Source organism: Electrophorus electricus, chromosome 2 (assembly GCF_041902795.1).
Source record: "Electrophorus electricus isolate QZ-2024a chromosome 2, ASM4190279v1, whole genome shotgun sequence".
NCBI lineage: Eukaryota > Metazoa > Chordata > Actinopteri > Gymnotiformes > Gymnotidae > Electrophorus > Electrophorus electricus.
Window position 1 is genome coordinate 36,711,520 of NC_137498.1, and position 72,089 is coordinate 36,783,608.

Consider the following 72,089-nt stretch of genomic DNA (forward strand, 5'->3'; position numbering starts at 1 on the left):
TAAAAATCATGATTTGATATGTATATTATTTCTATTATTTGCAAATGCTTTTTAAAAAAGTATAAAAATATTTTATGAATTTTATGATATATACTGTTTTGTATATATTATGTATAATAGATATTATATAAGATTAATGATGTATAATATATAAATGTGTATTATATATTGCTTTTCTTAATAGGCTACACAGAACAGATGGACTGAGTCATTATCTATGACTTTAGATCAGGGTTACTTTCCCATTCAGAAGCAATGCTATTTGGACAGAGGTCCTTCATCAGTTGTGCAGCAAAGCTGATGATTGTGCAAGCAAAGATTCCAGGTGAGTAACTGTAGTTTACTGTAGTAAAAAAAAGTAAAGATGTGGAGACTTTTGTATGAAGCACATTGCTTGCGCAACATCCAAGATCTGTCCAGTTGAGACCAGTCCTGGGAACAGTAAAGATACTATGCAGGACCCTAAATAGACTAAAATCCATCCAATCTGGTAACACTGAAGAACATCAAGTTTTGGAATATACCAATATGCTAGACACATGATTTCTCTGATATCTGAAAATGTCATTTAGAATGTGTTAGAGAATTTGAGATGTCTATAATTATGATTCATTGAAGACATATCAAAAGACATTTTAACTTGCTAAAATGTAATTGTAGATACTGTAGATAATTTCCAGTAAGATTGTAAATCCAAATATGAGTTGTCTGTCATTCTAAATAGTCAAATTGTAACTCTTATTAGACTATACTCATTTGTAGATGTCTAAAACTCTGGTATGGACAGTCTGGTGAAACACTGAATTAACACATCGTGAGAGTTCTAATGATTTCGCTTTTATTTATATTATGCAATGTGTTGTAGCTAACATTATGATTCACTAAGGAACGACTAAGGAAGATCCATAACAAGCTTCCCCAGAATTAGCCACTGTTTTTCTCTCTCTTTCATTACATTTGTTACACTACTTTAGCTGGCCAGCTATATCAACTATTATAAAGTGATTCTGTTGGATAATACAGAAGGCTCTGAAGATCGTATGTTAGGAACATTTTCAAGATTATTGTCATTTGATGTAGTGCCATACGCTCCTGGTATGGAGCAGTATGATGGCCATTTTAATATTTAATGTAACTCATATTCATACTTAGGATTAAAGTTCTATCAAAAAGTAAAAACTATTGTTTTGATAATATTGCTTTGATGGTTATATTTTTTTCTCTGAATAATTGAGGATACTTGTGAACAAACTGAGAGATATTTCAAGGTTAAACATTAAAATCTTCCTATGGAGCCTAATAACATAGTGCTGACCTCAGCTGATGTGTTCTGAAAGGATCCTCGAAGACTCAGTTTAGACTCTCAGTCTAGAAGTTAACTCAAGGTTTGTATCCACGACTGTGAAGAAAAATTTCACTGGGGCACTGACAATGCATTAACAGCATCACACCTTTTATGGAGACTGCAGTGCATAGGTGCTGTTTGTCTGGCATTTAACACACCGTGGCCCCATTATCAGCAATCACAATTAGTAATCACAAGATTATCAGGTTGTGTCATTCTTTTTAAGTCAATGTAAACTTTGGTCTATAAGGCCCAATCTGGCTCTGTAAGTTCACTGTTTTGTTTTTTTCATAGTATATACTAACAAATCCATAAGTTGTCAGATATCCAAGAGCAATGTTTCTCTTTTGCCATGCTAGTTATTAAGAGCATTATGGTATAACAGTATGGTTCAGTCAAAAATTTTCTTATAGAAATCTTTGAACAGCAGTTGACTGAACAGGCAGGAGAAACCTTCTTCACATTATCGCCCCTGATTTCCTTTTGTTACATTTTTTTTCAGGGTTCTATTCATTTGTCAAAGTCATAAACAGAGTTCACTGTACAAGGTCAGTGTGGGGTAAGGTATCACACACATATCATTATAGTGTTTTTCTCTTCTTGTTTTATTTGTGACATTTATTATATTTTTAAGTACAGAATCAGTGTCTCCACAGAGAAGTTTATCTCGTTTGTGGTGAATATGCTGATTGTCATTTTAGAGCTTAGTGCACGTTGCTAAAAAGCATTCATATTCACACTAGTGTTATATTCGAAATAATTAGAAATTCAAAACAACAGCTACAAATTGTCTTCATTACAGAATAAGAATAAACCTATATATATATATATATATATATATATATATATATATATATATATATATATATATATATATATATATATATATATATAAATAAATTGCTTTCATTTAATTTTGACATTAACACTTTGGACAATTAGCATGTAACTATTGAACTCAGGTACACAGAAACATGCCAATGGACTTTTTTTTTTTACAAGAGAATGTTTATTGATGATGTATCAATACTATCAAGTACTGCAGATTTTATATAAGATGACAAGACATTTTCAATCAAAAGAGTGCATTTAATACCCAAAGTATATTGCACAGCATGAATGCAATAGCCATGTATACAAAATAAATCCTATAGCCTGATACATAGTACATTTAAAAAGGAAAACAAAAGGCAACAAAATATTTCTTAAGCAATGGTAGTATGCTAACTACAATACTCTTAACTTAATGCTGTTAGCAATTATTTGTATGCATTATCTGTATGGGTGCTTCAGTATGCAACCATTCTTGCTGGCTTATCATGTATGGATAAATACACCTTCATTAAGTTCATGTGCAAATGGGACCAGTTGTTTGCATTTATCTTGTCCATAACAAACAAACATCCCTTACAAACCAAAGCAAGAATCTTTTTTTTAAAATGAACAGAAAAAGTCCAAAAAGAGACAGTACAAGGAATCTACCTGACACTCTTCTATGCACTTAACTACAAAAAACACATTCACCAAATCCAAAGCGATGGTTTAAAATGACATAAAAAATGAAATATGCAAAAATTCAGAATCAAAGCTCTTCATGTGATTGCAAATGGAAATTAAATGGAAAGGGTTACAAACATTATGTTAAGAAAAACATAATTACTATCCATTTTTTCACAAGTTTAGTATTCTCTTGGACATTTTCAAATGTATATGCTTTTCTCATGGAAATAAATGTTTAAAGGGCCTGGAAAGGCTTCTAAGAGAATACAGACAAGCAAAAACAAACAGTGGGAAGCAGGTAGGTGGTGATGATAAGTGCTAACGATTTTATCATATTTGTTCCTTTTATCATTTTGTAATGAATATCTATTACAAACAATAATATATTGCTTGAAGTTTACATAAACTTTTCTGCAATGTGGAAAGGCTGTGCAGTAAAGCATTATCAGTAATTGGATATAATGTTCCCTCTTGTATGTAACTGTTTATTACTTGCATTGGTTGATGAATTGCAAAGTTGAAATACCGACTGTATGAATACAGTTGGTTGTTGGTTCAGTTGCGTATTACTATGAATATAGTTTTGCTATTACTTATAGTTAAATTATTCTGTACTGGTTTCTTTATCATTATGACAGAATCTGAAATACAACAAAGAACAATCTGAACGGTGACAGTGAAAGTCGTTTCACCACAGTTGGACCACTGTGCAAGTCTTGATTTAACTTCATTATCTTTCCTTTGCTGCTATGTTTCCAGTAATGATAATGCAAGTGGTTAGTTTGCCACTTTTCCTATGTTTGCTGTTCCTATGTATGATGCTTTTCCTATCTTGCTGTTCACAAGTTTAGTATATCTTTTTTTTACCACCACAAGGCTTGTTTCACTCCGAAACTACATATTATTTGTTCTCAGTTATTAAGATTCCAAATTCCACGATGGAATATAAGATGATTTATAGCATACTAAAACTTTCTCTTAAGAGTTCTCTTAAGAGACTGCAGACATGGCCAGAAACCAGAAGCTGCATCTTCTTCTTTTTCTTCTTCTTTTTTAAGAATAGCAAATGTTAGAGCCACTGTTTAGTCTCATCTTTACTACTACAAAAAATGCCAAACCAAAGAGTTAATCTATAAATTTTACACAATCAAAACTATGTAAAAGATACATTCTGACATTCAAAAGCATTCTGATAGCAGGACATTATTACAGTCTATCATAAGACATCCCTGCAAAGGGTTTATTATGCCTGGACTCTTAGGTCTTAGCTGTTGTTCAGCCCACTCACTGTGAAGATTTGTTGTAAATGTTTGTGTCGTTTCTGTCTCAAATTCAACAGTTCATAGGGTACCTAATGTGTTATTGTGGCAATAATTAATTTATTATTGTGTCAATAGTCACCCCAATCATAAATAATATAATAGATTTGTCATATCTTTAGACCATGATATGGATTCTATAAAACATTCTACTCTGTTCCAGACAAGCTCAGTAATTCAACATTGGCATAAATGGTACTGGTATAAATGGTACTGGTATAAATAATTGTTGTAAAAAGACACAGGGCCTACCATAGTCATCAGTGATTGTTAATTGAAGCCTCTATCTTTGGTTTTACAATTAGTAGCAAATAGGGAGTTTGGAATTTAAGTGTTTTGACACAGATCCAGTGTATTTGTTAAATCTGTTTATAATTATGGGATCAATCAATCATTCAATATCTACCTGGAAATTTTATGATTTGACTGCAAAGTTTATGAGCAAGTAATTTTATCATTTAAAGCTGTAAACATTTTAATGTTTGCAGTATTATGCTTAATGCCTAGTAACTAATGAACCAAATGTTTATAAACAGACAAATCATGGTCACATCTTTGAATGACTGTAAAGTTCTGAAAAAAGCTCTGGATATACAGCTACTATCTATTTTGAGTATTCCCAAATAACTTTGAACAAAGGTACTCTTGACAAATCAAAACACAGCTATGAATATTAATCACTATAGATTATTAATGACAGATATGACAAGATTTATACAGGATTTACAAGTGGGATAATTGCCAATATCATGTCATGATCATGGTACATATATAATAACACAATATCAAAGGGGCTAAAGACTGGAGTGAAATTTGAATTGCATTTGCTAGGGAATACAAGTAACTATTGTGTCTTCAACACACTGAATTCATTAGCTATCCATTATAGGGAAAGTCTTAGTCTGCAATATTCTTACAGACTGAAGCTTGATTTGTATTCAATTAAATATTTTTGAATTGTCAAGTAATATTCCCTCTAAAGTAGGGGTTGGTAATCTTATGTGTAAAGGGTCAGTGTGCCTACAGGCTTTTGTAGTCAAGCAGGAGCACACATGATTCTGCTTGTTTCATTCAGCTGGTCTCATTGTTCAGACAACTGATTAATTGTTCCTGCTTGGTTGGAAAAATAACCTTTAGTCATGCAGGTGTCTGTTCCTGATTTTCAGATATGATTGGCTACCTCCTCTCTAAAGCCTTTTGCTTCAAGGATAAGGACTATATTCTCCACATACACGTCAGTAAATCAGGCATATAAACAAGGAATTATAACTTTAATACTTAGTAAACTATGGGAGGCATTTATGCTCCCTAGAGTAAACATTAAAATGACCACGAGTAAAAAACATTACTGCTTTGACAATAAACATGTATCTTTTAATGTAAAATGTGGCCTTAAATAAAGAGCCTGAAGGGAAATGAGACGAAGTTACAGTTTGAACTGAATGTGACTGCAGCCAGGGGAACACATAGCCCCAGAGTCGAAAAGACGGAGTTCAATGGGAGGCAGAATATTTGTGTGCAGTCACATGGGTAAAACTGTTTCTTACACCTTGTCTGATTCTAATAAACAACATCAATTAAAATATCACAACAATTACAGCAACAACAATAATACAACAGTTATAATAACATTATAATATAGGCTGAAGATAAAAAAAATTCCAAAACAAACAAATAAACAAACAAAAAGAAAGTGAAACAACCGAATCAGACATTTCAAAGAGCTAAAACAGACACAGCATAAAGTTTTCATCTGTTTTTATCTCAGATTTTCTATAGATCAGTCTTTCCTGTTATCAATGTTGCAGGTGTTACTTGAGTGACTGCAGAACACTGTTAAAATAATTGATGTGTAAGGGATTGTTATGTAGGGCACAGTAGGAATCCTGAGAAGGATGAATGGATGTACTCAGTGGAGTAGAGCCCATTTGCTTGGTCAGACGGCATCTGCACCCAAACCTGGTCATTCTCCTTCAGCTCCAGCACTGCACTACCTGATGCCTGGTCCATATAGCCCTTTTTGTATTCATCATAGGTGTATGTGGCAGGTACATTGTTTTTGTACAGTGCCACCCACAGGCTGGTTCCCTTTACATGCACATGATAAGCAAAGTAATAGATTCCAGGCAGTGGGGAGGTGAAAATGCCAGTGGCAGGATTGTAAGCATTGTGTCCGTTGTACAGAGTCCTATCGAATTTTATTGGCATACCAGATGGTGGGAAGGGTGTGGTAAGAATGGCAGTAAAAGCAGGAGCTAAAGTGGCAGAAAGCTCACCAAGACCAAACTGTGGTTTTCCTGCACCTGGACCTATTGATTCTCCACCAATGTCAGGTCCTTGAAGTCCTGCCACGCTTGTATCGCCATTAGAAAGGCCAGGTGGGCCAGGTGGGCCAGGGGGACCTGGAAGACCTTGGACACCATTTATTCCTGGAGGACCTGGTTTTCCTGTTGGGCCTTGTGGACCAGGTATCCCCTGTTCCCCATTCTTTCCATTCCCTGGGGGTCCTGGTGGACCCTGTTCTCCTTTTAACCCTGGAATACCCTGTGGTCCCATATGGCCTGTTGGGCCTGGGATCCCGGGAATCCCAGATGTGCCACGTGGCCCTGGTGGTCCAGGTATACCGTTTTCACCTTTAGTGCCTGGTGGCCCACTCAAGCCAGGATTACCAGGCAAACCAATGTGACCTGCATCACCTTTAGGTCCTGGTTTTCCAGTGGCTCCACTCTGCCCAGGAAACCCTTTATCCCCTGGAAGGCCAGGTTTACCTGCCAACCCAGTGGGTCCCTGATCCCCCCGAAGTCCTGGCAAGCCTGGAGGCCCCTGAGGGCCCATCTCTCCCTTCAAACCAGGTATGCCATGTTTACCTGGAAGACCCATTGGACCTTGTATACCTGGAGGCCCTGGCTGCCCATTTGGCCCCATATCACCTGGTAGACCTTCTATCCCAGGTTCTCCTTTGTCACCTGGAGAACCTGGTAATCCAGAGGGACCTTTATCTCCTTTATGTCCTACAGGACCAGGTTTACCATAACCAGGAGCCCCAGGAAACCCAGGAGCACCCCTGAGACCTGGTTCACCCTTTGGTCCAGTTAGGCCTGGTCTACCAGATATACCATCTACCCCTGGTTTTCCCAACCCAGGTGCCCCTGGTGCCCCTTGAAGACCTGGAGACCCAACTGCCCCTGGAGGACCTTTATCTCCTGGAGCTCCTTGGTCTCCTTTTTGTCCAGAAGGCCCAGGTAACCCATCAAGTCCAGGCTTGCCCACACCTGGATTACCAGGAGCTCCAGGAAATCCTTGAAGACCAGTGGGTCCCCTGATGCCGGGTGGACCAGGCTTACCATTGCCATTTTCTCCTTGTAATCCTTTCTCACCAGGTATGCCACGGCTACCTTTTAGCCCTGGTTCACCTCTAGATCCTGGTGGGCCACGAAGTCCAGGAAGTCCTGGCTTGCCATTCAGTGAGAGACCTGCAGGCCCAGGGGACCCTGGTTGCCCTGGCAATCCCCGTAGTCCAGGCTCACCTTGAGGTCCCATCTCACCATTGTTTCCTGGGTGCCCTTTAGGACCAATCTTTCCTGGAAGACCTGGTAAGCCAGGTTTTCCAATTCCTGGCAACCCTGATGGCCCTTGGGGTCCGGTCTGACCATTAAGACCTGGTTTTCCAATCCCTGGTTTCCCTTGTAATCCTGGTGGCCCAGGTGGACCCCTAGGTCCTGGCTTTCCTTGAGGGCCTGGCTCACCTTTTACCTTCATAACAGGTGGAAACTCTGCAAAATAAAAATGTAAGTAATGATGCATAAGGGATTTTTGCATAAACCAATCTACCTTACCTTGCAATAATTACTAATGGTAAGATGAATACAGTAATCCAGTGTCCTAGTTGTGGTCATCTTTAACAATATAACATTTAGAACTTCTAGCAATATGTTTTAGAAAGAACATACTGTATATTCACTTACTTTTTATGAGCTCAACAAAGCAACAAGGTTTAAAACAACAGGTAAAATTATACTAAATATCTTTTCAAATCTATATCTTAATTTGAATAATCAAGCAATGTACAAATACTCAAAAAGCCTGTACTTCATTAGTCTTCACTGCTTTCAATCTGACAATGTTCACTTTGTATCAACAGGGTTTTAACTTTTGCTGTCATTGATTTAAAATATATGTCTGGGACATGCTCAATAAGAAAACTCCCACAAAACTGTAATGTACACAATGAGGCCAAGAAAACATCAAAGAACAATGGATTAAAGAATAATAAAGCCAGAAACAAAAGACAATGAGAAGATTAATGTTCCTCAGCAACACTCGACCTCTGTGGAATGTCTGCAGGGATGGTCATGACATTTACTAAGAATGTCTAAATGTGGTCAAGGACCACCAAACTTTGCTAGTCAAAGACACCAGCAAATCTTTGAAATATGTTTCAAACAACACCTTTCGTAAGAGAATTGTATTATGAAAGTTTGAAAATGCATTATAGTTCATTAATATTATTTGTAAACAGTATCTCAAAATAAGATCAAAGTTTTAGTTTAATCATTAGATTTATAAAAATTGGGATGCTTTGATAATTTACTTAGTGTAGCTTTGTATATTGTGTTTACATAAATTTAGAGTTAATTTCTGTATTCACTACTTCATGATATGCAACCAATATCAAATCAGCTGAGGCAAATTCTTAAATTGTGTTTTACTTCTTAACACAAACTGAAAATGGGGAGAGGTGTTAAGTGTGTTTTCAGCAGGAAAAAATCTTGACCATTGTCATCAGTTTTCACATCTTTTTGATGTGTGTGGCTGTCAGATAAACTTTCTCCATCATCAGAATGCTAATCTAAATAATAATAATAATAATAATAATAATAATAATAATAATAATAATAATAATAATAATAATGATAATAATAATAATGTAAATTAAATGCACCAGTAAGTAAAATGCACCAAACATCTGCAATAAGCTTATTTTAAAGTTTTTACATGGAAGGAGATCATTATCGTTAATCATAATATTGTCGATCTATTAGTCACGTTAGATGCCCTCTTGTGGTCTAACAGTTTATTGCAGTAAATCTATAAAAATACTTTCTGACATAATCGTTTTTACTAATTTATGCAAGTGAAAAAAAATCTTTGTGATTAATATTTAGTGAGGAAAACTTGCTGAGATAATGTACTAATTCTTTAATATGTATAGAAGTATTTTGTTTTAATTGCAATTACCATGTGAAGTACTAGGCACTAGATATACTATAAAATAATTGTTGAACCTCACTTTTTTTTGAAAAAATTCCAGGCAGCTTAATAAATAGGTTAGAGAAGAAAGGCATTTAAGCATACTATGGTACATTTTATTGTAATACATGTGTACATGTGAAAAAAATTCATTACATTTCTAAAATTCATGTAAATTCATTACATTAAATATCCTATAATTAAACATTAATAATCAGTAATAAACTTATCAGTACATAATGTGCATAGCAATAATCATACCAGCACAGAATTAAAAAATGTGGACTCCCTTTTAATATAAATGGTGCAGCCAGTGGCAAAAGTTTCATTTCAGCTTTGAGGGAGGGGGCATCGCTCACATCACCAAACCTAACACACTATATGAGTAATGTGAGCAGGAATGACCAAACATCGTACCCCCCACCCCTCCAAAGCTATGCCTAAGGGTTCAGCATAGGAGCACCTAGCCTTGACAGTATTATATTTCCAATGTCCACTAGGTGGTAGTAGCTGCACTGGACTGCTGTGATTAACAGTTCAGACAAAACCAGGTCACAATGTTTTGCAATACAGCAGTTTTAAAAGTTGTAAAACACATTTATTTATCCCTTTTCCATCTATATGATGTTACATTACAAAACAAAATTTTAAGTTACTAATTACAATTTCTGGAGAGTGAAAGTGCTATATAACAGTCACATATTTTATTCAAAATTAATGTATAATTGACATATCTGGGGTTTCCAGAAAAAGCCCTGATCTAAAGTGGTGTGAATGATTACCTGGGGTATTATATTAATAGCTCTTTGTGGTCCTGGGATGCTGGGATGTACTGATTCCATGACTGATTTTTATGAATTTACATGCCATATATTCTTATGAATTTACATGCCATAAATAGATACATTCAGCTACATCCCACAGTACAGTTGCACCTGTAGCAATATCGAAATGCAGTACCAAATAAGGAAAACGCACACAGTGTGAGGAGCAGTGAAAAGTAAATAATCTCTACATGGTTACCTCCACTGTGAAAGAAGACACACACACACACACACACACACACACACACACACACACACACACACACACACACACAAACACAAAGAAAGAAGCTGACCAACTAAAACACAGGTAACAGCTACCAGATGCTGATATGAGCAAGTCTTGTATGGCTTTCCAAAACCAATCAAGGGTTTAGCAGCAGCTGCCAAAATGTCAGCACAAACAGCTACAGGCAACATTAAAGTCTCTTTAATGAGACTAAAACTTATCTGAAGGCTTGTTTGGGCAAATGTTTTTATACTCTGAGATTTATTTACACTTAATTGTTTTTGTTGTCCCATTTAACATCTAAATTTAACATGAAAATTCTTTAAATAAGAAAATATCAATTTTTATGTTTTCATTTGATTAACTTAAAAATTAAACAAGAGGTAATAAGCAAAACATTTAGGAATTTTGATTAACATGCTACTCTTCATACCTCAAAAAAATCTGATGACTCATTATTTCCTGATTTATTCATTGGTTTGTCATAGAGCAGTCAAAGCATGACATACAAATGTATTATTCTCTACTATATTTCTGATTTATCTAAATATGATTTTGTCTAGTTATGTGTCTAGACAAGGATATGAAAGGCTCCCGAGTCAGTCAACCTGCAGTAATTACACTGAGTAAGCCAGACATCTCCATTAGGATCTTAAACCAGCAGGCAAACCAATCAAAGCCCATATAAAACCGGAATGACTTAAGACCTCATGACCATAAACAATTATGCTCTATTCTCTCTTTCTTTACTTGTGAAATAGAGACCTATATTCTACAGATGAAGAATAAGTGTTTGCATCCAGGGAGAGACTCAAAACAAACCTGGCCTGGCTTTCTTATCACCACCAGGGCTTTGACCTTTTTTACACTGTTTCTGACCATGTTTTCATGTCCCTCATCTCCGCTATGAGTCTCTTCCTGGCAGACCTGGGACTGGAGTATATGTGGCTGTGAAATACTGCCCCAAAGGGAGCTCACCTCAACCCACCCTGCCCATCTTTAGCTTTCCCTCTTCTTCTAGCTCCTCCTCTAACAGAGCCACAATACTCTTCATAAATCAGTGAAGGGAGAGGAGACATTAAATGACCAACTGTTCCTGTCCTTTCATTGTACATGCTTGCTGCTTTCACTGCCTGACACATGTTTGGCTCTCCTCCCTGACCCTATAATTGCCTGGAGAAGCTACATTGTTCAGACTGAACATACAGAAATCGGGTACTATACTGAGGTTTGACACAGTATTATAAAATGCTGAATTGTTTATGTGGTATTCTGATGTCTACAGAAGATTTGGAGAATGTTTGACACCTTCATCCAAAAATGTTATCTCTTACCAAACACTGGGGTGACTATGTAATATCTACAAATATGGAAAAGAAAAGCAGGATACAGAATGATGATTGATGAATGATTATTTTGTATGTGCTAAAGTTACACTCACCTTAATGAATGTATTGTGGTTAATTAATTTGCTAATTATTAGTTATACTTACCAAGATATTGGCCTTTCCCCTCTCTGAATGGGGGTCCAACTGGCCCCTTCATCATAGGCTGCATGTACTTCATCTGGGGCATAGGGGGGGCATAGCCCCCTCCCAGAACTTTGCCCCCTAGCATCAGCGCCACACATATGGATACCAGCAGCATGGTCTATTGCCTCTTGGGCTCTGTGCCTCCAATCTGAGGAGAGAAAGAGAGAACGGATAAATGAGATTAATGTTCTACTACTTGCCATTCCACAGATAAATGCTTTGTAACATGTGGCATTTGCTCCTTTTAGGGAGAGATTTTCACACAAGATAGTCTATTGGGAAAATCTAATTAAAACATTAGTGTCAGTGAGAGATAGATGTGCCAAAGGTTTCTGGAAGGTGAAGTAAACAAATCACTGCATATTATCAAATTACTGTATAATTTCCAAATCACTGTAAACTCCATGTCAGGTGTTTGCAACTCACAACATGCCATACTTGTACTTTAGTAAGGAATGAGACCTTATTACTTCTAGAGTATTTTGCATTAAAACATCCATAAAAATCCCATAATCTGCCTAATTTACATTTGCTTTAGTAATGTCCTTGGTTAATTTTCAGTCCCACACCAGGCAATACTAGAACCAGCAGCTAGGATTGATATTAACACAGTCATGCACAAATAATTCACCCTACATGACTCTATAGGTGATGACTACTATGTGACTGAGCAGATGGAACCAAATGCACCCCCAGAACTGTATGGTGCAATCCTCCTCTTGCATGATTGGCTTCTGGGCTGGCCACTGCCTAAATGGAACTGAACTCACCAAGGTTCAATAAGCATGGGTGCCAAGGTAGAGGCTGGGCCCAGGGCTCTTACCTCTGCCTGTTTGTTTAACCTGTCATTCCCTGTGACAGCTGTGCCTGTTTGCTTTAATTTGCTCCAGGAAGGAATGATAATTTCATCCTCATGTTACTCATCGTACCATGTATTTACACAGATCCGATCAGGTGTATGGGAGAGACCACTGGGTGGGAGCAGAGAGGTGGTAATTGCATTATAAATCACTGGGCTCTAACAGTGGTGACATCTAGGATATGAAATCTGAGGGAAATTGATTTAGTCTGTGGATTGTATCTGTGAACCTACAGAGTCCTCTTCTCCATGTTTATGCTCTCCTTAGACCTCCACACTCCTTAGACTCTAAATTTTCCACTTGCCATGATCACTTCTAGACCACTTCCCACTGGACAGGCATACCTGGACTTCGGTTCAAATTGTGACCCACAGAGTACCATCTGAGGAAGGCCTGCTGGACACAACCAAGGCTCCACTGAGGGAAGCACTTCTGAAATCATGTCCAAAAGCACATGGATATCCTATCCATGGCCTCCACAGTTCACAGGCTTCAGTTTGCCGTCCTCAGTGTTGTTCTTGGAGCTTGGGTGGCCTGGCCTAGACACATTCCTAATCTACTTCACTTCCTCCTTCCCTTGCAGTGACAGCTTGACACTCATGCTCATAACCACAACTCTGAATACAAAATGGAGAACTCACATATTAGTTTGGCTGCAAGTACATGTGCAAGGCCTAACGGTTGGTTAAACCAGCAATACCAGCACACAGCAGAAGTCTCTGTTGACTGTAACCAAAGGCATAGTGTAGCAGTGCAAAAATGTTTTATCTACAGGTGTCAGGGCTAGCTAAAAAAGTATTTGAAGTCATCAAGCTCTTTCACTTTCATGCTGATTTCAAGGTCATTCTGAGAGCTGTTTTATAATTAGCCCTCATTATGATTTCCTTATGGGCTTATTGTTGCCATTCATTTGTGCTTTTTCTAAAGTATAAAATAATCTCCTTGTTAAAGAGCACTACATTTAGATGCCTTGGCACATAGCCACAGAAAATAAGCATTTTTTTTGAGGGAAAGTGCACAGTGCAGTATGACCACAGTATATAAATTAATTTCTTTCAACTACACGTCTGTTGAACGTCTGTGTCAAAAAACAAGTGAGAAGAAGGGAGCGAGACAGGCAGAAGCAATGAGTAATGGCAAAGAGGAAATCTACGTAGAACAGCAGCTCCACGACTGCAAGTCTTCCTACAAAGAGACTGATCCTGCTGCAGACCCCCACAGCATGTTCTGGATTGGGAGACAAAAGCAAAGCAAGCCCTGGCATGTTCTTTCCAAACTGGGCAATGTTCCATTTTTCCACCTTTATCATTTTCTTTATTATTATTATTATTATTATTATTATTATTATTATTATTATTATTAAGCCTGGAAGAGAGGTGAAGGGTCTTTTTGACTCCAAGGGGAAACGTTTGGGCTGAGTTCTCATACTGAGCTTATTCTCCCATGGTGGTACACATAGTTCTGTGGTTTGTTGATCTTTTTTCTTTTAAACTTCCATGTAAAGATGTGAAGCTCAAAAACCATGAGCAAGCCTTTGTAATTGGTCACGTCTATGCTTGCATCTGTGTTAGCGCTTGCTAAAAAACACACACTTCCTCTTAGTTCTCATGTGTAGCCATTTCCCACTCCAGGAAAAACACAATCATGAGACAGTCTGGGAGGGAAAGCAGGGAGGCCAGAAAGAAAGTGAGGATGAGAGAGAGAGAGAGAGAGAGAGAGAGATAGATAGATAGAGAGAGAGAGAGAGAGAGAGAGAGAGAGAGAGAGAGAGAGAGAGAGAGAGAGAGAGAGAGAAAGCACGAAAATGGTGGTGGCAGCTAAATGTTTGGTCGTTCAATGCTTGGCTGCAGTTGGTTAGGGGGTTAACTGTTCCTAGGGCTTGTGGTTTTGTGGGGATGCTAATTTAGATGTCTTTAACAGTGTACCCTACATAGAGCAGGCATCTTAACACCGTGAGTGATTGGAATCAGAGGCCAACACAATCTGTTTATCAAATGTTTTTCTTGAAAAGAGCTGCAGACACATTTAAATAGTCTCACATTCTGTCTAGCCAAGTGTTCACCCGGGTATGTGCACAAACTTGCACACTTTGTGTTTACAGCATTCAGCTAAGGTTTAAAACACACACACACACACACACACACACACACACACACACACACACACACACACACACACACACACACACACACTAACGCTTCTGAGGAACCAGAGCCATTCACAACAATTAAAGATAAGGCCACCCAAACAAACCTGAAATGGACCAATATGGCAAACAGCAGTGGGCTTATTTAAAACAGATTTACAAAAAAAATCCCAACCAAACAAAAAACCCCACAGAACCCAAACCCCAAAGCTACCAAAATTCAAAACAGAAGAGAAAAGAAGAAATAAAGAAGCAGACTCCTTAAGACTCCTTAAGGTTTGCTGTCCTTAAGACAACACAACCTTAATTGTGTTCTAGTCAACTTTAAAACACAATGCTACACAAGAAGAACTTCACAACTGTCCTCTAACCAGGCCTGTGAAATGCTGTAAAAAAGAGAAAAGTTTTCACAGGCTCTCTTCTGAAGGCTTATGCAGTTCCCTGACAGACAGACATGGAACAGTGGTGCACTTTTATAGTGCGCTTTTGCTTGGCCACTTTCACTTCTATTAACCATGAATGACTGAGACCAGGACTGACAGAATCATCTTTAAACTCACCATGGCAGCTCAGGTAGCAACAGTGGCAGCCAGAACATCAGAACCCCAAGATCCACAAATATTCTGCTGAAAGAAGTAGACCTTCTTGTCATCAGATTTATTCAGTGACAGGAGGCTCTTACCAGTGTTTAGGCAGTGTGCATTATACACCACAGTGCTAAACCCACTACCATCCCACAGGGGGCCTGTAGAGCAGTACCCTTCTAAGGTGGAGACAGAGCATTCACCAAAGGCAACACTGCCATCTCTGAGAGTGGCACATGTTCCTCTGGCTCCTATTTTACAAACTGTACAAGCACTGATACACTCTCACACCTAGGTACAGACACAGACACAGACAGACAGACACACACACACACACACACACACACACACACACACACACACACACACACACACACACACACACATTCTCTTTATTACTTTGTCCTCTCAACACATACAAACATTTACTCTATCTAATGAACACAGAGTGTTAAGTTGAAGCGCATGTATGTATGTTTTTTTAATTCAAGGGCATGTGCCTGGTTGAGAGACAATGCTTTTTGAGGTGGATAGAGAGAGAAGGAAATTGGTTATGAGGTCTTTTTTTGGAGAATCCCCTTTTCAGCATGAAGTAAGCTCCATGAGGGACTAAGTGGTACTTAGTCCACTTCTGTCCACCATCTTCATTTTGCTTGCTTATTTTTAACCTAATATTTGGGACCATACCACTTATAACTCACCTGTAGTTCTTTCTTTGCTCTGAACAAACATACATGAGCAATTATGACCACCATGCTCATTTTGAACACATTATTTGAACATGGTTTAAGTTCTCTTTCCAATGGCATGGCACATTAATGGTAGCCGACACCAAGCTCCTGGGTTAAATTAAACAGCGGCACTACTAAATTGCTTCACAGAGAGCATTTCTTAGAGATGATGGATTGTGAAGGGGTCCTATACCCTGCAGCCATCTCCCTGCTAGGTCGATATTTAACAGAATCATTAGATGTAAATTATCCATTTAATGCTACGGGGAGCATTGCTGAAGCATGATGTAAGATGTTTACACTTCCAGAGCCAGACTGGTCTTTCCCCTTCGGTTTTCCATCCTTCCCACTGTGACCAGAGCTCCCAGCATTCCCCAGATCACACCAGGGATTATGCAAGGCCTTCAGCTAAGGCTCTTGTCAAATAATGTGTCAGGCCGGATAATTTAATCATCCCTCCCTTGATGTTTCTCCATTCCTGAACAGACCTTCCACACATGCAGAGCAAGGGAGGTTTGGCTAGTGGTGTCAGGGATGTGGAAAATGTTTCACAGCAAATCTGATGTGCCTCTTTTATTCCTTTCCCTTCTGTAAATGTTGTATGTAACACAGTACACAACAGACATCATCCATCTCTCTTGTCTTTTTTGCTGACTTTGTGAGTGATGCATGTGTCATGGGTAGAGGTGGGAATAGAGAGTGAGGAATTGTGTACACGCAGATGCCTACATGCACAGTGAGGGCTACCTAAGAGATTGCATTCACAATAACAGGATGTGTTTCAGAAGCATGGGCATTAGCCAAGGGAAGCAGTTCAGGATCATTATGAAGAAACATTTTCTTGGTCTAAACAAGACACTGGCCACTATGGTGTCTGGAGAAAGAAGTTTGAAAGTATGCAGTCTTGGTTTTCTATGTGGTATTAGTTGGAAAGTTTCTCTAACAAACACAAATCTTCTCTAACAAACAAATCTCTTTATACATAAAGTGTGCAGTACTTTTTGAATGGCCAAAAAGTGGTAAATGGTTTACTTTGAGCCTTTGCATTTTCAAATGTAATCAGGAATAGTCACATTTAGCACCTGGTTATAGATACACTCACATGCACACACATGTATATTGTGGTGAGAACTCTTTTGTCTTCAGGCAACTGAGATGCAGTACTACAGATGCACTACAGACTACAGAGATGCACTACAGATCATCTACAGACTTCATGAATGTATAACCAAACTATTCTGCATTTTAGCATGTCATGACAGAAAACAATAAGAGCTCTTCAGATGGAACAGTAAACATTTTCAGCGACAGATACATCTGTAAAAGGGAGTCCTACTGAGACTAATTTTGTTTTGGTATTTTCTAAAGAAACATAATTAAAATGACAGAATATAGTCCAGGTGTTACCTTAAAACAAGACAGACTGGTTCACAGCAAAGCACAGCAATTCTTTCCAACTGCACATGAGAGGAAAAACAAATTCTCAAACATCCCAACCCTACACACCCATTAAGCCTCAGGATTTTGGGAGACAGCCAGCAGACAGAGCTATACCTTTTTCTGAGGCTTGGCTGTGGAATTCATATAATCAAGAATTTCAATACTCTGCCATCTCAAAGCGCATGGAGTCCAAACCTGTTCCTCTTCCATGGACTAACCTAGTAAAACTCTTTCAAATCAAATCAAGGCTGAAAATGTGAATAAATTAATTAGTGTCAGGAGAAATGTTAAAGAGAGACTACTGTTTTGTAGCTCTAACCTCTTGACTAAATGACTGGAGCTCATTTGGGTTTTCTTGCATTACCTCAGCTCTGGCTGTGGCCTTGTCGAACTGTCTGTCGAGTGTGTGTTGTCTGTCTGCTCTGCTTTTCTCTCTGACCTATCTCTCTTCGGACACAGACACAATATGATCCTTCCCTGCCTGCTCTATCAACAAGCTCTGTTTTTCCCCTTACTTCTCTCTCTGTCTCTCTCTCTGTCTCTCTGTCTCTCTCTCTCTCTGTCTCTCTCTCTCTCTCTGTCTCTCGCTCCCTTATTCCATGACTTATTCGATGTAGAACTGGCAAGGGCATTTCTTTTTTCTCTCCTTCTCTTTTCCTCTGTTCTCTCTCCTCCAAATACCCTCTCCCCCCAACCACACCATCTCTCTGCAGCACATTGCCTGTGTGAATGCTCTTATTGTGGGCTGCCAAGGCCTGACGAAGCAGAGAGCTTTTTTTCCTCCCCACGTCTCTGCTTTTAAACATTGACACGTGCTGGCTGCTCCCAACTCACATTTTTCCCAGCTGGTGATCGAAAGAGAGTGGGAGTGGAGGAGCAAGCATGAAAGGATGGATATATGAATAGATGCAGGGAGGCTGGATGACAGAAGTGTGTGGCAGCAATACACAGAGGACTGTTAAAAGACCAGCTGCTGGCATTTTTTTTGTTCCTGTGGCCTGAGCCATGTATTTGGGCTCGATGACGAATGGCTAGCATTGCTCCTCCATGTGGGTGGTACATGTCAGTGGAGTGAGACTTACATGCATAGGTGAACTCCATGGACATTTCCACTGGGAGGGAAACATGCTCATGTGTAGTGTATCTTTTGGGGCCCCAGAAATTCATGGGGCCAAGATAATTATGGGATCCACATAGTCTTTAGTATGTATAGAGCATGATAAATGAACACTGTACTTCCTGCTCTTCTACAGAAGCCATCCAAATATTTACCTTACAGATGAATCCATTTACAATTGGAATTGTTGTTTCTGTGTCATGAGATGAAACTTGAAGTCAGTTAGAGACTGCAATTATCCAGCTAATGCATGTATGCTGTTTCTATGTAGTGTGTGAAATTTTGGATACCACATAATAGGTGAAATCTCACTTAATCTTAGAAATATTACTTACTCTGAAATCTCACTCTTCTTCAACACTGCATGCCTTCATGTTGTGTCATAGCACTGCTCTGGTCCATTTCCTATTAAAACAGTCTCTAAGATCAGGGCTTATGTTTCTGGGAGCTGGAAATGTTGTCCACAAAGGTGCAGAAGAAAATGCTTACTGAGGCATTCTTAGCCACTGTGTCTTCATTCTATCCTATTTCAGATGTGTGCCCCAGCAAAGACCGCTCTTCCTCCATCATTGATGAATGGTCCAAGATAAAAGCTAATGTGCTCACAGCCTTTTGTATGTGCTCATAGCATGGTTGTCAGCTAAAGGTGGTCAGCCTCCTTCATTACAGTGGGGGAGTGGGGGGAAGGGGTGAGGGGTTGAGTGAGATGGGGAATGATAAGGTCTAGGAAATCTTTGTAAAATACTTCTAAAATGAATGAAGTACCTCTGTGTTCTGATGCTGATTGAGTAGGTTTGCTCCATTAACACACAAAGATGAAAGGCCAGATCCATTAACCTAAGAGCAGGGTCCAGGCTTGGTAAGTTGGAGAAGTTTTGAAAAACCAAAAAATCTTCTCATTGCTGTCCTGTGTGAAGTGAAGGAAATTAAATCTATTGATATCCATGTCCTATAATCTTGAAATACATTATGAAGATTGTCTCTACTCCAAAGCAGCCCCATTATGAGTTCTATTGTGATTGTATTCTTGTCTGACAGGGCCTCTCTCGCTGATATTTGCACAAGCAGACCTTTACAGGGCCCCATTACACCTCCAGCTTAGAAATACAAGACTGTGAGGTTCATTTCTCAAAGCATGTGTATGTGTGCACAAGTGTGTGTATGTGTGAAAGTGGAAGAGAGCATGTGTATATGTCTGTGGTGGTGTGGATGTGTGTATAAACCAGATTTTAAGTGCTCTTCTCATAAAGGATACATTGGCCCCAGAATAAAATAGCATTTTTCATGTCAATCCATTGCCTGACAGATAGATTTTTGCCTTTTGCATGGGAAAAAGTAAAGAGCATAATTTTTCAAGGTTTAGTTTAAGCTAATATAATGGCTGTTGGAAAAACATTATTCAGTAGGGAAACTCTGACCACATCCCATTTTAGGAGAGTGATCTCTGTCACTTTATAGGAGTCAGGCAATGAGAAGCAGCTTAGAGTTAGTTAAAGCCTGCACTATAGTTTATTTCCTGGATGTGATATTTCCTTTTTTTCAAATTACTCTTAATTGTTGGTCTTTAACACTTAACAGAAGCATTTTAATTAAACCAGTAGGTTGGTAATCAGCACAAAAGGCTCCAGCTGGACCTTGTAATTGGAAGTACAATTCCACATAGCCATTGCCCCCTACTGGTCAGTACTGTTCCAAGTCTTTGACTACTTTTCCAGATTCCATCAAGCTCAAAACCACACAAAGTACTAAAAATGTTTATTTATTTATTTATTTATTTATTTATTTATTCCTGAAAGCTTGAGCATACGTCTGTTTATAGATCTGAGCAGGCATTTGTCAGACAGATCACTGAAAATTTGAATTTGACCACCTGAGCCTTCATACTGAGAACAGCAGGAAAGAGTGCATTTGAATTCATCTTTTACTACAGTACACTACATTTTTATATGTAGAGACAGGGAAAGAGAGACCTTCAGAGTACTTGCTTGAGTGTGAGTGAGGTGTTCAGTGGCATGCAGATACTAATACCTGTTCTGTGAGAAGACGAACAAAAATACAAATCGGCTCTGTCTAGACTATATGGCTTTTGAAAGGTTCTGCAATCACTAAATTCATTAATGACTCTTGGCAAACCAATAAGGGATCCAACCAAGCTGCAAACATCAAAAACTCAACAAATGAAGGTTGAAACTGTGCAGACACTATTATAATTCACATCACACAACATCATTTCCTCAGCACATCTGGAAAACTCTACCAAGCCTCGCACCTCATTACCCATGTATTGCTATGAACGTTTCTTTCACACACAATGCAAACTGAAAAAGATATACACACCAGCTAGTTGCTCTGAACCTTGTATGAACAATTCAGGATTAAACATTGCCACAGGGAAAACAAACATAATCAAATGAAGTTATACAGTGTCAACGAACCACAAACAGGGCCAAACTGCTAAGAAAGAAAGCACATATCAGCAGGAGTCTGTGAGGCCGAGCGCTCAGCCTGTGAGGCTGAAGCTAAAGAGAGGGTGAGAGGCGAGACTTCCCTCACTGTCCTGTACACCTCCCCGGATGTGCCTTCACCATGAAGATGCACAGAATCATGTGGGAAGAAGGTGGCACAGTATAAATCTTGGCCAGGCCTGGAGCTGGACAGGAGCAGTGTTTCTTCTTGAAGCAGGGGTAAATGTAATATTTCCTCCCTCAGAGTTATGGCATAGTCAAGGCTTGCTTCTGTCTTTTCTCAGCCTCTTCCATTTCTCTGCTTTTGTTTAGCTGTCCTCACACCCTCTACAGATATTTTGCAGCTGGAACCGGCTTTTCATCTGCTTGGTAACTCTCTTGATCATTTGGGGCATTTTGCCTTTAGCAGTTTTGAATCAAATCCTCAAAGTTTATCTGTCTGACAGAGGGGAGAATGTTTAGGCATGGTTTGGGCAGGTACGATGATTTGCATCATGAATCAACTGATATGAATTTGTATACACCAATGTTGGGCTTGGCATATTTATAGAGGTCTATTCTTAAGAGAAGTACTAACAAGGGGGCAAAAGAAAATTTCCCTTCCCTAATTATCTCAAAACTTTTAATGTGATTTAATTTTGAGGAAAACTAGGAATCATAATCTCTGTTACAGTCATAAACATACCAAAATTAAGGCAAATTTGTGGTTAATGGGCTGTTAAAGTATCTGGGGCTCATTCAAACTTACCTAAACTGAAAAACATCCAAAGTGAAAGAATGAACAAAAAAAAAGAAGAAGAAAAAATAGAGTAAGCACAGATAATTACATCTTCCAGAAACCCATTTCCACCTGTTCACTTGCATTCCTGTATCCATGCCAACCCTCATTAAAAGTCTGAGTGAATTCAGTCACGGCCAGATTAGACACACTAATGCCTATCCTGATTATTCATGAGCTAAAAATGCAAAATTAGAGGCTAAACAAGGATGTTTTCACATACTGGATTTAAATTGTTTTTTAGGAGTCTTTATATTAATTATATTTAATTATTCTGCTGATACCAAATAAATGAGAATAATTACCATTTGATTCAATTAAGGCAACAGTAACTTAACCAAATGTCTTTGATTATCTTGGGATTTGCACTGTTTGGTATTCATCTCTGGACTGGTCTAAGAGGAGTAAGCTTAATTCATTAGAATTCCAAGTTTGTTAACAAACCATCCCCAAAAAGAAGAGGAAGAACAACAACAACAAAATCACAGAAAAATTTAAATCATGGCTGATAAGGGCGAAACCTTGAATCTCCTAAAAAATGTGAAAATATCTAGAAGGGCTATATTGGAAAATAAACATGTACCAAAGAACCACTAACTGCTTATTGTTAACGTAAGCTCTGCATGAGAACATTCAGTTCAGAAAAAGCCACTATTGTGCTGAGTGAGAATGTCTGGCTCTAAAAGTCCAAGCCTCTGCAGGGTGGGCAGCTTCATGCTGTTATGAGTGAAAACAAGCAGTAGTGAGTGAGAGCCTCCAGGCTGGGCAGAGAGAGGCACTGTTGTCTCGGCAGACAGTGTTTGCGCTGCTGTTTCCCAGATTTGTTTAAAGGGTGTTGTTAAGCAAACGGGTGTAAAGCACAGGGCAGGCAGTGGGAAGACTGATGTGAGGAGGTAGCCCCAGTGGTCTGTGAACTAACTACCTACCTCAGTGATATTATGTCATGGGGGAGAAAAATGTGTTGCTGTGTGTGCCTGACACTCGCTCCTTTCCCATAAAGTGACTCATCAATGTCAACAACCTGTCAGGAATGGTGGCAACTAAAAAGGCCCCTTGTTTGAGTGCTTAAAGTACCACATTGTACTGCGCCCCATTTGTGCTGATGGCCCGATACTACCTCTGTAAGGCAGAGGAGGGGAAAGGGGAGCACTTTATTTAGGGATCTAGAGTGCTGCACACTGGAGAGCCCTCAGGGGAAAGAGTGGGAAGAGGAGAACATGCCCATCAGACACGCACACCCCCTGTAGTCTGTTTTAAGAAGAGGACTCCACTTGACTGCTATGTGCCTGTGAGGATTTACTCAGCCCTGTGATCTAAAAGAGCTGGGGCAGTCAACTGTAACCAAAGTGTGAAGATGGATGAGAGGGGAAAGACACAGAGAGATAGAGAGAGAGAAAATCCAGTAAAACATGTAGGAGTACAGAAACCACATATGGTTCAAACTTTTTAATTCTTATTGGGGTGCACGTGCCATCACTATACTTGTTTGAAAACACATCGTTCAGCAGTGAAAGAAAGTTAAGAATAGTGTAATCTGTAAAATGGGTGCTGAAGCTAACACTATGCAGACTCTGTGTAGGAAACACAAGCCTGTCAAACAAATTGTGGGCAGAGACATGAAAGCCATTTTGTTTGATCTCAGACTTGAATACCACTCACAATTTAGGAAAAAAAGCTTGGAGTACCATGTTCCTCCACCCCCTTGAATTTCTTTAAAGTTCACTCTTTGATATAGAAGTTTTTCCCCTTTCCAGTACATTCCTGCTGGGCTTAAACAATAGCTCTGTGGGATGGCTGACCAGGTGCAAGGGTTATCGTGAGTCTGAGCACCTTGGCCCAGTACAGAGTGAAATCTTAGGTCTTGGGAGGCTTTGCAGGAACCTTGAAGTTAAACACAAATAAGATTTTTTTTTCTCCCTTAATCGGGTACAGAAAACCAAATTATGCACTGTTCATTGTGGCTTTCAAATAAAAACAGCAGCACCACTTGTAAACCTGAGGCTTATCGCTTGTGCTTGTTTCCACTTTCCTCCTTTGGAAACTTCTTGAGAACCTGCAAGTTTTATGAACATTTGACAGTCAGAAGAATGTGACCTGTAAAATTGTGAAAGTTGAAGAGCAATTTATCTTTCTTGCACATCAAAATCCTGTCAGTCAAGAGCATCAGACCATCACACCCTTGCACCTGTGTGACCAAATACAGGCCAAGTCTAGAGGTGAGAGAGTCAGCTTTCACTGGTAGCTTCTTATGGAGGCCTTCTATTCAGTTTGGTTTGCCAGAAAAAAAGACTGCTTAGAGAAAATGAGGATAAAAAAATCCTTCATAAACAGCCTGATAGCGACTGATCACCAAAGGTGCTCCAGTCATTTTAAATCAGACCAAAGCTTAAAGTTTCTCTTCAGTACACATAGAAATGGATGATTTGCCTAAATATTCTAAGATTTCAATTTTGGCCCAAGGATCAGTCATCTGATGTATGTTCCCAAGACTTTGTTTTGCTGTTTTAGTTTAATGGTTTAATGCACAAATGTCATTAGCATTTGTGTTATCAGCCAGAGTTTTATACCTACTAAACTAGTCTCAATTTCTATGGTCTCTTATAGCACAGCCCCATTTGGTTTTCTTTTCATTGCATGCAGGAATATTAACTGAGCCCAAAAATTGGCTCTTGTTGCTCAACATTAACAATGAACACCCAATTAAAAACAACTAAGCCCTTGTTAAAAGTGTATGGGTAAATTATTCTGTCTTATTTTAACACATGCTTTCTTCTACCTTCTCCTGCACAAGAATGATTGATAAACATGTAGATAGAATGCCAAAGGCTGGTTTCCACCCAAACAACAGCTGCAGCCAAAGTGACTGTCTCATAGGAGGGAAGAGAGATGCCTGTTTTTTTGGGGCTGGGTGGAAACAGACTACCCCCAGATGATTGGACAACTCACTATTAATGAGATTATGATCAGTGTTGTTTACTTCAAAAGGACTTGGGAGGAATGTATAGCACTGAAAACACCAGCTTGCAGCTTTAATGCTGGCTTAATGATTTCCGTGCTATGGTTTGTTTTCATCCTGGACAGTGTGACCTATTTGAGCCACATGTTTGAAAACCCATCCAAACATCTATGTTTCAATTCATCCAAATGTCTCCATGTATCTCTGCTATTAATCCAGGATCCAGTATAATGTAGATGGCAGACCCAGACAGCTACATGGGAAGAAGGAGCATAGCACAGCACAGCACAGCACAGTGAGGCCTGATCACATGGAATGGCTGAACAAACAATTTCCTGACCTAAACAAGATTTTCCCTCATGTACCAAATTACTATAAAGCAATCTGAGTTCTGGTTAATGGGTTTTTAAAGACTAATGTTGATATGTTTAATGCATACTTGGAAGACCTGTTAAAAATATCCATTTGGTTGAATATTTTGATCTGATACAGTAATTAGAAAATCCTCATGGTCTAAGAGGAATAGAGGGTAAGGGGCCCAGTTCTGCTAGAGCAATTATCTTGTTCCCTAAACTTGCCATTTAATGGAAATACTTGCCTGATGCCAAACTACACTCCTTTCTCTTGGTATGAGTTTTGCTACCAATGTTTCTTTGACTCACTACTTACTCCTCCTTTTTCATTTTTCATTGGATACTTTGTCTCCTTGTAAGGGCTGGCTAGCAACTCCATGGTTGCAGCATAAAGGAACTCCATTAACATTCCCTTCACATATTTTTTTCCTTTCTCACTCTCTTTCCAATGACAACCTATTTCTCTTTATATCCATGGGCCAGACTCATGTTTACGTTCACAATAGGGACCAATAAAATGGAATATGGCTGAGAGGTTGGCCATTGCAATGCCTTATCAAAGGATATACTTTAATTGTAATTTTCATTACTGAGCTATAAATGTGGCAATTTTAATGAAAACCAGATTTTACTTCAGTATAATAAGAAGCCAACCACCTTAAGTGCTGAATTTTACTTAAATGCACTACTGATGAGGTATAATGTAATGGCCTAAATGGCTTTGAAGTGGACCTTTAGACCATGTGGTTAATTGAGTCCCATAATAGCCCTGGTGTTAACACTGTGGTTTCTTCATGTTGCCTTCTACTGTACTATTGAGAGATTGGCTCTTTTATAAGGGGTTTGCATTTCTTTAACTGCATACTGGATCTTTATGGCTATATTTCAAGCCAGAGAGAGAATTAAATAGCTGCATTCACTATAATATTGATGATTGCTTGTTCTCCAAATTAGCCACTCTACTGCTGTAAAACTACCAGCAGAGAGTAGGTAATAGAGAAAGTTGTCATTACAAGCTATGTGTAGATAAACTAGATTCACATGAGTGATGCACATTTGAATGATGCAAATTGGCCTAAAACAGACAACAAAAACCACAACAACCACAACAACTACAGGCAACAACTAAAGATGCAGATCCACACGTTTATTTTTGCCAATTATCAAAACACATAATGCAAAAAATCTTTAATATACCTTTTCACAAAAAGTGGAGGTGTAAACAAGACCACCTGGGAGCTCTATTGTGTCAAACATACAATTGCTACAAAAACTGATTACTTTAAGTTAAATATTTTGTCATGGCCTGCAAATGAGCTTTCAAAGATACAAAGTAAATTACCTGCAAATTATCCAAACAGCTCTCTTCTTATCCAAACCATTCTTCAGGTGCTGACCAAGCACTGTGTTTTGTCTAAAGCTTCCCTTTAGTATGGTTTGGAAAGTAAAGTGCTTACTTAGGTTTGGAGAAAGGCGACTAAAATAAATGGACTTCAGTATTTTGACTTAGTACTTCCCCCATTCCACAGAGGAAAAATAGCTATGGGAAAACCACTCCTTGACATCAAATATAGTACAGCTCATTTATACATGCAGAAGGGAAAAAATATAAATCATATTAAACAGCATCTAACAAAATAGGTTTTACTACATTGCCAATTAATAGCAAGCATCATGGCAGAAATGCATATTTTACATCACACAATAAGAGGTTCACATTAAAATGTTAGTCAGATAAATGCCATTACCACTTATAGATGCCATCTTTCTGCTTTGATGATCTGGGCAGGCCATGAAACCACAGACACAAAAAAGAAGCAAGATAACATTTTACATTTAGTCTGTTCAGACTGATGTTTGTGAATAAATGGCTTCTGTCAAATATCTGATCATATTGTGATGATATCTGGCAGAGGCTGTTTATACTGAATGCCATTTTAATTCCTGCTGGACGACTGCCATTTTACTGGACATGAAAAAGATTTTTTGGCACTCTGATCTGCCTCTGTTGGTCTTTGCAAACTGGGCGTGTGTCCACACACACCCTGGAGCTCAACATACCACTGTGACTTAGACCATGGAGACATAATATATAAAAAAAAAACAAGCAGCTGTCTCTATATCTGGTAATCCACAGGACAGCAAGATATCTAACTGACAGTTTACTGGGAGATATAGTTTGATCCACATGGCTAACTATAAAACGATTGGCTGGAATTTTGAAGCACAGGTGGTGCAGGTTAATATGACCCCACGTGCAATCTTTGTTAATTTTGCAGTGTGTAATGTAGAGTTGTCTTTTCCAATATAATGCTCAGTGACCTTAAACTATTGGCACCTGTGCAACCCAATGTGTCAACTAGGATTTTACTCTAAAATCATAATAAAATATAGTATGGGAAAGACATTCAAGGGTTGTATGTGTTCTGTAGTGAGCCCAAGAATTTGGTTACATTCGTGACTAATCCATATTTCTACAGTATGCATTTTATACTGTGAAGGAACCTATAATAATAACAAATTAAAATCATCTTTTACATTTATATTGTGCCTTTCTCACACTCAAGATCACTTTACAAATTATTATACACTGCCATACAGTAAGAACATACCATATACTCAAAGAAAATAATATAGCCCATTGTAGTCACTTTTATGTCACTTTAAGTGTTAAGACAATATAAGATTGTCCTGGTCGTCATAATATGGGAAAATAATAGTGATAGAATATTCAGCTGTACATTTCTGTTACTGGATTTGGAAGAGGAGTTGAGGATATGAATCAAATAGATGAACCCCCAACTGGAAAGACTGGCTTGGTCTAGACATGACTTCTGAATGCAGACTTATTGTCTCGCCGGAAAGAAAATAAAAAAACCCCAAAACAAAACTCTGTCCCACGAGTCCTTCAGTGACTTACATTAGTGTTCTCTGCAGAAAAACCCCCCAGAAATTATTAGGGCCATACTTTTCAGAATGGGGAGCATGAACTTTTCACACCTACCTTTCTACACACACTAAATCCAGCAATAACAATCCGCACTCCCACAAAAACTAGTGAGAACTACACAAAAAAGAACTATGAAGGAAACGAACATGGTCTGACTCTGGTTTTTTCTTTATCTTACCAAAATCTCTGTCACACTGCCTGCTTTGCTGAGTTGAAGATTGCCAAATAAGGTGTTGGTGGTTTTTATTGGAATGATTTAAATAATCCTTAAAATGCTAATGAATATGATTACTTACATAGGGAAGTATGGTGTGTGTGTGTGTGTGTGTGTGTGTGTGTGTGTGTGTGTGTGTGTGTGTGTGTGTGTATGTCAGAATAAGTAAAAGAGTGTATTTGCATTTTGTGTGTGTGTATTTTGTGTGCCCATGGACACTATGGCTCCACTATGGCCTCATACAGTCTCACCCACTCATATTAACATGTCAGGCTCTATCTATACTCTAGGAATACTGTCTGACAATACTAATTTACTGCTACCAGAATGATGCTAAATTACCAGTAATATTCAATAATCCAGCCAATTGTTCCAAGATTAATTTAAATGGATGAGCATACTCCTGTGTCAATGGACAATAGAGCATATTTTTTTCAGATTTCAGTGTCCAGTCCTCTCTGCAGTCACAAAGAAAACACAGTTTATAAATAAGAAATACTTGGTTTCTTTATTCCCTCACTGACAAACAAACTGAAAGAAATCATAAAGACATTCCAGTCATTCACAGAAAAGTGGGGAAGGGACATGGGGGACATTGGAACAGACAGTGGCTGAGGTATATTTGAGGTGACTGGCAGTGCAGAAGTTGACCGGCCCCTCTGCCCCACACCTCCACCCTACTACTTCCACCACAATAAGGTGAGACTTTATTTCCTAAAACTGCAATGTGAAATTCTCTTTACCCCAACAGCAACATCCTAAGACTAAATTAAATATCGGTTCAGTGTCTGGATCTAGCCTAACCCAATCAAGTCACTCATTCTCAAATAGCTCTGAATAAGAATTAATTTTCCTGCAGTGTATTTTGTATATTTGACTGTGTGCTCTTATTTGTGGGTGGATGACTTTCCAATACCTAGGATTTGCAAGAACACACGGTTGTTATGAACACTAAAAGTATGTCAAATCCTCTGTAAAAGAAACTATTATTCATTGCAAAATTGTTTAAAATTATGTACAACAGATGGTCTTTAATACAACATCACATCATCTGATGGATATCTGATGGATAATTCCTGATTGATAATTCCATTTCACAGTAGAAGTAATCTCAGAAGGCAACACTTATTTTTCTTTTGCTAATAAGGACAAAGACAACCAACCAACAAACAAACATCATCATCATCAACATTGTCAAGAAGAAGAAGAAGAAGAAGAAGAAGAAGAAGAAGAAGAACAACAACAACAACAAAAAGCTTATATTAGGATATAGTACAGCAAAATTAAGTAATTCATAACAGTTGCTGCTATATCTGTCTGATGGTTTCACTTATACTAAACCGTACATAGCCTGCATCAACAGTAATCAGATAATCCAGAGAAAAAAAAGAAACAGAAATATTTTCTGAAATCTTTTTTGTTGTTAAAAAACTGAAATTTCATTCTAACTTCAAGTGTATTTCTAGTTAGTCAATGGTTAGAAACCCCCACCCCCACCCCCCACACAGACCCACATACAATCAAGTTGGGTTGGTATTAAGTTTTGTTACCTTGTGTGAGCTAATTAAACTCAAAACAATTATGCTGCTCTTACATGACAATGCAAGACATTGGTTTTTGAATGCCTGGCCTCACAGTGCTGTTGATGTGCACGTGTCTGTGCATTGCCTGTTTCTTATGGAATTTGTTAAAGAGTCTGCTATGGTTAATTACAAAAATGACTAGAACCAAAATTAATGTTATTAACCAGTTTGCATATCTCATGTTCCATTGAAAGTGGTTTGTTTTATTTTTTAATGAATGAATTCCATGAATCCATTATAAACGGATTATCTGGTACACCCTGGTATGTTGCTAGAGTACATCATCTAAAAAAGAGCAGTACACTACTAAACTGATTCGCTGAGATATGCTGACAGTATCAATAAATCTTATAGTCCTCAAGGTCTGTAAGATCTGCAGTTTACTGGAAACAAATCTGTGTACCACAGCTAAAACTGATGCACATCATCCCAAAGATGTAATATGCTCTTACTGAGTTATGGCTCAATATTTATGGATTAGGAGCAATCATTACTAGTGGGGGGAAAACCCCTTTCTATGAAGATTTTGTAAAGTTTTCTGTATTCTCCATTCCATCCAAAAATCATACATTATACGAGTCCCTCTAAAAGTAATTGCTTTTTTCATACCAGCTGTATAAGTAAATATATTACAATTTCATGGTTGTCTCTCAGGTGTCACGACTGCATACATAATCCATAAAATACATTATCACACTTGGAAGGAACCAGAAGACATATGCTGTAACACTTACACACCCATCACTATCTCAACATCCTCCCAAACAGTCATTATATGCTTTATGCAGCAGAAGCATTCCATTACTCCAAGAAAAAAAGAGACCCGAGTTAGTGGGAATTAACTATGCGTTATAATTAAACAGCCTCCATGAACTGTTTCTACTCTGCAGGCATATGCACTATAACTGCAAAGAACTACAAAGTGGCTAGAAAGACTGCTGAGGACAGCCAGCTATTCTGATACTAAGTATGCACCTCCAGGGATAGGGTTAAGTTCATTAAGGTGGTTTTGGTGTGGATGGCTTGCACAGATACAGAGTACATACAGGGATCTGTATTTGTCATTGTGGTAAAAGTGGGTGGGCTCCTCCTAGAAAAGTCTCGCCTTGCATTGTTTAACCAGGTGATCCACACAGAGGTCCCTGCAGGCAGCCTCTACAGGACCATGAAGGGGCACTGTATGCAGAGATTCGGTTCATGGTTTGCTCTCCTTAAAAGTTTGTTTTTGATTCAGCTAAACCCATGCCAGGAAAATAAAGCTTGTGGGGATAACAAGGTCTGAACTAAAGAAAATGCATTCTTTGCAAACCAGGGTTATCTTCAAACAGGCCAGTCTCCAACTGGGAGATGTTACTGTGGCACTATTTGTGACTCATTTCAGTTCAGGTTCACAGGTACAATTCAGTCTTTGTCCTCAAGTGGATTTGTGTTACAGGTCACTTTGAACTCAAGATGCCCCAAAGCTGACATCTCATCAATTGAACAATATTAACATGATGACATGTGGATATTAGGTTTGGTCAAAGCCTGTAATGAATCAGGTGAAGGGACACCAAAAACTTCACTGAGTTCAATGAGGATATCTGCTTTGTGAACCTAGAAAGGCATCAAGTCATAATAAACCTTCCTGGCTATATTTTTAAAAAAGTAAACACAAAATGCTACATAGATATTTTCTGATCTGCATTGTTTCTAACAGCAAAGCTTACAGGGGTCAATCCAAGTTACTTGTTGAAACAGCTATGCTGAAACAAAAACCTTTCCCAGATATATTTTTAAAGTGAACACAAAATGCTAGATACATATATTCTAAGATACATTATTTCTAAATGAAGCACTCACTTGATCCAATTTGCTTGATGAAACATTGCAATAAATTGCAATAAATAAAACATTGCAATGAATCTACAGTATCCAATATGATCATCAAAGAATCCCTGGGTTTGCACTGGTTGAGTCAATAAAATGCAGAGGACTACTGTCATAGCAAGCATGAATTATGAACTACTTTCACTAACATGCGGACATATAGTTCAGGCGACACATTCTCTTCTCATAACGATCTGGAAAATAACCTTCCACACTTTGCAAACACTTAAGGCAGAATTGAAAAGTATGCGTTATATTTGCTCAGATCGCATTTAGTGTAAAGTGGACATTAGCTAAACAAAGAATAACATGGCCTCTTTTCATATAAGCATATTAAGGTTGATTTGATGCTAAACCGGGATTTCCAATTTATCTTAAACTGGGATTCAGAACATTTTGAGATCTGACCAAAAAATTACAAGAAATAAAGACTTCTAGAAGAATGATCCAATAATCAAGTATCCTGTCTTCAGTTAAGAAAAGCTCCAAAGCTCCATGCTTGAGGCCATTTTCAAACCTCTCACAGATCAAAGAAACCACATAATTCTGCAAAATTAATGCACAGGCAGAGACTAATTTAAAGATGAATATTGTGTAATGTATGAATTTTTCTTTTTCTTGTAAAACCAGTCTGTATGCAGGGTGGAAATGACCACTCTGTGCTTGGACCAGTAATAGGATTGTCAGGTTAGTGGCACATCAGAAATCACTGATACTCTGGTTTGCAGCAGCAGCAACACAACAGAGATTTTATTGGCTGCACATGAGGAGAGAGAAAGTGCATGTAACCAGCTCTAAGCCACATGAAACACTTTGGTAATTGACTTGAAACACAGACTAATTAAATATTTTTTTCATTGGCCTGAGAAAAACTTCCCAGATGTTGCTAAGGAATTAAGGTGTTGGGGATTTTGAAATGTTGATGCTTATTAAAAAGTGAAAATAAAGTTATGGATGCAAGTACACAGGTGAATACATTTTAGATGATCTTACAGAAGTTCAAGTTTAGGGAGCTCCCTAAGGAGAATTCTAGACAACTTGTGGCAACTAGCTTTTTTACTGTTTTACTATCTCCTTTCTATTTCAACCAGTGCCACCATGGGCAAATGGTCAAACCTCCTTGAGTTGGAGCCAGTTCTCCATGTTAACATAACCCTCATCATTGTTGTGGTTACAGGAAAAACAAATGGCCTGTTTTGCTTTGGAAGTGGATTGGTTATGGTCCATTTGTACACTCATGTTTGGCCAGCTTGATGAGGTCTCTCTTGTTGTCACAGCAAACTACCTGGGAAGATTTTTTTGAGAAACTTTGAGAAACTGTAGACCAAATTAAAAAAAAAATCTTTGAGAAACTGAAGACCAAATAAAAAAAAAAGAATCTTAATCTTCACTGTTTCTGAATGTGTGGATAAACCTCAAGAATATGATCATCCTTAATAGGAACAGTATTCCATTGCCATTAATTAAATTATTTTAGATCATCATAATCCACTTTCACTTAGTGTAAAGACAGTATAGCTTGAGAAATAACATACAACCACAGATATGCTGGGAATATTTTCCCTTTTGATCAGATCATTCCTGCCTTTCAGCCTAAATATCTGTTACAAATAATTTGTGCTGTAACATTTTGTAATACCAATACAGTATTCCTTAATATATCATATTTAAAATAATGAAATATGTATTTTGAAATTATTTTTGTCTCTAATTTAGAGCTTACATATAGCACAAAACAGTTGTTTTTGACAATTGCAAGCAATAATAAATACCCCGCATTTTATATTTTGGATTACTAAACCTCAAAATATTCCATACCACAGCAGACATTTTTTCCCATAGTCCATTTTTCATGTTTTTCATTCCTTTTGTAGCGAAGGATCCTTGGAATGCATAAGCACTTATGCATCTTGAGCAGAAAATGACATGGAACAGTGAAAAGAATGGATGAATAAAGCATAACTTCAGGGAGTAGAAGAATGTACTACTGTGATACATTTAGTGATAATTAAGTAGTCTAAATGCATTTTTAGATTTAAAGCAGGAAGGTGGAGTTTAAATTGCCCCAAAAGATGTTATCTATTCCAGTTCTAATAAAATATCAGTTACTGCCTCTATTATTTAGTATAGAATGGAAAGGCTTGGCCTTACAATACAAAGAACAGTGGTATAATTTAAGTTTTATCTGAATGACTTGATCCAGGAGGAACTGGAGCTGTTCTCTCTTTCGATCCAGTCTGGGATTCCCATGTCATGAATGGCTGCCAGACATCAAACAGGAGAACAAGGGAGCAAAATAGCACTTGAATGAAAGCTGACCCAAATGATACAGCAAATAAAAAAGGCTCCAAATATATCACATAAGATATTGTCTCCCATAAAGCAATTCTTTTGTTTCAGCTAGGCCTTTTGTGAAGGTAGAGATAAATAAAATATAGCATACGTGCCTCCCACTGGACTTTAGTTCCTATTATGCAGCTCATTCATTTGTCTCAATGTTTCTGTAGGTTTCTCAGAGAGGGATAGCAACACTCAAGAACATCTTGTGTGTAAACAAAATACTTTACCCTATGAAACATACACAGCAAATATATGTTTCCATGGATCCTTGATTATGATATGGGAGACTCCTTTTCTTCAAAGAACACTATATGTCATGTTTAGTTAGTTTCATCTGAAAATATTGTTACAAGGCATACCACAAACTGAATTTTATGATACTGTATATTTAATGGAAGAATGCTTTAAACAATCTGACCTTAAAAACCTTTATGTTTGGTCATTAACTAACAATGATTAGGAAAAAATGCCATAAAAACTATTTCAGATCATGTATATTTTAGGGATGTCTTGCTTGAGCATGCTTTATGTTATTCCATTTTGATGAGGTTAAGGGAAGAACTCTGACTTGGCCATTGTAAATGACATTACATTTGTTTTGTTTAAACAATTATGTTATTGATTCACTCTTGTGGTTTAGATCATTGTTATGTTGCATGAAGCAGCCACTGTTGAGTTTTATATCACAGACAGAACCCTCACACATTCTGCTGTAAACTGTCCTGATATAACTTGGAATTCATTGTTCCCTCAGTGACTGAAAACCACTCACCACTCAGGCCCTTAGGCAACAGAGCAACCATAATGCTCACTCCACCATGCTTCACAGTGGGGATGAGGTTTTGGTGTTGGAATGCATTATGTTGTTTTCTTCAAACATAATGCTGTTCACATTCTTTTGCACAATGTTTGTCCCATCTGTCCATAGAACATTGTCCTAGTAAAGCTGTGATGCACTTTAGCGAACCAAAGTCATGTAGCAATGTTTATTTTGGAGAGCACTGGTCTTCTTTGTGGTAATTTCACATGACCACTTTGATGTTCAGTATATTTTTTATGGTAGACTCAAATGTAATGAAGTACAATAGATATCTACAGATCCTTAGCTTTCACCTTACAGTTCTAAGAAACCTGATTCTTTGCCATAGACTTGCACTAATTCATATAAGATCCCTGTTTCTACTGAGTGTAGGAATGATGCAGAATTTCTTCTACTTCTAACCTATGTACTCTGTGAGCTTTAACAACTTTTTATGTGAGGTTCTTTGAGATTTTTTTGTCCATATGTACTGTTTTCCAGGCCAGGCCAATTTCCTATGTTGCACCAGCATTCTGTTGTGAAGAGCAGGCAACCCAAATTGGGTTATTATCACATTTGAAAATAAGGGTCACATACTTTGAGAGGGTCACATACTTTTTATATCAATTACCTTGATTGTATAAACCATTTGCTCAATAAAAACATTTGATCAATAAAAACAATAAACATGCTATGTAATGATTGTTGAATAATTCATTGTTTAATATTCTGACTTAACTCAACATTACCTCACATTTTAAAAGCCATTTGTGCAAAAATCCAGTTAATTCAAAGGGGCTCACAAACCTTTTCTTACAATTGTAGGCCCATATTCCAGTTTTGTGCACTTTCATTGTGTTTTCTTTAGGCTAACTCTCACATGAAGCACATTAGTAGTAGTTTAATCTGGCCCAGTACATCCATGCCCCACTGAGCCAAAACATGTATCACAGCTCTGTGAAAAAGAGTCTAACAAGACAGTAGTTAAAAAGTAGCTAATCTCAGAGGGAGGGAAGGCATGCAGAAAAATACAAGCATTTTTTCCCAGTAAACACTACCACATTCACTTTCAGGGCAGCATTGGCAGTCCTTGTGCAAAACAATGCCTAAAGTGATGGATCATCCTCATTTAGAGAAGCAATTCAGGTCAATGACTGATACACATCTGGAGAGGGAAAACACAAAATGTACTATTGCATCCCATATCCCCGCCAGCAGCAAGAGCAAAGACCTCCTCTCTTTCCATAAGCCCGACCAGTCTCCCCTAGAAAGCATGGTACTGATAAGCAAGTTTTGATTCTGACGGCAGAGACGCTCACAAAGACCTCACCATGACAGAGCGGCTGCTGACAGGGCTGATGGTGAGAGAAAGGAAAAATAATAACAGGCTCTTGCCAAGACTCCCCATTTCTCCCCACTGCCAGTGGAACGGAAAAAGGCACGGGCGTCCAGCACATGGAGCTGGAAGAAGGAAAGTGAGGAGGCTGCAGGAGAGAGCAGAATGTGAGAATGAGATCTGGCAGAGTGCATGAGGGTAAGTGTAAAAATTAGAGAGAGACCATGGCCCAAATGACTGATAGGGACTTGTAGAGAGCATCGAATGATCCTTCAAGAGGATTGGAGAATGTTTGTGTTTTTGTTATCATTGTGTCTATATTTATAAGTCTTATTATATAGTGTCTCATGCTGAGGAAAGAGAGAGAGAGCTGAGCACAAAACCAACATGTGCTGTGACAGTTATATGACTTTGCAGATTCAAAGCTGGACAGCATGCTACATTCATCAGCCACAGCCACTCACACATTTTGGAAAGAACATGTATTTATACGTGCTGTGGCCACGTAGATGTGCTGTGGCCACACTTTTAACCAAGTTGTCTTTTGTTGTATTTTCTACACTTCTGTTTTACTGTTAGCAGTTTTTCAATGCAAAGCCTAAAGACACTAACATTTCTTATACTGAAACTGTATTTAAGACAGGCCCTTAAAATTGAGTCCAAACAAGATTTTACTAAAAATAATTCCTTCCTGAAAATAATATGACAGATAGAAGCCCCAACAAAGCAATTATTCATGGATTTAAACCCCTTAAGTCTCTTTGGATTAACCCTCACATAACCCAAGATTCCCCCATGGCCTGCCTCTTTTCCTGTCCAGATCAATTTATGTACAACACATGGGAATGCAGCCTGGTGCGACAAGCTGTTAAATAGAACTCCTGGCAGTAATCTTAGCTGACATCTTAGCCTAACTTATGAGATGTCCAGACAGACATACACACAAGCACTAGCACACAAACGCACAGTATCTAATCGCCAGTGTGGGCTAACAACAGTGCTGATTACAGACAAGGCTTGTGCCAGAGTGCTGTTTCCAACAGATTTGAGGGTGATTTCTCATCTGCAGTTTTGCTTCAGCTTGTTGTGCCTTCAGTGGAGAGTGGGTGGAATTACTGGCGTGTACTGCAGGAACACAGCATGCAGACACAAAGGAAAAGCCTAGTACCAGAGAAAGGAATGCACATCTTGCTTTGTAGTGCTGAGTGCCTGGACTGTTTTTCCTCTCTTTCAGTGAGCAAAAGTAGTGAGAAGCAAATAGCAATGGTGAGAGATGGGGGTTTGGGTTCCTGGAAGTTAAGACACAGCAGGCAGTTGTCATTCAAAGAGAATGAGTGGCATTCTGCTTAATTTCCTGTTTAAGTTGAAGACCAAAGATCGCAGGTATGAGGTTTACCATATCTCATGAGAGGACCCTTCTTACTAATATGAAAAAACTCATATTTCCCTTTGTTTTCTCTGGGTCTGAGCTTTGCAACTGCATGTTAATATTCTAAAATTATAATTCATTCACAGTATTCACTTAGCCAGAGTATTCCATGGGACATAGCTATGGAAGTGTTACTTAAATGTTAATGGTCATATAGTAGTCCAAAAGACATTACAAGTACTGCACCCATCATACTTAAAGTTTAAGTATAGTGCTACATGAAAAAAAACAACTTTATTTTGTAGGTATTTATTTTGCACATTAATTTTTGCAGTATACAGTGTTATAATAACTGGCTGAGAGGCTGAGATCTTGTGTGAGTGGATAGGATAGTGTTCATCAAATTCCTCTTAAACACATATTTCACTGCCAGAGCATGCCAGAAGCACTGCCCTCTAGTGGCACTACCTCTAGTGGTACTACACTTGTGGGGACCACCTTAAGTGCTCCTTTTTGTAGCGATGGAAACAGCAAGAGAGTAACATGAGAAAACAGAATTGTACACATAATAGAACCAAGTATCTGCGTTGGTAAGATTGTTTGAATTTTAGAGTTAATGCACTTACAGAGAATTACAGACAGTGAGAAGGATTGAATGCCAGAATTTTCTTTTGTTCTTCCCTTCTTAACATTGATACATTTCTAATCTTATCTTTGAAGAGTGCACATATTGGCACACATATTTATGCCATAGCCTTTTTCAAACCAACATTAAAACATAGTGTGTTCAATTGTAATATATAATTTATAATCTTTAAAGGGCTGGTCTTTTGTCTATTCTTGCCTAACGACTGAGCATGTGTAATGTATTTGGTATTATTTTCCTCTGTTAGATAGTTAAGAAAATAAGCATCAACTTGGAAATAAAACTCCAGTAAGCCAAAAGTCAGATAATGAATTGTTTACAAGGCTTGCTTTTTTCTATATTCAGATTCTCCAGAGCAGACAACCACATGAAAGACCATTCATGTTCACCTCAACTTACTCTTTAGGATAAAAGGGGAGAATAGGAAAACAATGCTGTTTCCAAAACCCTTCCTAGACATACACAGAGTCCACACATTACAGCTCATGAACCAGTCTAAATGAGAATGTATTCCCTCAAATCCATCAGGCAGGCAGGTTGGGTAAATGTAGGCATTTGTCCATCGGTGAAACTATCCAGATATCAAAGAGGTTGTACAAAGTGCAGCACAATAAACAGGATGGAGCCTGCCTGGCAAAGACAATGAGCATCATAAAAACAGAAACTGAGTAGCGGACAATCTCAGAAGTAGGCTTCCACTGTCATGGATTATTCCTGCTGTTACTGTCCCTAAGAGCCAAAACAGTTGGCGTTGAATGATTTGCTTAAATACATTCTGTGGGTGAGAGGTAGGCTATGGAAAGGAACTGACCCTGTAAACTTTAATGGTTTGTAAGAAGTTGCCATTATCTTCCTGACATTAAGGCATCTACGATGATTCAGATCCCAGATATACTATATAATATCCATGTGTGGGGATTCTTTTGAAAGCGTTTGGGAATGTCTACATAAATGTTGAGTGGAAAAGATGTAAGCACTCCTCCTCTATCAATAAGGGATAAAACAATCATTTTGGCCCTGCATGCATAGCACAGTAGTTTTCAAATTTGCTGATGCACTTAATAATGTTTGGTGGTACAAATGGATGTGGAGGCAGTTGACAAGGACATCTAAAGAGCTGTGTTGTGCTACTTAGTCTGACTGAAAAGTAAAAAAATAAACTTGTTGGAAACTTATTCTAACATAATTTGGAAGAAAATCAAACTCAAATTAAATTAATTAAATATTAGTATTGTGCCACAGCACTTGAATGCCATATAGTATATATGCTGTACATTACAAAATTCCTTTATGCTTTGTCTCCCACTTCTCAAACGTCATGAGAGAAAGCTATAGACATACTGGCCTTCATTCCAGAGTTCTGAAATATTTGCTGGCCTGTAAATTTAAAGACGTGTGAAGATGAGTTATCCCCTGCTGAGTGTCACAGACCTTTGCTCAAGATTCAATACAATATTTGCTCAGGAAAGGGCAGAGTAAAGTGATCTCAGCCACAGGATGATGTTCTGACTGTGAATCCATCCCTGCTGAAAGCTTGTTTGAAAGGTTGTTAAAGATGCATTAAAGAAACTCTTTGGACTGTGTTGAAACAGTGTCCATAAAAATGTGTGCTAGTGTCAGAGAATGTTATGCAAGCATATTCTTTCTCTTTCTGTCTATTTGTTTTCTCAAAAAAAACCCTTTTCCATTAAGCACAAATGAAGTGCTTTCTGTGTATGTTATAAAGCATACACATAGGTACACATTTCCATATATGACTGTTTTTTAAATTTTTTTTGCTAAATTCAAAGGAAAACAATTTTGTGCTTAATGTAATGAAACCATAACTAATGCACAGTGTAACTACATTGCCTACATTCCATTGCAACAAATGTGACATACTGCACCTGATGAACAGAACTGTCCACTTGCAAAGTCTGAGGTGTGAGCAAGAGCCCATGGCAGGCTAAATATGTTTAAGGATGATGTGCAACATTGTGGACCAAACAATCCCATGTGTCAAGTCAGAGTGAGCTTGCAGGGCAGTTATATAACTCTCCCTTTCTCTCTGCAAAAGTCCCTGCCTCTCTAGAACAGCTGTGTGCCTTCCTCACCACACTACCTGGATCACACGCTAAAGTGGAACCAGTACAAAACACACATGCACATACATCCATATCTTTAACCCAGTTAGACCCAAGAAACATACAAAAATTGGAGTATAATTTTAAGTTTGTCAACATAACATAATGATTTAATTATCATAATCTAATCAGTGTTACATCCAATGAAAGTTCTGTTATGGTAAGATTATTAATAACAAAATCATAAAGACTGACAGGAGAGAATACTATAAAATGTGGGACATTTTGTTAATTTGCTGAGCATTCTTCTGTACCTCATGTTAGTGGTCCAGTGAGAATTATATTGGTCTCATGACTGAGATCTAAAGCTGTCTAATTGCCCTCTTTTCTATTGCCCTTGGTTTCATTGTCTCCAGTTTACAGTTACGTGACATGTCAAACAATTTCAAAGATGCCATGGCAGCTGCAAGAGGGGTAGGAAGGTTCCAATGTGGGCTTACCTTACTTTTCTGCTCAGGGAAGAATTTCAGGGAGCTCTCAGGTTTTCAGGCAGGTAATTTCTGCAGGTAACTTCTAATCTGCTCATGCCCTGCAGACAATCCTGTCTCCAGCAGATGTGATGAGAAACAAATAGATGCAAATAACTGCAAACCTCACAACATGGATGCTGTGAAATATTGTTTACATATGCATATCAAAAATAAAAAAAAAAGTTCTTTATGGTAGGCAACGGACTGTTTTTTTTTTGTTATTTTTGTCTCTGAAGAAAATATAGTCCATGTGCTACTGCAGTGAGAAAAAAAATGTCCTTGCAATGCTGTCTCCGGATTGACTACAAGTAGATTTCAGAGCACCTTCTGAATGACTGAGCGCTCTCACGCACGAGTGGAAAGTAGGAGAGAAAGAGAGAGAGAGAGTGAGAGTGAGAGAGAGAGAGAGAACAGGAAAGTGCAGTAGAAATAAATGTGTGAGGCAGAGTACGCAGCTTGGCTAGGCTATGAGCGCTCTTGCTCTGGGCTGGGAAAGATTCCTCGTACAGGACTTTTAACTAGTGGCAGAGCACCTGGAAGACCACTCTCTCTACTCTTTTCTTGATCCCTCTCACTTGCTCACTCTCTTAGTATTTTTTTCCACACAGAGAGACAGGGTTGTTTCCCTGATTCCTTCCATACAAAAGGCATGTGTCTGTGGCCAGGCAGAATAGGAGGTAGGAGGGGAGACTGCAGGATGGGGATGGAGGGCTGGATTTGAAACTTTATTTTGTCCCCCTCCCACCTGCCAGACACTCCACCTCTTTTTCCTAGCCACTATTTAAAGTCTTGTTTTCCCACCTCTAACACAAACACATCTAACCAAAATCTTAGACTTCCATTTGTATGACGTGAAGACAGTGGGAACAGTTATCACAATGCAAACAGCTAAAGCATTCCATTAAGGAAATTTAAAGCAGTCTCTTTTGCAGTTAAGCAATTTTCCTTAATATTATTTAGCTGTCATTTAGCCCAGACAACATACAGACTCTAGTATTATCAAATATAATATATAACATATATCTAATCTTAATAAGTCTTGTTTAATCTGGGACAATAGGCCAATCTTTTTCAGATTGTTTAATAAAAGGAAAATATTCTTCTTAATGTTTTAAGGCTTGCTTAGCAGTTAAAGCTATTTGCAAAATGGTAAAGCAAACTTTTTCTCAAATAAATACTCGATGTTCCACTCTATGCATAATGGTACAATGGACACTTAAACTAGCTCCAGAGTGTGATGAACAACATAAATAACAATTAGTGTTCCATTTACAGAAGTCCAGTTATTTTGTTTAAACAAATTGGAAGAACACCTTGAAAGGAAATGAACCTTGCAATTTATATGCTATCTTAAAACCTTGCTTATTTCTTAGTGCCTAGTTAACAACAAATTCAATCAGATCAATCTATGCTATGAGGAACATATGGTGTTTGTTCATGCACTGTAACTGGCAACACCAACTTTATCATCATATGCAATCATAAATGCCAAGATTAACTTAAGATCACACTAGGAAATTGGATTATTTGAATCCACAGCAAGGCTTTGATATGGCTTTGCATCATGCCAGAGGAGACTTCAGTAACAATTGGGGTATTGTGCTCAGTAGGAGCTTTTGTCGAGACCTGCCATTGGACGCCTTCCATCCATGTAGCCTCTAACGTGGTTGGTTATCGGATGTGTTATTGGATGCTAATCTGAGTTTGTGTTTCTTGTAAGCACTGGAACAGGCGATAAACAAGCTTGTGTCTAATCACCCTCCAGTTTACATGCACTGAGTTCTAGAAGTGAACCTTGAAAGCGCAAATTTGTTGAGTCCAAAGTTTATGAAAAGACCAGTTTGTGCTTGTTAGAACCTTGGGGGCTGAAACCTGACAGATTTGAATCTAATAATAAGTCAGTTATTGCTAGCAGAAAAGATAGGAGATATTCATGCTGTAACTGCAAATGTAACAGTGCTCCACCTGAATAGATGGATTGGTGTGGAAGTGGGTTAATTGTGTTTAGATTGGAGGCCTGGATGAAAAATTGGAGAACAAAGAGGCCAAAATCAAATACTGATGATGGAGAGGCAAGTGCCCTTTTCTTTTATCTTACCATAGTGCACTTCATCTTATTATTGTGAGAACTCATTAACACTAGAGTAAAGATAACCAAGTCATCTCCTCATCATTGCATGATTAAAAGAAGCAAATAAACACTTTCTGCCTTCTTGCTCAAGTGAATCATTTTCTATGAGAGTAAGCATATTTGTGTAATGGCCCCTTTTCTAAATGGGTCAGGGTTTTTAAACACCATCATTAGTTACAGCCTTTAATGGCATTGGCTTTTATGTGCTTTGCTGGTTTGTGTGATCTATACTGGCAATTTTTACCACGAGATTGCAACAATTATCCACAGTTAAAGAAATGAGAACGTACAATGCAATGAAAGAGAAAGCAGACATTAAATAGAGACCAAAGTAAAACATTTACTGAATAGTTTTCCTTCTATAGAAAGTAATCTCCATATAGTTTTGGATTGTGTGCATACCAACTGTGATGGGCAGATATATAATAAACTGCTCTTTGAAACAAACCTTAGAATAAAGTGCTCCCAATCCTTCAGAAAGATTTTTTTAAAAGGAGTGGATAGGTTGAGTAGGCGTCATCTAGTGATGTCATGTTGTTATCAATAGAGGCCTGTGTGCAGCCAGTTGTGGGTTGTCAAGTTTTCTGGGCTGCTATTCACATCCAGGTGCCAGGGTGGTTCTTTACACATTTCAGTGAAGTGACGGGGGTGGATAACCGGGGGCGGCTTGCCACTCCACCCTATTCAGAAACCTCTCCAGACTCCTGCCCACCTCTCCCCCTTGAAACCAGCTTTACAAGGTGAAACACTCCCTTGGAAAAACCACCTGGTAATAACATATACACTTTACCATATTAACATTCCATGAGCAAAGGATAAGAAAAATAAACAGCAATCACAAATCTGAATGCCATGCCATTGCATCACAGAGCCTGTTTTTCCTTTAGACGCCTACCGGGTGCTGAAAATAAGCCAACACCTGTGTAGAGTGACACCCCACCCAGAGTTAGTTGGCCCAGAAATTGCTTGTGTGTGAATGAAAAAAGGTCCCACTGTGTGTGTTAATAAGTTCAAGGTGGACCCTTAAATAGCCAATAACAGCTTGATGGGAATCATGGATAGCCTAAAAGAAATGGGAGGCACCTCCACACCACCATAGGCAACAAACCACTACTGTATACCAAACAGTTACGAAACCAGAAGGTTTTGGGGAAAATAGACACAATCTAAGTACACCATTTAAAAAATAATCGACATAAGTAATATGCTCTGTGCTCTGTGATGGTACATGTGCTCTCCTCTCCGATTTATATATGTTTTCTTCTTCAGTGTTATGGTCTTCTCCAGGTACTGGTGCTTTTCCACATTTCAATGGGACATTTTATTCAGGTGAATCAGCCCAACCTTTGTCTCCTTTAACCTTATACTGGAATGTCTGGTATCTGCTGCCTGGTGCTACTGATGTCGGTGGGGGTAGAAAATTCAGGGCAGCTGCTAAAATTGATATAAATTTCACAGAAAATTCTTTTGTGTGTGACCAGTAGAGCTGCCAAGGCATAGTCTGCCATGGCCAAATGGGAAGGAGACTGATGTTCTGGCAGTAGCCTCTAGCCTGTGTGACCCAAACTGTTCTAGTGCTCTTTTCCTGAGGCAATTATTAGACATTGATAAAAGCAACAGGGAGAAGGCAGAAGGACATGTAATGGAGAGGTCAATAGAGATTAAAGACCTTGGATGGCAAACTTCACTTCTGACTGAATGAGAAAGGGACACCATACACAATGCCCTGATTCTGGAAAATTCCTCTCAAGGGATGTTAGAGATGTTAAAAATCCATGTTTGTATGTTAATGTTATCCTGCATTACTATACTGTTGCCTGTTATAGATCAATGGAAATTTGTTACACACCTACATAATTGGTTATCTTTATATTGGGTGGTACTAGTAAGAGATTTCAGATAGGTCTGCTCTCTGAGATATATGTGTATCATTCCAAAGGGTGCAATTACTAAAATGGAATTAACTAAATCTTGGAAGAAAGCCAGTGGATGTTTTTTCTTTGTTAAATCATTCCACTTATTTTCACAAACCTGCCATAATTATGGCTACAGAGTGCTCATAATGATGCCAGTATTTTGCTTGCATTTATTGCTGGCATCACAGTAAGAAGCTAATTGCCTTTTGTGTTGATTTACACCAAATCCTATCAGGTTGCCACTTGCCAATGAGCCACAAACTACAGGGGCATTTACAGCATTTACAGCCCATGGCATACTGTGAATATGAACCAACTGAATATGAACCAATATACTACTTGTTACTTGTTATAATTGTATAAAAAGCAAATGAAGTTTACATTCAATAGGTCTATTTGAGTTAAAGAAAAAAGTTATAAATAAATTGTTACTTGTGGCTAGAAATGAAAAAAACTTTTTTATGACTAGTGTTATCTAGCTACTTAGCTGCACAGCTAGGTAGACAACCTGGTTAACAAGAATTCAAAGAAGGCTTTTTCAGGTTAACCCAATGGAGTTAAAATTTACTTGTTGCGCCTCCAGAATCAGCCATTCTGGGAAAATATATACCACCCGAACTACACAGAGTAGGCAAAAAATGATCAACATAAGTAAAATGTGCTGTGTGATATCCTGCCGTTTCTGTGTATTTGAAGCAGAAATAATCTGAAACTACCAATCCCAATTTTAAATGCTGATACTAGAACAAAATATGTTATGCATCAAAGTATAGCAACCTAGGTGTTTGACAGCATCAGGCAAATGTTGGTAATGCTGTATTGGTCTTTGTGCTTTTGTCAAGTAGACTAGTTTGTAGTTACTTTCTCAAAAGAGTTTAAGCGTGGTATAGCTCAAAATGGATAAAGAAAATCATGGTTTACAAATGGTTAGTTGTATATTCCAGTTTATAGGTGAAGAATTGTTTCTCTAGTAAATTATATCAAAATGAAGTGGATTAGATTGAATTAGCAGAATTATACAGACTGAATCACCTCAAAAAATATCCCAGAATAATTTAACAGGAACACCTTATACAGGGAGCTACAGCAAATGTTTCATAACATGAAATATATAGTCACTCATATGACAAGCACTTTCAGAGTCTAAAATTTACTTAGCCTAGCATATCTCAACACATATCCTATGACAAACTCTAAGTTGTCAAGAACTACTCCCTCATGTCATGATGACCTAAAGTGAAGCCAAAAAATAAAGGGGATGGAATATGGATATAATTACTTTTGTCTCAGGGCATTTTGTTCTCACCCCACATTTACACTTCTTTAACAGTTGCCAAGGTAACTGGAACTAGCCTTGGCTCCTTTAGTAGGAGCAGGTGAAATTATGTTTTGACATCATTATGCTGACAGAGGCCAGTCTTAAGGATGTCACAGGACTTCCCTCTGGTACAATGTGGTCTTTCCCCATCTCATTTCATACCAGCTGTGCATATCTGATATTACAGATATTTGAAACATTAGAGGTTTTCCTTCAGAGCACAGACGATGGCATCAACAACTGGTTGTTAGTGGAGTTGTTCACTTTCAGTTTCAAGCTGCAGCACTGGTTTCATAGCATGGATAACGATTAAAAAATTTAATTCAGCAGGACAGCATTAGTGAGTGTTACTGAGCTCTTATGGTCTGTGATTGTATGGACCTGTCACATGTATTGTGGGTCTAAATTGTTGTAACAATCTGAGGCCAATATCTAGGTTGCTCCTTGTTGTGCTCAACATCTCCATATTTCCAGATTTGTAGAATCATGGGCTTTCTGTAAACACATGGGATGTTACAGTAAACATGGTCCAATATATTTGCCTCCTTTGATAGAAAATGGAGAATGAAAAATGCATTGTTGAATGTACTGATTTGGGATTTGTTTGGTTAAAATCATTTGCAACAATAATGATACTCTGAGGATATGATTCACTTTTAACCAAACAAATGACAAAGGAGCACCTTTGTATTGCAGGCCATTAATTTATTTGGCAAGTAAGTGTACCAGTATATTATTACACGAAAACCACATTTTACTGTGAAAAAAGCTCAGACCCCAATCTTTGGTCTTGCTGCATACAACAGACAGAGATCCTGTTTGAGTGGCCAAGAATGGAACATTGTTTTTAAGCCAAGTTTTTGTTATACAAATATGGAGTATAATTCTTCATTGTAAAGACTTTGAGCCATCTTCTATCACTACGATGAATTCTTCCATCTTATTCTTGAATGTTCAAGAGAATTAAAAACTGCACATTGAAATCTCTTTGGTCTTAGCATAGATTATACCCAGCCAAATTTTTAAGGGTTAGGGTTTAATCTGCATCCTCTTCAGAAAGTTCTCTCGACAATGCAAGACCAGGGTTTCTGGGTAATAATACATTCTTGCAACTTGTTCCCATATCCAGAAACATTTACTGGTCAAGACCCAAGGTTTTTAACAAAGTTAAAGAACAAAGAATTACCACAAAACAATAAGTATGCAGATTCAGTTAGCAAACGGCATCATGTGCAAGCTCTGTCCCTTTTGGCCCAGGAAAAGTAAAAGAGTTGGCAACTGACTTTCATTATTGTTTGAGTGTCTAGCTGGGTCACTGCCCAGCTGCTTGATAACATAATGCTATTTAACATTTAATAATTTAACAAATGCCCTTGTTCAGAATGACTTAACAAAAACAATAGTAGGATGAGGCAAAATTCAGAAAATTACACAGACAATGTAAATGGATTTAAAACTGCAAAGACAAGAGTCTTATCCTAGTGTGGTGATACAGTAATTCCAACAACTTAGTCTTATGTACTGTACATTTATTGAACACAATCTTCATAGTAAGTGAAAATATTAGTAAGTGGTTAAACACCGTATGTATGCAGCTGCATTACCAAACATGTACGCACAGAGATAAACATAATACATGTTTATACAAACAAGAGCAGATTTGTGTAACAGACATTATGTACAAACTACTCTGAATTTGATCTATATAATTGTTGTGCTATATTAAAATAAGTAGTGATTTGATTTCATTATTTAAATCTGTTTCAGTTGTATGGAAACCAGCACCTGTACAGTCTTTCGTTTACATATTATATGCTAATTACATGCCCCACTAACCCACATATACATATCACTTACATGAAAAATGCTGATTTTGTGATACTGAGCCAATAAAAGGCAAGCCTTCATTATGACAAAGTCACCCTTGAGGGAAAGGAAAGGAGCAGGAAAAGAAAAAGTAAATTGTGAGCAAAAGACAAGATCAAAATTCCAAATTAACCTTGTGATAACAGTTATAAGAATGCAAATTAAACATGGCCAGTATTTTATTTCTTTTGAAACTTGAATAAGGCAGATAAAATCCCATTTCACATTGGAATAAACTGTGTGATCTCCTACTTCTTTGTAAACATGCGCATATAAAAGATCACACAGAGCCTAAACAGCTCACAATCAATGATGAGCTCCATGAAATTTAACCCTAACCCTAGATAATAATAAATAATACACTTACAAGTCTGCAAAAGGTACCTTTATAAGGAGATTAAACAAAAACAGCACCCCCCCCCCCCCCCCCCCCCCCCACCACACACACACACACACACACCACCCCTATTTTTTGTTAATTTCAGAACTAATAGTTTGGACTAATCGCTTGGACAAGAGCTTGTTCTGTTTGATGTACTGTTATGCCAAGCCGATAGGTGGCGCCATAGCGTTAGTATGAACTGCTTGGGGAAACACATTTCAGGCCTTGTGAATGCATGGGACAGAAATAAACTGGTGCTTGTTCATATGCTTAACTTGTCTGTCTCCTCATTGATCCACAAGTACTGAAAATTACTTTAGTTTAAGTACATATTAGTAGTTTAGGAAGTATTCGCAAAGAGTCTGAGGTGTTTTGTAACCAGTGTGGATGTGCTTTTGTTCAGTCATTACTAACTTAGTGATAACCACAATGGCTGTGATAGAAACTAATTAGTTAACTAAGAATGTACACAATGAGAAGTTATAGAACTTTCTTTTAGGTAACTGAGTATATCTACAGACATCCATGCTTTCCACAAAAATAGGTTAATGCACTATGAGAGGTAATGTTGATTTATACTGTAACAGTTCAAGAAAGATGCCATTTTAGCACTTTTCTTTCCCCTATTGAGATGATGTCTGCCATGTTTGATACTCGTATTGCACTACATCTTTTTATGTTTTTGTGTTTTGGATATTGGTACATTTCACTGTTTTGATTTCTTTACTGGAGCTAGCATCTTTGTTTCCAAATGTAAACTGGATGAGATGCTGTTTGTAGCCTATTGTTATTTGCTGTGCATGGTGCAGGTTTAGATGGCTACCAGTGTGTGTGAGCACCAGTGTGTAGTATCACACTGAAATATAATTGCTAGATTTGTTTTTGGGTTATTTCATCAGCCCTGAGGGGGTCATGATATACAGTAAAAAAAGACACTGTTCTGAACCTGCCCCATCCAAGCTTCATTAAGGAGCTCATGTGATATCTAGGTTTTGTTAATTTCTGTTGCTGTTTTATTAAGAGTTTCACCAACACAGCCTCTCCCCTCAAATGCTTACTAAAATGGTGTTTCAAGAGGTTGAATGGAAACCCATAGGTGGAGAAAGTCTTTCATGCCTTGAAGAAAATGTTCAATACTGTCCTTACACAGAAACATCTGGATATTCAAAAGCTTTTTGGGATTGATGTTATTGACTCAGAGGTAGACAAGCTAGCAGTTAACATCTGTCTGACCTCAGGTTACCATCCCCAAACAAACAGCCAGGTCAAGAGAATGAATTGAGGTCATATTTTCTCCTGTGGGCTGAGATATTGCAGAACTCCATTATTTACTCCACAAATAGTATGAGTCCTTTCCAGTAAGTACTTGGGTTCCAGCCTTTTCTCACCCCTAGGGAACCTTTTCCTACCCACATGCCTGCTGTCAACAAGTGCATCAAGGCAAGTGAGTGGGAGACAACGACCCACCAGTTCCTGGAAACTGTCAGCCATAGACAAAAGTGGCATGCAGAACATTTCTCTAACTCCACATCTGTCTACTATCTGGAAGATCTGCCTTTCATCTGGGAACATCCATTTCATAGCGGGAAGTTAAGGTTATTAGATATTTGTTTACTTGTTTCCCATTACCCAATTTTACTGTGTATTTATGTATTTGGTATTCTCATTTTCTCATATTCTCATGTCTCATGTATGTGTTCCTGCTACAATTCCAAGACTTTCTTTATTTTGCCTTTCTGTTTGTTTACAAACTGTTTTTGTGACTTGTTTTTTCTTGGATTAGCTCTTATCAGGGTTTGTTTGCTCGTTGTTAACTTCTTGGTATTCCTTGGTTTCCTATTTTGGATTTTGAACTTTTGTATCACTCATCAAACAGATGTGGTAATCAGGATTTTTTAGAAGGGCTACCATATAAGAAAATAACCCAACCAAAGACATACACAAATGGTAGCAGAAAAGAAAGTCTATAATAGTCACACAATATTCAATTTGTTTTATTCCACCTGATAATGAATCACTTTATTGGCAGCCAAAATAATTTGATACCCCAGGTATTAGTTGCATTTCATAGTAGTAGAAGTGTATACTACTATACTACTAAAATGCTGATTTTTTTAAATAGAAGAATATTCAGGCAACTCAAAATATTATTTAAAGCAAAAAAAAAAAAAAGACATGGCCTCAAACTACTTTTATGTAGCAAACATTTGATTTTTTTATGTGTGTATGTATGTTCAGTGATGGTTGTGCTCTGTCCTGGTCTCAATCTCCTCCGCTTCCCCAGTGCAGTTCCCCAGGGGTCTGTGGTTTCTGATAGAGAGTACACTGTGCTCAAATTGGCTGCCACTTCTGATCGGTGTGTGAGTGATTGTAAAAGCTGATATATGTCTGTAAAGTGTCCTTGAGTCTGAGAAAGGCGCTATATAACTGGAAATAATAATAATAATAATAATGTTCAGTAATATGTTAAGTCTTCAAATACAACAAGTAAAGCCACAGACACAGTACATGACATTCAAGCATCATCAGATTGCTGTACTGTTCATACTACACAACTCACTAGCTTGTAATCAGTAATGAAGTTGTTGTGGTTTGTACAATACCTGACTTATTTGCAACAGAGGATAACACATTACAAGATGTGTCACCATCCAGTGAGTATATCTAGTCTCCAAATTATGTTTGGTCACAAAAACGCATGCAAGATATGTCCTGGAGAATGACGCTATACCATGAGCAAGATGGATTGTTGTTGCATGCATACTAGCTCCTGCACCCCTTTTGTGCTTTCGTGGATATTTTTCAGATATTAAAAAAATAATAAAAAAAAAATAAAAAAAATTTATATATATATATATATATATATTTTTTTTTTTTCTTTTCTTTTTTTTCTTATTTTCTTTTTTTTCCCCATTTGGGAACCACCATTTAGGTGGCTTTTTCCTTCAAGTTTGGGTCCTCTACCAGAGACCTGGGAACTTGAGAGTCCTGCATAGTATCTTAGCTGGTCTCAGGACTGCACTCTTCTGGACTGAGAGCTCAGATGTTGTTCCTGGTATCTGTTGGAGCCATTCTACCAGTTTGGGGGTTACAGAGGATTTGGACTTGTTAAAGGACCAGATATTTATCATGTTAGATATTTTTCAATACTCTGCAAACAATCAGTGAGTATTGAAAAATATCTAACATGATAAATATCTGGTCCTTTAACAAGTCCAAATCCTCTGACACTCTTGGATTGTGTCTTTAAACAATTAACACATAACCATCAAGAGCCAATTTTCAAGCCCCAAGTGAATGACTGACAGTAATCACTTCCAAGACAACCATAGTGCATTAGATGAAATGAAGGATAAACTATGGGAACCAAATTTCTGTGAGTCCATGGGACCAGAAAATTCAAGATCAGTTTCTTCTTGTTCCTCCAGGAGAGTGTCATACAGTAGATGAAAATATGGTACAATTCAAAGTAAAATCTATGTGTATACATGCCTGTAAAACAAACAAACAAAAAAACCCTGGGGATTCCTTGTTGATCCCCTTGACATGATTTCTGCTCTTTACAAATTCAATTTGAAGTCTTGATTATGGTACATGTATATCTAGTGGCACACTATCACAATTGCAGTCATTAAGAGATTTAACTTATTGGTAACACCAGAAGACATTGAATTCAGTTTACAAGCTTATGTGGCAACCTCTCTGACAACTGTAGGTTGAGGTAAAAAGGCAGGAGAGCTCTCTCTCCAGAAGCACTGCCACTGCCACCTCGCAAGAGCCTATCAGCCAGCCTTATGATGTGAGAAGAGATGGAATTGATCATTTCCCCATATGGGAAGCCCATCAAAGATGCAAGTAGTGCACCAGCACACATTTCTCATATATGTACTGTGAAAACTGTAATTAAATTGACTTTCCAATCACCTCACCCATTGTAAGGTTTGATACTTTGTTTGTAAACTTCATTCTAGAATTACTGAGATATGAAATTGTTTAAGAAATATCTGGTTATTTTCTTTTGTTAATTCATTTGTGTTGATCCTAACTAGAATGTCTTACAGGAATTCTTTCTCCCTATCATGAAAACAAAGGCTATTGAATATGCATGAAACAAGGCATGCCATTTCTCAAGGATATAACTGATAAAAGGTTTGACTCCCCTGGTCAGTGTGAAGTGTGAAGTGGAAAGGAGCAGAGGACACACAGGGAAGGGGGGGGGGGGTGTCTGTGAGTAACCCCCCCCCCCCCCCCATTATTCAGTGAGAAGAAGTTAAGATTCAAACTTTTCTTTTGAAACTAAGTCAATAGCCTCTTGCCAAGCAGTTAAACTCAAATTCCATGTTACCATATTTTATGTTTTTTTTTTTTGTTGTTGTTTATGAGTAATTTATTATTTTTAGTTTGTGAATTAATTTGCTCATCACATTTTATATCAAGCAAGCTCACCTGTTGATTGATTCTGAAGTTTCATTGTATGGTCAGTGATGAATCATTCCAAAATTGTCATCAAAAGCAAGGACAAGCAAGGACAAGATGCATAACCAATGATACCAAAAAAAGGCCCAGGACTCTCAATAAAAGTGTTAAAACCTCTACAGTTTCCCTGGTCCTCCACATACACTCATCAGTCCCCATTTATAAGCTGTAATAACACAACTCCTTTTGTTTTCTTATTGTTGAGTGACTTGTCCCTAGCACTAGACTGCTTGCTTGCTATTTTCACTGGCAAATTGATAGGCCTCAAACATTGGTCTAGCCCACTTTCTTGCATACCCCATTAGTGAATCCGCCACCAGTCCAAAAACAGCAAGTTTACATTTACGTTTATGGCATTTAGCAGACACTCTTATCCAAAGCGACTTACAAAAGTGCTTTGTCATTTACTCATAGAATATATCCAAGTACAGTATAGTAGGTTGGAATTAAACATACAAATGAACTAGAATACTGTAGAATACAGGGATGAATGCTGATACCTAGAAGTGCAAAATACATAAGGTCTATCTTAAATAATGATAAGTGCTATAAACAATAAGTGCTAGAGTTTGTTAAAAAACAGAAACAGTGCCCTACAATAAGTATTAAATGAGTCAGTCAGTAAGGGAACAGTGTCAGTTGTCCTTTAAATATTCTGCAAAAAGATGGGTCTTCAGTCTGCGTTTGAAGACTGCAAGGGATTCTGCTGTCCGAACAGAAAGCGGGAGTTCATTCCACCATCTTGGAGGCAGGACAAAAAAGTTGACTGGCAAATATAGGTGGCTTCCATATTGAAGGAAGAAGTATGAATGGTCAGTTGACTCATGTCAAGTGCAATTGAACATCTGTTCTTAACATCTGGAGTAATGCCTTATTAAAACTTTCAGCCAGACTGCCCTGTTGGTGGTAGGAAGGTGGCCTACATTATACCAGATTATACCAGACAAATGTTGGAGTTTGTGAAAGAGTAAGTTCTCAAATTCATGGCTTAGTCATTATGTGGCTTTGACGGGTATTGAAAGTGGAGTATAAAATTATTAAAATACATTCAGCTGCTGTCTTTCCACACATGTTCTTGGTGGGATAAACCTCTGCAAATCTTGTATAATGATCCACCACAACAAGAATGTACTCATAACCTCCAAACTAATCTCCAGATGTAAATAGTCAATATACACCAGCTCTAGAGGAGAACTTGATTTGATACTGCCTATGGGGTTTGGACCTGAGCTGCTGGTTTTGATATGGTTGTCAATCTCCCTAGCCATTAAAGGCCAGTAAAATGTCTCCTGTTATATGCAGCTCTTTCTCTTTGCCAGCACGGGCCATTTCATTATGAAGTTGCCTCATAGCTAGATTCCTGTATTTTGTTTGTTTTCTCTCATATGCCTGCCAGTACATTTTTGAGGAATAGTTTCCCCCATTGGTGGAATAATTTTCTGGTGGCTCCACTGGTTGTTTTTTGGACTTCATCAATCAATGTCATACCTGCCTCCTTTAGCTTTATAATTTGTCAGTTGTGGTCAGTTTTCTCTGTCAACTGCTGGACCATATCTACCTTGGACTTTTAATCTGAGCTCGTTTTATTCCTCCCAGGGTCTTGAATAGCTGAAACCTCAAGCTGTTTTATGCGCATTTACATGTCTTTGCTGAACAGCTGATCCTAACATGCTGCTGTTTCTCATTTTCATCCTTTGGACATTAACATGTCATTTTAATTTCCAGATTTCTTAATTCTGGAAACAGCTCACACTATTTAATCATTAAACTGTTCCCCGAAGCCTTTTTTAGTTTGTATATATATGTGTTGTTATAACATATGTATGAGCCTTGATTGTTAAACTCTACACAGTGAAAGGTTTCAGAATGGGACCATCCTATTACATGTTACATGTGAATGGTTTCCGGATAGACAGTTTAAACAGATATTGATATCTCTACAAATTGCTGATGTTCACAAGAAATTAACTAACAGAGCTAGTTAGTTAATCTCACCATGTGTTTTTCTATAATGTTTTATATTGTTTCTCAAATACTATTAACCTGAAATACAGGAGAGAAATTATAAGGCAGGAAGACAGAGTTTGATGTTATTGAGTTTTCTGCACTTATGCAAGAAATCCAGAAATAGTCGTAGACTGTAGTCTAGCTCTGTCCCTACTGGTGCTGAGAGAAATCCCTGACAGTACATTGCCAACAAAGTAACATCATTGTGATGGAGACTGTCACTCAGGAAGGTAAAATGGGTGCTCTGGTTGCTGTGCCTGAGAATTGGCTTTGGTTTGACACTTGCTAGACTTGGGTTTCATAACCACAATAAATGTATGAGAGTATTTTCTCAAATAAACAACAAACTCTCCATCATATTTCAGAGAAACAAACAAAACATTACACCCAAATATATATATAATTATAATGCTCAAAATCACAAATGTGATCATTCTTTTGTTTCAAAATTTCAAATGTTATTGCCAATTTTACTAAGCAGTTAGGAAGCTATTATACTGGTATTCTCTTAAACAAACAATATGAAATACATTTATATGCCACGTAAGTACACAGCACAGTACCCCCACCCTATACACACCCACACAAACCGAAATAATGCTGAGTAGAGCATTATTTTTTTATATTTTAAAAATGCTGTTATATTTAAAAAAGTTGTGTTATGTGAGACACAGAAGGGAAAAAAAGATTATGAAAGAGAAAAAATGAACATGATGCAAAGATAGACTAACATTTAAACAATGAAAAGGTTTTGAGATTTGCACACTGCGGTTTAAATTTTAAGCACAAGGTGGCAACATTTTTACTAAGAATATTAGAAAGATCATGAAGTACATTTTCAAACTCTTTGAAATTTCAAGACACTGTGGAGAAGGCTTCCTCAAAAACATAAAATATATCTCAAGTGTATACTCAGACATCACAACATGAGTGGACAAACACAGTAAAATTTTCTGGATTTTGGTACTGAAGTATTTTTGTGAAATTGCATTGTGTGTGGTATATACCACCACAAAGCCTTAACAGGGATTCCATAGAGTAGCCATAAATACTGATCAAAGCTGAATTTTGGGCTACTTCAATAACTTTCCTCTGTTAAGTAGAAGGAGAACCCCTATACTGGACCCCTATACAGTTTTAATTAGCTACAGTCCAAAACCTGCTCATTAATCATGCTGTTCACACTTTGGTTGCTAGAGATGCTTGAGATCTCTGAGCTGATGCTTTTCCTATATTAACCATTATTGCAAACATCTGCAGAATGTCACTACAGTCATTTTGAAGAGACAATACTTCAGTTATTTCTCGCATAAGCCAGCCTTATGTCACATCTCAATATTTTTATTTTATTTTATTTTATTTATAATATATGAGCTTTAGATTAGATATATGACATATGTACTTTTGAGAACATATGTTCTTTGGTCATATATTTTTCTTGGCTTTGGTGACTGTCACAGTACGGCCCCGCCCCCTAAATGTCTCCCTGTGTGTGTGTGTGTGTGTGTGTGTGTGTGTGTGTGTGTTTGTCTGTATGGCCTCACCCTCCCTGTGTTTCACACCTGCTCCTTGTTGTGTGTCATTAGTGTGTATGTATATAAGTCTTGTGTCTACGTATAGGTGTGTCGATGTTTTAATCAGGTTAGTTCGCTAACCACGTTGTTGCCTTTGTGTCAAATAAAACATTTGTTATGTTAGACACAGCTCCTCCCCGCATCCTGCTTTGCCTCCACTCGTCACAGTGACCAGGAGAGATGATTCCTCAACAAGCTGTTTACAGAACATTTACACTGTCATCTATACAAATTAAAAACTTTGAAAATTTTGAATCTATAATATAGAATCGATGGTAAAACTCATTCAAGTTATTAAATTCATTGTCAGTATGTCATTTTTTAAAAAATTAGATAGCCAGTGAAATAACAAAACACAAATTTCAGTGAAGGAGGCAACATTCAATTAATTATCAAAAGCAATTTCTAAGTTCTTGATATTTGTCCTGCATTATAAATTAGAAAGAAAACAAAGGTCTGATTTAAAACATCTTTTTGGAAATACTGTATGTTTAGACCAAATTCATTAAAATGATTTTCTTTTTCAACTCAACAAGAAGTCAGCTGAAGATAATAATATATATGTATACATTACAAGAAACAAGCTGTAAAAAAGTTAAATTCTCCCCTCTCAACATACATGTGTAGGATATTGCAATAGACAGCAATTTATGTGGGGAGAAATGGATGGACATGTGTAGAAGCACATTTTTGAAAATAGTGTGTTTTCTGCAAGAAAGCCTACAGCTACAAACCATACTGAAGGAAATCCCACCACTGGTTAGCCTTTGGGAGTGCAAAGAGACATGCCAGAAAAACAAAGCCCTCCAAAAGTGCATGAGCACATTGATGGAGTAAAAATCAAATATGTTGGGCCACCCAACCCAAATGTGCAAATATGCCCAAGAAAGGATTTTTATCTTACTTTTTAAAGCTCTATGTTCAGCAACACACTCAAAAATTGAGAAATATTTTGGTGTCCTAAAACGGGAACTTCATCTACATTCTTTTGTCTTATTCATTTCAAATGGAGAGTTTTAAATCCAGGGGTGAATATGTCTGTGCATTTTGCCCAATAGTACTAATTAGAATACATCCTTTACTGGATTACTCTTTTTGCTTAGGCAGTACAATTGTATGGTTTTGTGGTAAAAAAGGATAAGGATAACAACAGCAACAACAAATTAATAGCGATAACATGAGTGGGATAAACACTGGGTAGAATGGATAGAACATTAATTGGGAATATAGCACATTAGACATTCTGTCATGCACACTTCATGTGTTCTTAAATATTTCCTGCTATGGCAAGCAAATGGTCAGGACCTTCTCAAAGGCAGAGACATAAACATTATTGTTGGAACAATATGCTTTAATGCACCAGTGGGGCTGTGTATTGTGAGCAAGGTTTTATATTCTCTACTTTTTTGACACTACTGTTGATCTTGACTAAGCACTTAGCAACATTGAGGGTGTACGTGATTGGCAAAGATATCCACACCCAAGATTACAAGGGTCCCATATGAGAAGCTGTAATATTCCCATAATATTCTCAGGAGCTATAAAATTCCCATTTTCAGATAAGACTAGTGTTAACTTCATTGATACCTCACTCTTATGGGTATACTAGATAAAATGGATATAATCTAATCATATAAAGAGCAACACAAAAATGAAAGAAAATGGTTAATGTTCACCTTTAAAATCTCTCTTCAACTATGAAATGTCCTGCATCTTCACACTGATCCAAAAAAGAATATTTGAAAAAATATTTGTATTTGTCTCTGTCTATAGAATATTTATTTCCCAGTCAGTTTAAATCTTGAGCCATAACCCAATCACTGGCCTGTATTCTCATTCAGACCATTCACATGGAACTGGTTAGAACAAAATTCCTTCCATGAAGAAAATATCTGGCACAAGTTTAATACAAAATCATAAATGGGAAGTCTAATCACATTCTGTGTCATTTCACCATCTTTAAGCTCCCTTTTGCTTAAGCTCCCTCTTGCTTGCATTTCTTGTAAAAGTCCTCAAATGCAGCTCCTTTTTATATAAAAGGTTGATTTTGGTTCTTTTGTTGACACAAGGAGGATGGGAATGCAGCACATGGTGGAAAATCTCCACACACACCCTTGTCTTTTTGTGTATATGGAGAAGGTACTTGAATCATCTATTTTGACTTGCTGTTATAGTGGTGGTGGGTAGGGGGCCCTGCACCTCACTTTCATAGCCCATTTGGGATTATATTTTAACTGAATATGCTAAATGAAACAGCATGGAGGCCCTGTGCTTCATTTCTATAGCCCACTTGGGATTATTCTTTAATTGAATATGATAAATGAAACAGTACGTTAAGTAGTTAAGTTTCATACAGTTAGATGTGTGAAACGTAACTACTTAAAATGGCATACCAGGTTTACATTGGCTTGTGGGGCTCTACAGCTAAACTGGGTCTGTTTGATAACAACTACATATAATGGGCCAATATTGAAACTGAAAGTGGTTTACTTAAACAATTATATGTTATTTTTTAATTACAGTATTTTGCAAGAGGTCATACTATCATACTATCATAACTAAATTTGTATTTACATGGAGCTAATATACATTGAAATATTCTGAAAACAAGCATTTTGCAGTCTCATTTCAGTCCTATATGGAGCAGTGAGGTTTGTTTCTTCAGGGATGATGTTACACTGTAAATCGAGGAATGTAAGCATGCTGCAATGCAGAAGCAGGCTGATTTATGGAAGCCTGGCAAACATTAGCCCACCACCATACAGTATATTTACACTTCACAATGAATGTTAAACAATATTAATGGAAAATTTTAAAACACACATTTTTGGCATGTTTCACATTGCTATGAAATTACTTTGATGCATTTTGAATATTAAATGCATGCATGTCCTCCCAGTGGCTTTCATGGGTTATAGAAGTGCATAAAATTTCACATACAATCATAATCACAAGCCTAAAACAGTTCAGGAGGTGTGATTTTTGAATGAGAATGAGAACACTTTCACTGATTTTTTTTTAGCATAAAGTAATTATTTACTTATCAGTTTAAGAGCTAGTATACTGGCTACAATACCTTCAGTTAACTGTTATTCATGTTTGGACTTGAAGGTATACTGCACATATCCAATTATATGTAAAATACATAAAATACATAAATGATTATACAAATGCAATTTAAAGATCATAAATACATCACTTCTCATAACATTCCAATCAGTGTTGAATAGTACAATACTCCTAGGAAGGTTATAAGATTACATGCATTCTTTATTAGGTCTCACTATATGATGGAAATTGTTGAAGAATATTGGCAAATTGAATGTGTTTTTAAATGGTATTTTGCTTTTTCATTCAATGTGGAAGAATATGTCCGCTATGTGTTGCTTGTATATTATTTTATAAGCCTGTGTGCATTTTCCTTTAAGACAATAAACTCAAAAAGGGAAAGCTTATCACCCATAGAGCATTGCTATAGATATGTACACTGACACTGACATGATACTGGGAGTCTCCAGTATCATGTCATAATTCCAATAATTCTAGTATTCAATATAGAAAGTAATGTTCGGTCACAATACTTGTTTGTTTATTTTATTTGAAGAATTTCTCTGTAGATTTTCTAACACTGGAACAGAAAACAACAATAACAAAACAAACAAACAAACAAAAAACCCCCATCTTGAATTCTTTTTCAGAGCTTCTTTAAACCATTATTAATCATGATTAAGCATGAGGAGTCATTGGTAATAGCAGTGAAACAGTGTCTTTGACAAAGAACATACATGTACATTTTGGGACTGTTTACATTTAAAAGTTTGAATATGAAAATAGGAGTAATAATTAATATTATTAATTATATAAATATTAAGCAGCAGAGACTGGGCCATCCAGAAGGAAGCCAGCTCCATCGCATGGTGGCCAGAATGCTAAAAAGGAAAGGCACTTTTTCTTTGTTCATTCTGACAATCTGAGTTGCCTCTTTTGAAGGCTTATGCTGATGCTTTCTCTTGTTCATTTCTTTTTACGTCCAGTGTTTGTGATGTTGTGCTGACAAGATGCATTATTGTCCCAGTGATCAATCCCTCTCTTCTGATTATACTTTTGCTTTTCAGTGTTTCTTTTCATCTCCTATGTGCCACTGACAGACGAGGGCTTAAAAATACTGTTTTGAATCTTCTTAAGATTATGCGACTTTTGAAATCCACTAACCAGGGGAGAATAATCAATTGCAAGTCACAACAAAAAGACTGGAGTAGTGGCAGAAACTGAACAGAGTTCCTTTTTGATTAAATTCCCTTATGATTTTATAGGCTGCTTCCTAGAAAAGGAAATATACATGATGAACATCTCCATTAACTCTAAATTATAGCGCAATAGTCCAATTACCAAGGATGTCTCCATCCACCTTTAATAGCCACTTTTATTTAACCACAGGTGGGCTACCATTCCCTTTGATGCTGGATTCTCAGCAGTGCAGAACTTTAAAGTGTTTGGAGACTGTCTATACCAGAAATGATTGGTCAAGTCTCACTTGGGCATCACATACAGCATTCAGTGGTAACCTGGAAAAGAGAGAAGAAGGATGTATTTTGCTCACTTTCTCACTAATGAAGTTACCTGACGCAGACTGGTTGACCATGTAAATATATGATCAGTGGAACTTACTCAAACTTCTCACAGTTCAGCTTTAGTAGTTATGCCAATTTTTGCATGTATTGTTCAGACAAGGTAGCATTTAACATCTTTCCAAATAGGTCTTGATCAAATGTAATAGAATATCCTAAACTAATTTGTGGTTTTCAACTGCTCCACCAGTATGGATCACTGGTGTGTCAGTTAAAAACCACAGGACAGCTACTGAAAAGATGAAACATGTAAACTAATGTACAAGACCATATTAATTCAGTATAAATACATTTCAGATGAGCTCCACTTTGATAAGTATGGGAAGTAGTATGAATCTGACTCTGCTGTTTTATAGTTTCAAAGGAAACAGTCCATTACTAGAAGGAAAAATAAATAAAAGAAATTATTATGGAAAGATACAGAAATGCTCATAAATTTGTGTCATATTTTATACAGATTAAACATAATAATGTTGGCAAAAGAATATAATTTTGTCATTGCACTGGAGGAAACTTTTATTGTCGAGAAATATTTTAAATCCATCTAATCCAATCCAAAATCCTACTTTTAAAATGAATAAATTATTATGATATTCAAAGCAGAGCAATATTCTCCACCAGTGTTGGTTTAAACTTTCTGAACTATAATTAAATTACCTGAGACATATTATATGATTTGAACAAGTGTAAAGATTCAGTAAATATTAGATACTACCCCTGGGTAAGCTCTTACTAGCATTGGACCATCTCCTTTCCAGTTCTTTGCTTTACCAAGTCCAAATAACAAATGCACACAGGCACCTGATCTGTCTAAGGTCCTGTCCATCTGATCATGTTGAAGCCATCTAATCACATTTAAGATCTACAGGGAGAAGAGAAGAGTGCTGGACCTTTCATCCTACACCAAAGTCAACAAGAGGGGATTCTTGGGAAGCATTGCAGACATTCCTGAGATTAGAAAAAAGGTGAACCTTTCTTGCTCAAACTTTAAAGACAGTGGAAAAAAAGGCAAAAGGCAAAGGTTCTTGTCTGAAGGTGTGTTGATGAAATAATAAATTACAAGTATATTGGCCCTTTAACTGTTCTAAGGGAGAAGTAGGGGGGTGACCAGTGATCATAGAGAGTAGGCAGCTTTGTAAGAGGGCGTTGGAGAGATTTATAGACAGCTTAGTTTAAGGCACTCAACAGATGGGCCATGTGTCCATGTGGTTTTCACCACACTGAATGCCTCCAGTCAGCTGGAGATGGAAAAGGGGGGCAAGCTAAATGCTTGAAGAATCAGTTGAGGTAATTAATAAGTCTCTCTAACGAGCTGCTGTTTATACAGATGGACCCCCTCTTTATAAACTGGCCACCCTTTTGCATTGCTATTTCCTCTCCCCATTGCTAGCTATCACATTCTGTCTAAACAAAGACAGACTCCTGAATGGAGCAGTGCCTCCTTTTTCTCTCCATGAGAGAGTTGCCCATGTGCACAAGCCAAGAATATCTGACCTAGGGAAAGTGAATAAAATCCTCCCAATACTTTTCCTGATAACATTTCCTCACTATTCCAAACTTGTTTTTGAACAACCACTGAGAACAACTTAAATATGTCTAACAGGAAGCTTCTGCATTTCCATGGTGTATTAGAAAGGGGTGCAGTCAAATTAATTTTAAGGAATTAAGAGATATAGACTTACATTTATCTGACATTCCTATCCAAAGCAACTTACAATTATGGCAAGTGCAACTTGAGGGTTAAGAGCCTTGCTCAGGGGCCCAACAGTGGCAACTTGGCAGTAGTGGGGCTTGAACCAGCAACCTTCCAATTACAAGTCAATTACCTCCACCACTGAGCTACCACTGCCCTAGACAGAAAAACTGCAGTTAGATATACCAAAAAGGTATCCCAGAAATACTTGGCTCAAACTTTTCTGGTGAGAATAGTATTGGTTGAACCTTAATTCCAGAGCTTAAAAAGGCTGGTCATAAATGTTCTCTCATTGCCAAGGTTAGAGTATCATGGGAAAGTTAGAAGACCACAAAACAGTGCAAACTCTAACTCTAATGTGGTTCTAATGTATCATCTTTACAGAAATAGGAGCAAGCAAAAACAGAGACAAGGCAGTATCTGCTGTCTCTTTTCTAAGGACATGGAGAAACAATTAACAACTGGATTTTTTTTGTTTTTTTGTTTGTTTGTCCTGTTCCTCTCTCTCTCTCTCTCTCTCTCTCTCTCTCTCTCTCTCTCTCTCTCTCTTTCTCTCTCTCCATCAGCTGTGCTAGCAAAGTGCTTCTGAATTAGTAGTAGCAGGAGCCAGTTTATGTATGAAAAAGTACATATTTAAATCATAACATTCATTCTGTGAGGTTCTAAATTTCCAAGAGTGTAGATCAACGTGTAGAGCAATGAGTTTCCTAATTCACTGCTATCATAGCAATAACTGGCAATGAAATTAGGAAACTCAAAGAAAAGTAACTGAGCTACACATTTGGAACTGATACCCTTACTTCCAGAAAGGAAGACCTCTGTAGAGGATGTTTACCCTGCAATCTGTGGAATGGAAGGCACCATGTCACCAGTTTCCTGTCTCCAGTGTGTAAATTGCCACCCCGTCTGCTGTCTCTTGCATGGAACATTCCACCTTGCCTACTGCCTTTTCAGATGCTCTGGTCCTAATCTATAGCTGCCTGTCCTATAATCTCCTGGACCCACCTGCTGCCTGGACCAGGTTTCAGCCCTGGCTCCTGTTCCTGTTACTGTTCTTGTCCCTCCTGTAGTTCCTGCTTCTGTTTCCTGCTTCAGCTGCTGTCTTGTCTCCTGCTCCCATCTCTGCTCCTTGCCCTTCTCCTGTTCCTGCTTCAGCTCCTGCACCTGTTTTGTATCTTCTTTCTGTCCCCCTCTCAGGTCCTATTCCTGTCTCCCACTGGCTGATTCCTGCAGCCTGGAACTCCATTTTGCCTTGATGTGCTGTGGGAGATGCATGCCGGGGTGGAGTAATGGCAAAGCTTTCCCCCGAGGTGTTGTCTTTTCCATGCTGTAAAATGTCATGTGGTATTGTTTTTGTTTTCATTCTGTTTTAGTCATTGCACTTGTGTCATCATGTATAAATACCTATCCCTCATTGTGTGCGCTTGTGTCAAGTTTCCTCTAATTTACCTCCTGACTTCCTGTCATGTTTTATTTGTAACTCTCTTTCTGCTCTAGCACTGTTAATTCTTTATTGGCTTCTGTATTTGGCAAGAGTGTAATATAGAACTCATAAACACTCTTGGCACTTTAGAACTCCATCGAATGATTGTTATTATCTATTGAACATAAACTGGTTTCACCACTTGGAACTTTAAAAGCACTGTCTAAAACATCTTGCTTCTCTGGAAAGCAACAACCAGTGTTTACTAGATATATCCTTTCTGTCTGTCTATCTATTTATACACCCATAATTATAGGCACAGACACACCAAACACACTTGTCACTTTTTTAGGAATACCATACTATTACTGTGTAGGAACCCCATGATTGCATTTTGCTGATAATTATTAGCTGCACATTCATGCTGTGAATCTCCTGTTGTGTCACACCCTAGAGGTACTTTATTAGATTCAGACCTGTTGACTGGGCAAAATAAGTACACTGAACTCAGTGTCATGGTCATGGAGCCACTTTAAGATAACTTATGCTTTGTTATCATGCAGGAAGTAACATTATAAAATGTGCTATAATATTCGTGTTATAATTGTGACCATAAAGGGATGCATATAGCCAGCAGCAATATTTAGATAGGCATTCCAATACATATGATGCTTTATTGATATTAGGGGCCCCAATATGTGCCACAAAAAACATTCCTCACATTACAACCATGAGCCTTAAGTCTTGAACACAAAGCAGGTTGGGTCATGAATTCTTGCTGTTTAGACTAAATTCTGACCCTGTTGCAATAAAAATCAAGATTCATAACAACAGGCAATATTTTTCCAATCTTCAACTGACCAGTTTTTTTGAGCCTATGCCCACTGAAGCCACAGATTTTTGTTCTTGGCTGACAGCACTGGAATCATTATGTGGTCTTCTGTTGTTGTAGCCCATTTGTTTTATGGTTCGATGAGTATTTCTGAGATGCTTTACTTCTAAAGAATAGTTATGTACATTACCATAACCTTCTGTTAGCTCAATCCAGTCTGGCCATTTTCCTCTGAACTCTCTCATCAACAAGTACTTTCTGTCCATATAACTCCAGTTCAGTTAAAATGTCTGACACGTACTGTTTTTCTAGAAACTTTATGTATTTCACTGACATTTTTACTACCTCCACATCTTTTACTACAGGACACTTCAGTTACTCCCTGTGTGTGTGTGTGTGTGTGTGTGTGTGTGTGTGTGTGTGCGTGCGTGTGCGTGCGTGCGTGTGTGTGTCTGTGTGCATGATTTTGTGTATAATGGATCAGATGACAATGAGAAAAACAAACAATCATATTTTTGTTAATTCGGTCATTTTTGCATAGTTTTAATAGCCTGGCAAATTCACAAATTGAAACTGTCTCTGTGAGCTCACAGGCTATACTAAAGACTGATGCCTTTGTTCAGAGCTCAGCACACATGTGAAGTAGGGAACAATTTCAAATACTATTTAACCAATTAATCTTTTTGTTCAATCTCTTTAATAAGGGGAATGTTTTGTGTTTGAACCTGCATTTACATACAGAGAATATATATAAGTACACAATTAACATATTTTGTTAATCATTTGTTAAGTACATCATATGTCTTCATTATTTTGTTTAGATGACTTTGCTTATTATAGTGATTTGCTTATTATTTGATTCATAATTTGTTGTGTATAGACAGGCAAAATAGGAGGTGCAATCGCAGCAATTCTAAGAAGGTTACAGTCCAGTGCTTTTACTGTTAGTATAAAACATTTTTCCTTTTACTTTATACAGAAAAAAGACCAAGTCTGATTGTGATTTCATCAAAATGTCTAAACACTTTAAACAATTATAAAAGTTTACATGTTACAAAAAACCCACGGCTGAAAAAATGCCTATTGATCATTGATTCTACAGTTAAAGTGGTATTTATTGTTTCTACGTTGACACAGTGCACATAAAAGTAACTGATTGAGGAACTGACAGAGCTGATGAAAGAATGAATAGACAGACTGATTGATTGTCTACTTTAGGACATCTGTCACATTATTACTGTCTACTGGCAGGTATTTAGATTATAGATCAAAAATCATAGCCAATGTCCATTTTATAGTTATTCTTTCTCACCACAGATGTAATGTGTGAGGAATGAAAAATAGAGTTAGGGTTGGTGTGATATTTGACATGAGACAGCATTGCAAACTGACAATAAACATAATAATGCAAGTGAACACTACACAATAAACCATGCAGCAATACAAAAACTTTACAAATCACTATATAGTAGATTAAAATCATTAAACACAATAGATATGAGAAGAGGGCTGAGGTAACAGTTCAGTCCATAATCTTGAGGACTTGTTGTGATGGTCTGTAGCCTGAAATGGGAAGGCTATTAACAGACCATTTTAGGGGGAAGTAGAGATATGATGCCCATACGGGGTAACAGCGTTCAGAGCGAAGGTGTATAGTGACCTTTTCTGGATCCTAACTTTGAGGTCCATTGCTTAGCAAATTAAGAGTCAAAATTGAAGATCTCAGTCATATTGAGTGAAACTTCCTAAAAACTAGTTTAACAAAAATGTAATAAAAGACTGCAGGTATGATGAGTTAATGGTCACGTGTGGCGAGTCATACAGACAGGATACAGTAATAGCTTGTGGAATATGAAAATATAAAACTAAACTTCCATTGTGGTTCCATGTTGGAAAAAATACTATCACTGGACAATGGCTTAATGCATTTCTTATGTTATATATCAGTTAAATCCTAGAACACAGAAATTCTTGCTATGTATAAAATGCAAACTGAAGAAACCTTGAGAGAATCCCTTTATGCATAAGGGTACAAAAAAAACCTTGACAGAAAAATGTCTTTTGTCTCAAGTGTCTTAAATATCAAGAATGTTTTAGCATATTGAAAAATGGTCTTCTGTTTTTATTTCAGATATAAGATTGATATCTTTTGATGCTAAATAGCTTAATTTCTCTGTCGAACTGCCCTATTGTATGCTGCATGTTATCTCTTATGGTTTCACAGCCCAGGTAATTTTTATATTATAAAGGATTTCATTCTCTATCTGAAGGAGCATGCTTATATTTTCCCTCCCACTGGTAAAACATTGATTTTCACCATAACATGTGGTTCAGCATGTCCTGGCTTTCGAAGAATTCCCTTTTCCAAACATGGCTTCATCAAGCTTCTAATTCCAGAACATTTTCTTCAAAGGAGTTGTCTCTGTTGCTCCTTCCTTCCCCTGAGGAAACAAAAAGCATACCCCAATAAATCAACCTCTCTGATCTCCATGCCAGGAATTCCAGTGAATATCTTGCCTGTCACAAAAATAAGATCCATGAAACACAGAAACAGTAGCTCCCCCTCCCAAGTAATTCAGGGAATGACATTAGAATCCATTTGTTTTTGGATAGGTTGGTAGGGGAAGTACAGAAATATTTTTGTGATCATTCAAACAGTTGAAAATATCCACATTTAACTGTGATCACATGTTTTGAACTAGGTAGATCACTCACTCACACACACACACACACACACACACACACACACACACAAATACACCCCACTGATAATTAAAAACCGGACCAGTAATTTTCAGTTGGCAGAGGCTGAGGCTAATTGTATTACTTCCTGAAAGGCCTGTCAATCAATGAATACTACGCATTCACATAAATTATGCAAATTAATAGCCAGAGCAAAATGAACTGTATTCTTTAACAGCTGCCCTAGAAACGGTTGTCGATGAAAGTGTTCAAGGAAACACACAAAAAAAACCAAAAAAACAAAATAAAAACAAATCACAAGTCATTCTAGACATTTGATATATGTCTTTGGTCATATTCTTAGACTCATTTACATTGACAGTAAATGGTTAAACCACTTTTCCAAATCCACCATGCACTTTAGGATTAACAGGTAGCTTCTCAAAACATTACAGCACAGTTTTATCTTCTTTTCAAGTTGCTTTTAAGTTTTGTAGAAGAGGTATTAAACTCTAGCTTTTCAAATCAATTTCCAATCTTGGACTTTGTAATCACTGGTTGGTTACTTAAACAGGTAAAATAACATTCTGGCCACAGCCAGAGTTGATGTAATTCAACTACCAAAAGAGATTAAAGACCAGATATAAGTGCTTATGTGAGGGCAAGGGCTTTTGAGAGCAGGATGAAACTGCCAAAGGGCTACAGTTGGCAAAGATCAATTGCACCACATTGGTGGATCACTCAAACACTTATCAGGGGCAAAAAAAGAGATCAGCCAAGACTTAGCCATCAGCCATGGCATTACTAGGGAGTGGATCAAGGCTGGACTGCATGTTGTAATTAGTGGAAGGTCTAGAGTAGACAGGACAGCAAGCTGGAAGGAAGAGATGGAAGGAAGAAAAATGAAGGCAGCTTGACTGTGCTCCTCTTGAATGTCAGCACTCATAACAGGCTTACTGACCACCAATAAATTGTTTTCACATACCACAGCATCTAGGATGTGGTGTTCTGGACCTTTACAGAAGCAGGTACTGTATCCTTATAATCACCAGAATCCATATGTTTTCAGATTCAGAACCAGTTTTATTTTCCAGGAGACTTACAAATGCAAGAAATATGTCTTGGCGAATGTACATACAACATTCCACATAGACTAACATGCTGAACTATTATAAAAAGAGTATACAGAATAGGGAATAAACTAGACCAGGATGACCAGTTTGGTCCAGGTGACCTACTGCCCTGCAAAGTTTAGATATCAACTGCGTCATTGTCCTAGGCGGGCAATAGATAAAAGCAGTACTCTTGTCTGGTGCACCAATAAACTTCATTTCCAAGCTAAGTGAGACTTTGCAAAGAGCAACATTTACATTTTGATGACACTTTTATCCAAAGCAACTTACAATTATGGCTGAGTAGAACTTGAGCAATTGAGGGTTAAGGGCCTTGCTCAGAGACCCAACAGTGGCAGTAGAGTACCTTAACCACTGAGCTACCATAAGTAGACATAAGATTAAGGGTAATAGGACACAGGTGACATTAATAGCATAGGAAATGGACTGGGGAATTATGGGTAATATAGTCCTCTTAGGGCAGGCTAGACAGTAGTAAATATGTATGGCTCTTCTATCAGCAGAAAATACATACAAAATCTGATCACAAGTCTTCAGTCAAATTGGATTAAAAATGCTAGGTATAAACTGTTCCGCATTTTTTATGTTTGACTAGCTCAAGCCACTGAGTTGTTCTAAGAAACAAATGCTATGTTACAGATTAACATGTAGCCTTTGTCTGGTTGCACTGGCTTTGATGGTTATGCGTCTTTGGTCTGATGGAAGGAGGTGGAAAAATTGTTTGGGGTAAGTGGTGTCATCTATGATTTGCCAGGACCTTTCATGCCACTGTTGTATAGACTCTTGTATATGTCCCTTATATAAGTTTTGCCATTAGGGCTATTCCATTATTGCTTCATGTTAGCATTGGTTTGATCTTTGAGTTAATCTGTAGCCTAAACTTTAATCTCTACATCCTAACAACAACAACAACAACAACAACAACAACAATAATAATATGTATATATTTTAATCATGAGATTTTGGCTGCAAGGTGGAAGTGAGAGGCAAGTAAATGTTGAGAGAATCCTTATTCTCCATAACAACTCGGCTCGAGCAAACTCAAAATAAAAAGCTGACAGCGTGGCAGTAATAGCTAAGTGTATAAAATAAATGCACAAAAAAGGGCACTTGACAGCAGGTACAAGCAATGGCTCCAGGCACAGGATGACTGGCTATGCATAGCACCCATGGGCTTTAACAGCAGGGAGAACAAAAGAGGGCAAACAAGGAGCAGATGTGTGAAATAGCTAATAAGTGGGTGATTGTCACTGTGGCGGGTATGTGAGCATGAATAGGTGTGTCCCTCCTGTAGGGTGCCTGTCACACCATGACAACACAGTTTCCCTTTTACCGTTTCAGTGGGAAGGGGAGTGTACCATTGCATTACTGTTCTGCATAAACCCTTTACACATCATTTTGTCATAGTTGTGACGTAATATAGTGTTAAACAATACTTTTATAGCTGGGAATAAAAAAATTAAGACATTTTGCATCTGATAGCCTAAATGTTTGTGCTCCCTTTCTAGCATGTGACATGCCATTTTCATCCAAATAATATTGTTTTGCAATAAATTATATGTAGTGGGGTTATTCTGCTTCCAAAGACCTTTGAACCATTGTGCATCCATCTGTCATGTTTCAGAACATTTTACAAGCAAAATCTGACTTACCCTGCTGAAAGGATAAAATTGGATCATATTTTATCTTCCAGCGGGGCCGTGGTCTAGAACAGATGTATTCAAATCTGGACCTGGAATCCAAATCCAATCCTGGATTTTGTGATTGATCCTTTATAGTTGATTACATGATTCATGTAACTGCTTGGCCACTTTGTCATCACACCTGACTCCTAGATAAAGGAAGGATGCAAAATCTGTGGGACCTGGACCTTGAGGACTATGATTTGAGCACCTCTGGTCTAGAGGATTTCTGTAGGTCTTCTCAAATGGGCTACTCACTACAGAAGCTTTTGAATTTGCAATCTTTCTTCCGTAACCAAAACCCTGACAAATGAGATATGTGATCCAGTCTTTTGCATAGATGAACGGTCTTAGGTCATTGCTCCATCTTCTCTCACTTTCAAATATTATGAGAAATAGGATATTTTATTTTAAAAGGAGAGAGCAAATTGGCACAAATCATGACACTTCTTTTCTTGAAAAAAACAACAACATATTAAACATTTTTCTCTGAGTATATGATAATTGTCTGGTCAAGATAATTATAAAGGGCACTGCATTAGGAACAGGAAAAGGAGACAGTTTGGGAATGTTTGTAAAAGCAAACGTTGTAGGCTGGTGCCCAAGAACTTTAGAACACATGGGGACTTGAAATCCCAGGCCCCAACAATGATGGCTATTCCAAGACACTTGGAGGAATGCACTACATTTGCACTGCTTGTGTTTAACATAGTGTGTCACAGTGATTTGTAGTATTTGACTTTTATGCATATACAGGAGTGTAGAAATGTTGTAGAGTCTAGACATTGTATTCCAGTAGGGGTGCATGCCTTTCTTCAAAGGATATAGTTGAATTCCTATTGCAAGAGGCATTGGAAAAACCAAAAAGGGTTAGGGGAAGTTGAGACTGCTGTAATGGGCAAAAAGGTTATCCAGAGTTTCTACAAACATAGAAGAGCTAAAGTGAGTTTTATTGCTTGCCCCAGCCATTGCTTGATATAGAAGCACCTAGGGCAAGAATTTACAACATTTCTTGTAATATTGTGGGCAATTCCTCGTTAGCACCTCCTGCTGAGAATGACTTAAGGAAAATGTACTGTGGTGCTTATAACTCACTAAGAATACTTTTCTTGGAATGCTGCAGGTTACTTGAGAGCATTGTCATTAAATCTGAACTTAAAATGTTCCTTAGCCTCCACCTTTTGTACAGTATAGTAAAGTAATAGCTCACAATTTGCA

The 72,089-nt window shown here is 37.7% G+C and overlaps 1 protein-coding gene across 2 annotated transcripts; it reads right to left on the bottom strand.

The window, feature by feature from the left end:
* Positions 1-5,516: 5,516 nt before the first annotated feature.
* On the bottom strand, positions 5,517-41,818 carry col8a2 (collagen, type VIII, alpha 2). 2 transcript variants are annotated; one of them, XM_027000906.3, is made up of 3 exons: positions 41,104-41,818; positions 11,961-12,147; positions 5,517-7,937 (listed from the first exon to the last, which is right to left on the bottom strand). In XM_027000906.3, the coding sequence occupies exons 2-3, from the start codon at positions 12,112-12,114 to the stop codon at positions 6,028-6,030; spliced, it is 2,064 nt and encodes a 687-aa protein (XP_026856707.2). In that variant the 5' UTR covers positions 12,115-12,147; positions 41,104-41,818; the 3' UTR covers positions 5,517-6,027. The 2 variants fall into 2 exon arrangements, with proteins under 2 accessions (XP_026856707.2, XP_026856706.2); XM_027000905.3 differs by having other exon boundaries at positions 41,099-41,818.
* Between the last annotated feature and the right edge of the window lie 30,271 nt (positions 41,819-72,089).

Excerpts from the sequence above, each read along its gene's own strand:
- col8a2 (XM_027000906.3), bottom strand. The coding sequence starts at position 12,114 with ATGCTGCTGGTATCCATATGTGTGGCGCTGATGCTAGGGGGCAAAGTT. Across the intron at positions 7,938-11,960 it reads GGGGAAAGGCCAATATCTTG|AGTTTCCACCTGTTATGAAG; the intron begins GTAAGTATAACT and ends TTTATTTTGCAG.